The sequence below is a fragment of the Candoia aspera genome, chromosome 2 (genome assembly GCF_035149785.1).
Source record: "Candoia aspera isolate rCanAsp1 chromosome 2, rCanAsp1.hap2, whole genome shotgun sequence".
NCBI classification, from domain to species: Eukaryota; Metazoa; Chordata; class Lepidosauria; order Squamata; family Boidae; genus Candoia; species Candoia aspera.
In genome coordinates this window covers 134,713,449-134,785,537 of record NC_086154.1, presented here as the reverse complement: position 1 = coordinate 134,785,537, position 72,089 = coordinate 134,713,449, and the positions used below count along the sequence as shown (strand labels likewise).

Below are 72,089 nucleotides of genomic sequence, written 5' to 3'. Positions count from 1 at the left end.
CTTGATGCCACATAATAACTATGTTTTGACATTATGTTAAATGTATTACCCCAGGAAAGCCTTGTCACGTATGTCTTGTTAAATGTCTTGTCCTTTCCCTTCTGTTCCTGTGGCAAGGATGCAAGATCTTTAGAAGATTTCACTTCCATCTTTTATGAAATACTGCTTTTCATATTATCTGAACCTAGCAAACTGAAAGAAGCTGGGCTCTGCTCAGGTTTGAACATGCCATTTTCAAACCATGGTTTAAGAAGTTGACACATCAGACTGATTTTTTTTATCAAATTAATTCCAAGTCTGGAATAATGCAGCACTGCAAGCTGTGGTTAATCAAAAGCAGAAGAGAAATTTCTAAACTCTTCTTCCGAGCTGTGCAAGAGAAGACAAAGTGAAAAAAGAGGGCTTGTGAGTGTGGGGAAAGTTCATTTTCATGTCAATAACTGAATCATCATTTACCAAGCCAGCAAAGAGTGACGTGACCTTGAATGCCTGTATCCCAGAGCTTGATTCCTTTAGCTAACTCTACCCATGCCTCTAAGAATCTAGATAAGTTTTTCCTTTCTGCTGTTTGTGAAACATCAGATAGTATTCTGGCCACTTTCCTTTCTGCAGTTTTACTTTCTCTTACTGGACTTTTTGCAGACAGTAGAGCACTTTTCACTTTGACACTTGGTTTTACTATCAGTGGAAGTGGATATTTTAATCCCTGTGGGTTTGCATCCACAGGAGTCCCCAGCCTTCTCCCTGCATTCCTTTCCTTGTTTCACAGCACTCTGAGAACTGCATGAGGAGTTGGTCACAGCTGAAAAGGAAACACAGTGAATGGTTATTCCTGAAACACCTTTTGGGAAAAAAACAGAGAGGCAACCTGGTACTTACAGATACTGACGGAACTTGAAGAATCTCTAGATATCCTGTGGAGGGAAGAAAAGGAGAATCATTTGTTTCTTCATGTTAATCTTCAGACCCTGCCTTACCACTGTTTTAAGTTTATCATCTTCATTCTTTCCTCAAGGATGAGTCCACAGCATTTATACATATTTAAGCAGAATACAAAAAGCATTACTCAATGTTTCATTATCTTTTGTGAAAATATCTTTTTTTTTAAAGTGCTATTTGAGGATTTTAAAGTGCTGTTTGAGGATTTTAAAGTGCTATTTGGGGATTTTCAAATGTATTCATATTATACTGTTACATGCATTTGGAAGTAACTGGAGTTTGGGGAGGTAAAGGTATAGGTCACACAGTGCTTGGTGAAAAGTTTGACCTAGGATAAATTAACAATGGAAACTCACCTCTCTTCTTCCTCCAGCAAAATTCTGTAGGCTACAATCTCAATATGAAGAGCTAACTTTACATTCAGGACCTTCTGGTAGTCACGTACTAGGCCAGCCAGTTCATCCTTGCCATTTCGAAGGGCATCCACCAACACAGAGTATTTCTGCTGGGCTTCTTGGACAGCTTGTTCACCTCCTTTGGTTGCCTCACCAACTGTCTTCTTGAGTTCGTTGTTCTGCGAAGGTGGTAGGACTGGATATGTTATCACCCACTTCTTAGCACCACATAATCAGATTGCTCATACCCTTCAAGAACATGGGCTAGAATCTTTGCTTCATTCATTCAATGGAAGAATAAGGAAATCCATTCTTTTACTAGTTGCAATTGCACCTAGTAATTCAGGCTTCGTCCTTCCATATGTTATCCTCTCCCCCCCACCCCCACCCCCAGGAAACCCAATGCACAAAATATAACTTTTGGGGCAGCCTGGCCAGTCTTGTCTAGGCCTGGAAGTTAAGCAGCACTGAGCATTCTGGAAGGGAGACCATCAGGGAAACCCGTGACTGTAGACTGTAGACTAGACTGGGAAATTGAAAACCATCCAGCAAAAAAAGTCATGGCAAACCAGTTATGTGATCTTGCCAAGAAAACCATATGGTTGTGCCCATGTAGCCATTAAGAATTGAGCTCAAGATTGAGAGCTTCTTTATCAGAACAACAAATGTTTGGTAATATGGGCTAATCCAGGTCCTGCGTATGCTACTGTTCAATTTACCTCGAACACACAGATACAACATACAAACAAACCCCACCGTACTTTTAGCATACAGATACCAATATCTTTATACCAACTGCATACTGGAAACAGGAATGTGGAAATACTGTAATCAGCATATTAGGAGTTACTATAACTGTGGAACATAAATATCCTGTGGCATGTAAAAATATTTTTGTACAGAATTGGAAAGAACATTAAATGCATATTCAGACAAAAAACAAACAAAAAAACAGTTCTATTTCTCACCTTAAAAAGTCAATTTTAAAAAATGATTTAATTTTTTTTAAAATTTGTATCATGAGAAAAGCTGTAAATTTTATGGCTGCTTGGAAAAAGAAGAGATTTAAGTTCTTCTAAGAAGGTCTTATGATTACTACTCAGCTTCAATCCAATATGCACCATGCTTCTTAATGCTTCACAACTAGTGTTTGTAATGCCCTTGTCTCTTTACTAATTACACAAAACTAGTGGAACAAATTCAGATTCTGGAACAGAAAATAGTAAGCACAAATAAGCTTCTTTACATAAAGAGGCATCTTTACATAAAGAGGCATCTTACACATACATGAATTATTCTATTGCTAATTTGAAGTTTGGATAATTCTTAAAAAAAACTAGTTGTCGAATTAGCAGTGTACCAAACTTACCTCCTTCTGCAAACGCTGAATTTCACACTGGACTTTCTCAATTTGTTTGATAAGTTCTGAAATCTGCTTCTCTTGATTCTTCAGATCCCCTTGGAAACTAGATCTCTTACTTTGAGCCTCTTCATACTAAGGGTGTCGATATAATAGGCTTTTATAAAATTACCATAATCATGTATTTACATTGATGCCATTTTTCCATGCTAACCATGTTCAAAGTGGCTCATGACATATGGTATAACATAACATTACAAGGCAGTTTGCTACAAAGCAATTTTCTTTTGGAAAAAAAAACTATAAATGCAAAATAAGATTATGCAACCTGCCGAAATGTATATTAGCATTTAAGAGAATTTTTTTTAAAAACTTAATCTAAATTATTACAAAAATACCTCATCATATCTAAAACTAATAATTGTCCTGGGAACTACCCCTAAGAACTCTGATGGTCTCAGGTTGCCCACATCAGCACTGTTCAAAGTTGGGGGCCTCGTGTGCCTTTTCAGGCCAGTTGAAGATGAGACAGATGGAAGAACCAGTATCAGCTCTTGCAGGATTCGGTGTCTGATAGTTCCCCCTATGACTACAAGCAACAGAATCCTACCATTTAGCAGTAGTTTGTTGGCCATGCTTCTGCTGAGTGGGCAGTCCCAAAACAGTATCTCCTTATTGCTTGCCTGGGATGTCTATCAGTCTTACCTAGTCCTTTTCTTCCAGTAAGTTAGTGAGAAAAGTCTTTGGGCAAGGAGGCAGCATGGAAGCCATTCAATCCCACGACTCAAGTATACATTGTACATACACATTTTTTGTGGTGGTTACAAGATATTTGCTGACATTATGACTGTTCCACTGCAACTTTTGTTTGAGTGAGGAGCATGGAAGTGCCAGACAGAGCAGTAAATCAGCAAGAAGATGTTAAAGACTGAGGAGGATATACCACTGCCTGTCCTGTACCCTCACTTACAACAGAGGATGCTCTCCTGTCACTTATATCTGAGTAAGATTCTTCTGCCAGTTCAGTAGGCACCTGTATGTGAAATGGGAAGCAGCCCCATTTCTTATGAGCAATGCCTATAGTGTCACACTTCAGTGAAGTAGTTTGGTAATCAATCGCCAAGGAAGCCACAAACATATACAGTGCTATGTTAAAAAGTTAGCAAGTGACACAAAAAATAAGCAGGCAAAGTTTGTGAACTTGTAGCATTTCACCTAGCAAGTAACTCTTGTCAGTATTGTATTATACTTTTATCAGTAGGTCTTTTTAAAAAACAAATAAAAATTACCAGCTTTTGCACTGATGTGAAATACCTTGTTTTGGTAATATTTATCTGCCTCAGCTTTACTTCTTTCCACAATTGCCTCATACTCTTTTCGGATTGTAGCTATGGTACTGTCCAAGTCAGGGTTTCTACTGTTGTCAATTTTCACAATCACATCCAAGTCTTCATCTTGCTTCTCAAGCTGATCTTTCTCCTAGATGTTGATTCAAATGCACCATCAGTTCTTTAGCCCAGGCCAGGGGGAGGTCATGTGAAGGAAAGAGGATCTCTTCAGTGGATCCCTCCCTACTTACCTTCTTATACACACATTTCAGGAACTGGATCTCTTGGCTCAGGAGACAGACTTTCTTCTCCAGCTCTGCATTGTTTGAACAGATACAGTCTACGTCCTAAACAGATAACATTCTCATATTATATTCTTTTTAGTGGTATGACTTCCAAGGAAAGCGGGGTGGATTCCGAGTTCACTTAAACTATCAGAGGTATTGAAAGTTATTTTATAAATTAAAATAAATAACAATTTTTTTTTCATATTTTTTTAAACCCATTATTCCCAGGTTTCATGTCAGTTGACCCTTAAACTCCACCCACAGCTGGATATCTCCCTTTGTGCCAAATGATTTATTCTATTATTTGCAAAAACATTAAGTAGAGAATGTGGGTTTTCTTGTTTTTGAGTAAGAATATTCCACTGTTGAGGATCTCTTTTCTTCTTTTCAGCTATTTGTTTTAATAAAACATGTCATAGAAATAATTTGAAAAGTGGAGCAGATGAAACATACATGCATAAAGAAAGTTCATGAATGGGTGACTACATTTTAAAAAATTATTGCCATTTTCTTCCATGTCTAATTTATTTCTGCATTCAAGAGTTGTTTTTTTTAAATGCATGGAATTAAACCAGTTACTTGATGGATCAAGACTCTGATCCATCAGCTAACTACACTGGAGGGTGTAGGTGGTCGGTGGAAGGTGGGTAGTTCATGCAGCATGCTGTGAATCATAAAAAGTATAACCAGGGTAAATTAACCAAGCTTAATGGGTTGCATAAATGCAGCCATTTGGTAGCAAGAAATCATTTCTGATTTTTGTAGTGATTGTTTTGCTTTCTTGGAACCCAGTAAAAGGAGAGAAAAAGCGTTGTATGGAACAGTGGGAAGAATGTGAAATAGACGCACTCACTGATTTGGATGGAAATAGTATTGGATGAGTAATAAAAAATCCATGCACTTTATATTTGTAAAATGATCCTACCTTAGTATTTGAATGCCATTCCAGACTATAACTTAGAAGGTTTTATTAATCAGCATAGCTATTGATCAATCATCTGTTGTAAACATACTACTCCAAATACACCATTGCAAAAATATTATTGCAAGACTATATTGCAGTGCTATTATACTGTAGGATACTATAGATTATAGGATATATTACCCAAAATATCAGGCTGATTTGTTGACACTGAAAATATTCTTAAATATTATTTAAGTTGCTATAATATAAATATTATCATTTAACCTGTTAAAAATAGACAGGTTTGGATTGCCAGAATCATATTGAAAAATAATCTGAGAACTATCAGCATTCAAATGTAACATTTATCCCTTTACTCATTATTTTGGTTTTAATTTTTTTAACTAACTGCACTTATGAGTTGTCCTGCTTACCTTCTTAAGTTCTATAATCTCTTTCTCTGCTGCAACACGCTGCTTTGCTTTCTCTTCGTATCTAGAAGGAACAAAAATTAGACTCCTCAAGAAGTATAACAGAGAAGGAGATGAATCAAACAGTAATGTGGGACATCTGGTCATAGTCTTCCCAATAAGATGATATGTATGGTGGTTCCAAATGCTCCTATATGTATCACTCCCAAAATATCTCAGAGAAATGGGACTGGGGAAATAAGCCTTGACTGACATATTGGCAAATTATGTGCAGAAAACTCAGTCCCAATTATTTCTAGTTAAAAGGAATATGAGGGACGCGGTGGCGCTGTGGGTTAAACCGCTGAGCTGCTAAGCTTGCTGATCGGAAGGTCAGTGGCTTGAATCTGCATGATGGGGTGAGCTCCCGTTGCTAGTCCCAGCTCCTGCCAACCTAGCAGTTCGAAAACATGCAAATGTGAGTAGATTAATAGGTACCACTTCGGTGGGCAGGTAACGGCGTTCCGTTTAGTCATGCCAGCCACATGACCACGGAAGTGTCTACGGACAAATGCCGGCTCTTCAGCTTTGAAACAGAGATGAGCACCGCCCCCTAGAGTCAGACACGACTGGACTTAATGTCAAGGGAAACCTTTACCTTTACCTAAAAGGAATATGCAACAGGTGATAGTAGATTGTTCCTCCTGAACACATGGCTGTTTGTTAACAGAACAGACAATAGTGGAGTAAACAATTTAATGCAATGACTCCATGTTCCAAAATTCCCATACAATTTTCCCAGCAATACATATGACCCCATCCTCATATTCATCCCATGGCATGGTTGACTCTTGAAATACAAACAGGTATCATTATTGTTCCTCCACTGTTCAGTGTCAGGACTTTTGACTGAAAATTCCTTGAGCAACCTTGGGACAAAAGGGAAAGGGGGCACTAGAATATGAGAAAGCTCTTTGACAAATCCAGGTAGAAAGACCAACGATCTCCTTTTCAGAAAGTCACTTCATGCATTTACCTGCATATCCTACATATCTTGAACTCACATAAAACAGGAATTAGACAGGGCAATCTTATACATGCCTACTCAGTGGTAAGCTTCATTGTCTTTGGTGGAGCTTACTCCCAAGTAAACAGGGATCACCTCCACCATCATAAGAGACTGACTGCAGAGTCCTTATGAAGCACACAGTCTGTGTCATTTCTCATCTGCTCTGCATCATTCAGGAAGAACTCACTTGGACTTGGAATCTGCAGCCTGTGCCTTTGTACTTTCACTATCACTTTGAAGCTTCTTGGTCTCATACTTCACATTATCCTGCTGCCTCCTCAGGATTGCAATGAAGTCTTCAAAAAGAGAGTCAAAGTTTTCCATGGGTGGTTTAGTTTGTTGTTGCAGGAGGGTCCATTTAGTTTCTAGCAGCTGGTTCTTCTGTTCCAAGGACTGCACCTGAAATCCAAAGTGAAATCCATCCATGAATCCATCAGTACATAAAATCAATCCATCAGTCAAAGCTGAACATTAATTCTGTTTCAAAGAATACTTTGCAACCCAAACAACATTTTAGCAGTCCAATCTAACAAAGATGCAAAATGTATTATTGGGTTGATAAATGGGTAATCCATTTTTTTACACAACCCCAGATGAAAGTCAAAGCCAAAGCAAGGAGTAATCTAGAAGGCAAAACATGTATTAGAAAAGGCTGAAAGAACAGAGCTTGCTCCATGTAAATTAAATTATGGCAGGGACTCAAGACTTCAATCTTGAATATTAACCCAGTAAAGTTACTGGCTCGTGAACAAAATATTTAGTGGATCACAATGATTGTTACAAGTTGCTTCAACTTGTTAAAATGTCTAGGTTTGCTTCCATAGAAACAATTTACTCAACACATGCAACCAGGCTATAGACTTTTTCAAATACTCTTTAAAAGATGTCAGGAAAAGAGGAGGAATAATTATTCATTCCAATTTCAAAGTAGTTAGAAGAAACCATGTAAACCCTGGATTCTAGCAGTTCAGCTCAAGTGATCACTATATTGGTGGCAGAAGATTACCAAAAATAGCAATGGGCATTACAGAACAATATTTGGACAGAGGTTGATACCTTCTGACCAGAATAAGAAGTCTTAGTGCAACAATAACTTTAAATGGTGAAAAATATAGAAGAAGCCTAACATTGCACCAAAGTTTACTAGGAATCCTGGTTTTATCAGTGGCATAGTAGAGTAAGGAACTTTAAACCTTCAGATTTGGAAGTCTCACCTTATCAATGAAACCAGCAAATTTGCTGTTAAGGGACTTCATTTGCTCCATCTCTTTGCATTTCACTTTCTGGATCTCAGGGGAGATACTGATATGGAAAGGCTCCAACAGCTTTGGATCAACATGGACTCCCTGGATGCTGCATCTCCTTTGAACTCCCTGGACTCCACTTCCACAGGTGCCACTCTTGCAGCCTCCACTCAGGGATAAGGTTGTCCTTCCTCCAGAGTTAGACATTTTCTTGCTGCTGTCGGAGCTAGAATGGAACAAGGTGCTCAAGCTGCTTGCACTATCCTCGGTAAAGGGGCTTTGAGCATTTTGTTGGCTGCCTGCTAAAAGCTGATAACTCATTTTGCCTAGTTCTGATGGAAGGGGCTGCAGAGGAGAAGGGCGAAGATGTGGGTATTAGACGCCTCCAATGGAGACCTTTGAATTGGCCTCTCTTTTATATGTTTGAGGATCTGGGCTTGGTTGCATGAGAAGATGAGGATTCATGTGGTTGGTATGCCTGCCAGCAAAACATGATCTTCAAGAAGCTAGACTGCAACTAAACCAGAAAATAAAGGTTGAAATTAAAAATTGCATGACTTGCAAATGTGTTCAGAGGATATTGCTTAATTAATTTGCTTTCTAACTCTAATTATAGTCTAGTCCAAAACATTATCCCACAAAAGATCTTCATAGACTGACCATAACATTTGTGACTCTTTTTATATTATGATGGGAGAGGACACTTTTGTGTATATTACTGATATATCAAAGGTATGGATCAAATTGTTGAGGAACTAAAAAGAATACATGAAAAAACCTGGGTCAAAATGGAGGTCCACAGCAAAATAATAATTATCCAGTAGCACTCAGTAATTTGAAGATGTGTCTGGCCCTTGGAGCAAATCCCTCCTCCTCTCATGCATTGCATTCACTCCCTACAGTGCACTGTGCAGCTGTACTAAGTCCACCAATACAGCTCCTTCAGGCAGCTCTGGGAAGAATAATTGTTATGTTGTTCGCATTATTATAATGGAGGATTGCAACCTGTTACATGATATGTAATGCTCCAGGTTTAATTCCAGATGATGATGATGCTGCCCAATTGTATCCAATTCTTGGTGATTCTAGGGACCAGCTGTCTCCACTTTGTCCGACCTTGTATAGCTTTTTTTAGTTGTTTAATGCTCTGGCTGGTGTCGATTTTGATGGTGTCTAGTCATTGTGTTTTTTGGCAGCCTCATTTCCTTTTACCACTCACCATTCTGAGCATAACTGTCTTTTCCAGCAAGTTTGATTGCATGACATGGCCAAAATAAGTAAGGTGGAGTTTTGTGATTTTGCCCACCAGCGATATGTCTGGTTTTATATGCTCCAATACTTGCTTATTTGTCACCTTTGCTGACCAAGGAATGCACAGGAGCCTTCTCCAACACCACAGCTCAAATGAGTTGATTTTCCTCCTGTCTTGTTTTTTCATGGTCCAACTTTCAAAACCCCATAGGTAGCTATGGGGAATACAATAGTGAGGACTAATCTGCATTTAGTTGGCAGGCTGATGTCCTTGCTTTTCCATACTCAATTCATGCTCATCATTGCTGTGAGACCCAGTGCAATTTGACACTCTGTTTCCGGACTGCATTCACTGCTGTGATCAATCAGCGAACCTAGGAAAGTGAATTCTTGCACACATTCTAGATAACTTTTATTAAAAACATTTCAGATCTTCAGTAAGCTGGACATGACAGCTAACTGGAATTTTAATGGCCTCTAACCTAGTCAAGAAGATTTGAGGAAGCATGAGGAAATTCCTTATATTCTCTCTCTGTTAAAGAATTAGGAAGTTTAACCATTTAATAAAATGGATTGGCAGGAGGATCAGGCTAAATCTAAGAGACATCTCTTAATGCAAAAACATAATTAATTAGTAGGATTTAATGTCTCAAAATGGTTACCATCATGCAACATACCGCCCAGAGTCCGTCTTTTGGGGGAGATGGGCGGTGGCTATTTGATTAATAAATAAATAAATAAATAAATAAATAACACTTGATTTTCATGGTGTGATAGTGGAGAGGAGGGAACAAAACGCTGAAATTTCCAGAATTAACAGCCTTCCTCTGTCAGTTTGTTTAATATCTTTTTAGTTCAAATCCACATTAGCTGACAGGCTCTTGAGTTTATTTTCCAAGGTTGAGCAAACCTGGGTCTGGCCCAAACTTTTAGAAAAGTGGCCCCCTCAGTGATTATTGATAAGGCTCTAAGCCAGAGTGGTGTTTTTTGGGGGGAGGGGGGAACTGAAATCTTGCAGAAAATGTTGGTTAAAAAGATATTCAGTTTGTTTTTTGTTTGATATGTTTCTTGATTGCTGATTATTCTATCATGCTTGTTGCTGTTAATAAATCCACCGTAATGCTTTATCAAAGCTTCACTGGGTGAAGAGTGGGTTGAACTTCTGAGGTACCAGGCTCAGGATTCATTGCATATCTTTTGAAATCACTAATATTTTACTAGAGATTAAAATTGAAAAAGATGTGCTGTACAATTGGATACATTTTGTCTCATATATATGTCAGTAATTATTGTATTAATCTTGCTGGTAACAATGATTCAAGAGTTAATTGGAGGGTTTTTTTTAATTGATATCAACAATACTATGTTAATAGGATGGCTAATAATTCATGTTATGATCGATCTGCTGTCTGATCTTGGTTTGGTTCTATGCCCAACTGGTAGAACTACAGTAGTCTGAAAAAGAGCTAAGCATGTGCAAACCATCACATATCCTGGTAATGAATTCTATCAATTAATTTGACTCTTGTGAAAGATGTCATAATATTCTGTGTATTAATTATGCTTTACTGAAGACATGCAGTAGCAAATCTGCTAAGCAGCCTCACAGGAAGACCCTACAATTAGATAGTGAGGATGAGAGAGAAATTCCTATCTATTCAGTTCATGCTATTTGCATTTTTAGGCCTGCCAATAACAAATAGCTAGAGGAAATACTTCAGTCCATCCTCCAGGAAATAAAGCCAGACTGCTCACTTGAGGGAATGATATTAAAGACAAAACTGAAATACTTTGGCCACATAATGAGAAGACAGGACACCCTGGAGAAGGTGCTGATGCTAGGGAGAGTGGAAGGCAAAAGGAAGAGGGGCCGACCAAGGGCAAGATGGATGGATGATATTCTAGAGGTGACGGACTCGTCCCTGGGGGAGCTGGGGGTGTTGATGACCGACAGGAAGCTCTGGCGTGGGCTGGTCCATGAAGTCACAAAGAGTCGGAAGCGACTAAACGAATAAACAACAACAGAGGAAATACTTAATTCCAATTTGAGTTAGTAAAGGACAGCTTGTCTGAACAGCTTCCCATTCCCTATTCAAGATCAGCTGAGAGGTAGGCAGCTGGTTGCAGTGGGGATGTAATGGTTGCCCTAGCCCCAAATACTCAGACTCACAAGAGGCTGCTAAATGAAATCTGATTTATTTAGAGTACTAAAGGCAGATACAGAGAAAGCTGAGAATGAGCAAAAGCGCGCCAAATACAAACTTAAACCCTTGGTGCAAACGTATCCCGCCTCCCTCGCAACAGTCCCGCCCGACACAGGTGCTAGCAATCGTCAGAGTTGCTAGCCTGGGAAAGTAACCTTGAGCGCAGTAGATAATACAAATACATTCCAAAGCAAAGCCAAAAGATAACCGTTCCCATCCTCCCGAGAAAGATGAAACACGCATCCAATTAATGACATGCGAAACGTTACGATGCATCAAAGACATTGAAACGGCGAACATGACATACCGCCCTCCTAAAAATACACTTAGGGACCCGGTTTTGTGGGATAAGCAGAGTGGAAGCGGGCTACCAAAACAGGGGAAGCCACATCTGGTGCAGCGACCCACTCAGGATGAGGGAAATGTTTCCAACGGACTAAGTATTGCAAAGAATTGCGAAGGAGTCTAGAGTCTAGAATTTCTTTAACTTCGAAGTGTTGCTGACCATCAATCATGATGGGGGTGGGAGGTGGAGGTTGACGATGCCATCGGTCAGAAGGAATAGTCGGTTTGAGTAAGCTGCAATGAAAAACAGGGTGTAAGCGTTTAAGGTTATGAGGCAAGTCAAGTTTAAAAGTCACAGGGTTAATCTGAGCGATAATCGGGAAAGGACCCACAAACTTAGGCGCAAGTTTCTTTGAAGGTTGGGATGACTTGATAAACTTTGTTGAAAGGTACACAGAGTCCCCCACTTGGAATGCCGGTTGGGGAGCCCGCTTCCGATCAGCATATAGTTTATAATCTGCTTGTGCATCTGCCAATGCCTTTTGAATCATTGGCCAGGAGTCAGCCAGTTGTGTTGTCCAATCATCTGGAGTGACTGCACCAGCCGGAGGTTGTGGTAGATCAGAGATAGGTACAAAGTCTTTACCCAGGGCTACCCGAAAGGGGGTTTGGCCAGTGCTTTGATGCACTGCATTGTTGTAAGCCACTTCAGCAAATGGTAGGAGGTCTACCCAATTGTCCTGCTGGTAATTCACAAAAGCTCGAAGGTACTGTTCTAGAGTCGAGTTAAGCGCCTCAGTGGCCCCGTCCGTCTGAGGATGCCAAGCCGTGGATAGGGCTTGTTTCGTGCCCAACAGCTTGAGAAATGCCCGCCAAAATTGCGAGGTAAATTGTGTACCTCTGTCCGAAATTAAGCGGGAGGGACATCCGTGTAACCTGTACACGTGTACAAGGAATAGGCGCGCCAATTGACGGGCCGACGGAATGGACACGCAAGGGATGAAGTGAGCCTGTTTGGAGAAATAGTCTTTGACCACCCAAATGACCGTTTTGCGTTGGCTGGGCGGGAGCTCGACAATAAAGTCCATGGAGATTTCCTCCCAAGGGGAAGAAGGGGCTGCCACCGGTTGCAGCAGTCCTTGGGGCTTGCCCACCTTGCGCTTGGACATTGCACAAACAGTGCAGGAGGAAATGTAGTCTTTGACATCTTTACGTAATGTGGGCCACCAGAATTGCCTCCGAACGAGGTGCAAGGTTTTTACAAACCCGAAGTGACCTGCAAGTTTGTCATCGTGTGAACGGAGTAAGACATCTTTTCTGAGGCTTTCAGGGACGTAGAGGCGGTCGGATTTCCAAGCAAAGCCTCTGTCAAAAGTAACATTGTCTTTATTTGCAAGCAACCAAGTATCCGTTTTCAGTTCTTTTAGAAACTTTTGTTGCAACTGGGAGGGAATTGACAAAGGACTTGGCTGAACAGCGCTTGTAGTGGGCGGCTGCTGCGCGCGCGTCTGGCTTCCGTCACAGCCTGCATGCCCAATTGGGGCGCCGTCCATAGGGTGCTTACCACATCTGGCGCTGCCCCAGAGTCCTGAGGCTGCCTTGACAAGGCATCAGCCAAGAAGTTCTTTTTCCCTGGAATAAATTTAAACTGAAAATTGAATCGGTTGAAAAATTGAGCCCAACGAACTTGTTTGGGGCTCAGTTTTCGAGGGGTACTAAGAGCCTCCAAGTTTTTATGGTCAGTCCATACTTCAAAGGGATGATTTGCCCCTTCTAACAGATGCCTCCAAGCTTCTAATGCAGCTTTTACTGCAAATGCCTCCTTCTCCCAAACATGCCAACGCCTTTCAGTCTCAGAGAATTTGCGGGATAAGTAGGCACAGGGCTTGAGGCATCCTGCCTCATCCTTCTGCATCAACAATGCCCCAATAGAATAATCTGAAGCATCTGCCTGTACAACAAACGGCTTGGAGGGATCAGGATGCTGTAAAATTGGCTCTTTGACAAAAGCTGCTTTCAAGCGCTCAAACGCCGTTTGACAAGCAGGCGTCCACCTCAACAGCGCTCCGGGATTCTTGACTCTCCTAGTGTCTCCCACCCCTTTGGTTCGCAGCAGCTCCGTTAGGGGCAAGGCAATCTCAGCGAATCCCCTTATGAACAATCTGTAATAGTTGCTGAACCCCAAGAAACTTTGAAGTTGCCTGCGGGTGCGGGGACTCTCCCAGTCCATGATAGCCTGCACCTTGGCAGGATCCATTTCTATGCCTTTATCAGAAATTCTATACCCCAAGTAGTCAATTTGGGTCTGATGAAAGGCACATTTCGACAGCTTAGCATACAATTCAGCCGATCTGAGTTTACACAATACTTGCTTTACCAGAGCCACATGCTCTTTCATGGTTTCAGTATAAATCAATACATCATCCAAATACACAAGTACACCTTTGAACAGATGTTCATGCAAAACCTCATTGATTAATTGCATAAATACCCCAGGGGCCCCAGCCAACCCAAACGGCAACACCTTATACTGGAAAGCTCCCAACGGGCAATTGAATGCGGTTTTCCACTCATCCCCCTCCTTGATCCGTACACGATAGTAGGCTTCTCTTAAATCCAGTTTAGAGAAGATCTTGCCCTTGGCCAGATGTGACAACATGTCCTTTATCAATGGCAAGGGATATTTGTTGGAAATTGAGACGGCATTTAATCCGCGGAAATCCGTACAAAGTCTCAATGTTCCGTCCTTTTTTGGGCGAAAAAGAACCGGCGCCCCCACGGGTGAATTTGCCGGCTCAATAAATCCGCGCGCCAGGTTTTTGTCCACAAATTCCCTCAACAGAGTTAGTTCCTTCTGAGTCATGGAATAAATTTTTGGTTTAGGCAATTGGGTGTTGGGCAACAGTTCTATGGCACAGTCCGTCTTTCGATGGGGGGGCAACTGATCGGCTTCCTTTTCACCGAATACATCAGCAAACATCCAGTACTCGGCCGGCAAGCCTTCCAGAGGAGAGGCCGGGTAAGGCGGAGTCGCAGCTGCCGCAACCCCCACCATCTCCTCTGGGGCACCCTTCCCCTCGGCCGCTTGATAAAACCCATCCCTAAACGTGATAGTTCGGTAGACCCAGTTTATGTGGGGGTTTTGCTGCACCAACCAGGGTACCCCCAACACCACCAATGGCCCCCCAACCGGAGCCACCACAAAAGACAGCTTTTCCTGGTGACTGCCCAGTTGCAAGGCTACATGCCCTGTAAAATGGGTGACCGGTTGGCCCCCTGCCACGGACCCATCCAGCTGAGTAAAAGCGATGGGTCGCTGTAAAGGGAACGTGGGGAGCTCCAAAGCCGCCACCACGTCGGGGTGCATAAGACAGCGGGAACACCCCGAATCAATCATGGCCCATACTTCCACAGTCTTGGATTGGGAGCCCAATTTCAATTTCACCATGAGTATGCGGTAAGTGCCACTCACCGATGGAGGCTCGCGCCCATCCTCTACCACCTGCCCAGCGGCGCCCTTTAGAGCAGGTGGCTGGCGTTTCCCGCCGGCTGCGGGATTTCGGTCTCCCCCTCAATTTCGAAGAACATCACATCGTCTCCCTCGGTTTCAGCCACCGCAGCTTTTTGCTTCCTCGGCAATGCAGGGGACTTTGCTGGCGGTTTTCCGGGCCGTTCCTCCACCTTTGCCTTCGGGCATGCTGCCACTCTATGCCCCTCCTTACCACATCTCAGGCACAAGCCTTTTGCGTACCGCTTCTCCCGCTCCTCGTCCCAGGGTCGTTGTCCCGGTTTTCCCCCGGTGGTCGATGGGCGGCTGGGCTTCACCTCCCGCCCCGACTTGGCGGTCCTCCGCTGGGCAAAGATCTCCTGGGCATGTTCAGCCCTCCCCGCCAGCAGGATCCACTCATACAGCGTGTATGGGTCGTCCCTCCCCAGGGACCAGCGCAGCACCTCTGTATTCAAGCCATCCTTGAAGAGCTCGATAATGGTGGCCTGGGACCAGTCATCCACCTTCCCAGCTAGCGCTTTAAACTCCAAAGCATAATCGGCCACTGATCTGAACCCCTGCTTGAGTTCCTTCAGGGCTCGCTTTGCTCTCTCCTTTGCTAAGGGGTCCTCGAAGTGTTGCTTCAACGCCCAGAGGAACTCCTCGAGACTGTCCAGTTCGGGCGCCTCCGACTGGCACATCTGGACATACCAGTCTGCCGCCCTCCCCTTCAGTTTGGTGGCAATGGTGATGATCCTTGCCTTTTCCGATTGGAAAGACGCCCCCCATTCTTCCATATAGGCTTTCGCGTTCGTCAGGAAGAACGAGAGTTTGGTCGGGTCCCCATCAAACTTGACAGGGAAGTCTCGCATGCCGCCTCCCGCCGCGCTGCGCCCCACCACCGGTGCTGCCGCGGCTTGTGTTCCCCTAGCTTGGGGCGGCACGGGGCCCCGGGGCGATCGCCCTGGCGATGCTGCGATTTCCATCCGGACCGACTGGTCCCCTTCGCGCCTCCGCACCACCCGTCGCCGTTCCGGGGACAGCCCCTGGGAAGAGGGGGTTGAATGCCTTTGGCTTGATTCTTCCCGGACCTCTCGCAACGAGGTCACATCCAAGCTCAGCTGTTTCAATATAGCCTCCAACGAATCCATTTTGGACTCCAACACTCGGATCCGATCCGGAGTGGGTGAGCCCTCCGTTGGCTGCACCTGCACCACGTTGGGGGACAATGGGTATCTCTGCCTCCAGGAGGGACCCCCCGCTGCCGTGGCATCTCCTTGGGTCGTATCCCAGGTGAGCAGCTCGCCCGGAGAATTTACGGTGGTCTCTGGGGCCGTTTTCAGCCCCCCGGCTTCACTCTCCGACTCGGAGCTCGCCTCCTCTCGGATGGCTGACAGCTCCCCACCTTGGGACGGTCGGCCGGACTGCCTCACGGTCGAGTCCGGTTCCCCTTCCTCCATCATCATGATGTCGGGTTCAGTCATCGCGGGCTCTCTCCCTCACAGGGTTAGACGCTTGTCTTTCCTGGACAGGGGCCAGCGGAGTTAGGAACTTAGGAATTCTCAGCTTTATGTAATGGTTGCCCTAGCCCCAAATACTCAGACTCACAAGAGGCTGCTAAATGAAATCTGATTTATTTAGAGTACTAAAGGCAGATACAGAGAAAGCTGAGAATGAGCAAAAGCGCGCCAAATACAAACTTAAACCCTTGGTGCAAACGTATCCCGCCTCCCTCGCAACAGTCCCGCCCGACACAGGTGCTAGCAATCGTCAGAGTTGCTAGCCTGGGAAAGTAACCTTGAGCGCAGTAGATAATACAAATACATTCCAAAGCAAAGCCAAAAGATAACCGTTCCCATCCTCCCGAGAAAGATGAAACACGCATCCAATTAATGACATGCGAAACGTTACGATGCATCAAAGACATTGAAACGGCGAACATGACAGGGGACCACTGCACCAGTGGACTCTTTCAGTGATGCCCTTCAAACTCCCTGACTCTCTTGCCTTGATTTTTAAGATACTAAAAAACCAATAAACAAACAGGAAACAATTACAGTAATATGAACTGCTGCAAAACAAAACATTAGCTTCTTGCATGATCTTGGGCTCCAGGTAGAAGTTTTAGCTATTCTTATAAAATGCAAATGGTGGCTGGGTATCACCAGTGCTTTGTCCGGAAATGTGACAACCTGTACAGACCAAAACAAAAGGACAAATGGGTGTTTTTGTAACTATGTTGATTATGGCAGCCATTTTGTGAATGGGCAAGTCCTCACCATGGCAACCAGTCCAAGAGACTGCCCATGACATTTTCCACAGGCTCCCAACATTGCCAGCACCTGGTACCTGGTCTTCGCTGCACATTTTGGATTGGGAAGATAAACCTATTTTTTATTAATATTTTCCAAGAAAGGCCTTCACCCTCTAATTTCTTCTGCGTAATTCATAACAAATCTAACTTCTTGACCTTTTTCTTATACTCCAAGCCCCACCCCAATAATTTAGATGCAGTTTGCTATACCAGCTTCAGCTCTGTAAAATTACTTTTGAGTCTTACAAAGTTTCCTAGTTTAGCATACCCAGTCTTATGTTGAGGTTTTCCTACTAACAGATTAAGACTGCTATATCCTAGTCATTTTGGCCGGGTGAAAAAGGTTGCAAGTGATTGTCTCCTCGCACGTGCTTCATGCAAAATAGCCTGGGGGGAGGACCTGCCCGGACTTGTTTTCTCACTTCCTTTTTTCTCTCTGCTGGAAATGTAGCTCAGCAAGGCTTGCTCCAAAGGGAGCTACGTACTTTAAATGTTTTGCTTTTGTTTTTGCTTTCTGTAAATAAATTATTTTTATAGAAATGCTTGGTGTGTGACTTTTTTGACCTCTCCTGGGCTAAAGGCTTTCCCAGCATCTGCCAACAGGTTATGTGCCCAGTAAACAGCCCAGTAAAACCCAGAGAGAAAAGAGAGATCAACTCCACACCTCATGCAAAATTTAAAGGCAGGTAGCAAAGACCTGTGAAGATTTTCTTTGGAGCCACCTGGAGATTTTCCAGCAACTGCCGGTCTGCAGGACTTAGAAGCTAGCTGAGGTGACTTGCAAAAGAAGGAAGAAGCCATGGCTACCTCCCAGCCCTCAGCGATGCCTCTGGAGCGCCTATCAGAGACCAACTATTTGAATTGGGCCCTGAAGATGGAGATGTATCTTCGCAGAGAGAATCTTTGGCTGCCAATTGGTGAGCAAACCCCCCAAAATCCCAATGCTGAATGGCTGAGACAGGATGAGCGGGCTAGAGCCACCATTATCCTGGGAGTTGAGGACAATCAGCTAGTCCACGTGCGAGGCATGCAGTCTGCAAAGCAACTTTGGGACGCTTTGAGAGACTTATATGTAAAGGCAACAGCAGGGAGTAAAGTTACTCTGACGAAAAAGCTGTACAGAGCCTACCTTGCAGAAGGAGATAGCCTTCCTGAGCACCTGCATTATATTCAGCAGCTGTTTGTTGAGTTGCAGGAGAGAGGAATGGAATTTACACCTCTCACAAAATCCTATATCCTCCTGTCCTCACTAAATGAAACGTGGGACACGCTGATTTGTACCCTGGAGGCTATGCCTGAAGCAGACCTCACCCCATTGTATGTTACACAGCGCTTACTCGCTGAATGGGAGAAGAGAGAGGAAAGATCCCCCCCCCATCTCTTCTGGAAAGCTGCAAGACCAGAAAATGAGGGAAAAGAAGGGAAAGGAACCTGAAGCCACAGCACTAGCCAGCCAGCGATGCTTCACTTGTGGTTCAGCTGGACATTTGCAAAGAGACTGTGCCATGAGATCCAAGAGTAGAAAAACAGAGCAGAAGAACACAAGGGCAACACAGAAGAAGGCTCTTCAGACAACCCAAATTGCACAGGTTGCTGAGAAGGGTAATTCTGATGTATGGGTGTTAGATTCTGGGGCCAGTTGTCATTTATGTAATTGTAAAAGCTCTTTTGTGTCACTGTCTAAAACTGAAAGACAAAGTGTATCTTTGGCTGATGGGTCTGTCACCAAAATTATGGGACAAGGTGACTTGTATTTATCCAGCTTAGGAGAAACTGTAAAAGGTGTGTTGTATGTGCCAAATTTACAATCAAACCTTTTATCTGTGGCACAATTGGCTGCAACAGGGTATATCATAACATTTAAGAAAAATGGTTGTGAGATACGTAAACATGGGAAATTGTGTGCTACTGGTATGTTAAAAGACTCCTTGTACATTGTGCAAAATGCAAGGAAGCCAAGCTGCAAGGCTGCAGTTGGCAACACACCATATCATGACCAATGTGTACACCTGATGCACAGGAGATTTGGTCATGCTAATTTCAAGTATATAGCACAAATGCCACAGCTGTGTGCTGACCTAAAGATAAAACCCTGTAATAAGTACTTAGACTGTGTAGTTTGCAAAGAATGCAAAACACTAAAAGCTCCTGTGAGTAAGCACAGTGACAGAGTTACAACTAGACCTTTGGAAATTGTACACTCTGACATTATTGGTCCTTTTGCTCCAAGTCTTGGACAAGCAAGGTATGCAATGACCATCATTGATGATTTCTCAAGATACACATTTATCTACATCTTAAAACATAAAGATGAGGCATTTGAGAAATTTAAAAGTTTTGTGACATGGGCATATGGAAAATTCCCTAGGCCTGTATCTGCACTCCAATGTGATAGAGGAGGAGAATACCTTTCTCACAAATTCAGAAGGTTCCTAGTGGAAAAAGGGATAGAACAAATTCTTTCTAACCCGTACACCCCACAGCAAAATGGTGTTGCTGAAAGAAAGGGCAGAACCTTGCAAAACGCGATGGAATGCATGTTAAAAGATTCACGATTATGTTTTAAGTACTGGGGAGAAGCTTTATCGACTGCCACTTATGTTCAGAACAGGTTGTATAACTCTATGATTCAGGACACTACATTCCATTTGTTTTATGGTGTGAAACCAAAGGTAAGCCATCTTAGAGTGTTTGGTAGCACTGCATGGGTTCACATTCCAAAACAGCAGAGAAGGAAAGGAGGCCCCACAACAAAGAAAGCCATCTTTGTTGGCTATGAACAAAGCCAGAGGAGCTACAGGTTCATAATGGGAGAGAAATTAATAATTAGCAAAAGCGCTTCTTTTGCTGAACAAAACTGGGGGAGATTAAATTCTAGCTCTCCAGTTGAACTGACCACCACAAGAGAACAGCAAGGACTTGCTGATGGTGATCTTTTGCCTGATGAGGACATTAAACCAGAAAAGCAAACTGAAGATCTGTCTGATGAGACAGATGCTTCTCAGGAAAGTGATAGGAGTCAAAATTTAAGCCCTGTATTACCTCGCAGATCTCAGAGGAGTAATAAAGGCGTTCCTCCATCACGTTTTCAGGCTGAAACAGTAAAGGCTTTTCACATATTCACAGAACCTGAGTCTTTAGAACAAGTGAATGCTTTACCACCTGAGATTGCACAAAATTGGCATTCTGCCATGCAACAGGAATTAGCATCCTTGAAAGAAAATAAAACATGGAAACTGGTAAATCTACCTCCCAATGAACGCTGTCTGGGTTGTAGGTGGGTTTTCAAACTGAAAAGGGATGCTGATGGCAAAATCCAAAAATATAAAGCAAGGTTGGTTGCAAAAGGGTTCACTCAAAGGAAAGATTTAGACTATGACAAGACTTTTGCACCAGTTACTAAAGGTGAATCAATTAGATTACTGTTAAAAGTTGCTGCACTCAAGGGAATGTCAGTTAACCACTATGACATTCAAACTGCATTTCTCTATGGTGATTTAGACCACAGATTATACATGCAGCAACCCCCTGGCTATGAAAAAGGGGAGAATCTAGTCTGTGAACTGCAGAAGTCAATCTATGGGTTAAAACAAGCTGCTAGATCCTGGAACCAAAAAGTAGATGAAAAACTGCAGAATTTTGGTTTTGAAAAAGCAAAAGCAGATCCCTGTGTATATATGAAGAAGGACAAACAAGGCTGTATGTATCTGTGCATTTATGTTGATGATTTGCTGCTATTCACATCAACAGAAAAACAAAGGCTTGATTCTGAAGCCTGCATAAAAAGCCATTTCACATTAAAAAGCCTTGGAATTATAACAACCTAGGTTTGAAGAAAAAAAAAAAAAAAACAGGAAGAATGGTAACTTTCTGTTAAACCAAAGGGGAGATAATGGTAAAGTAATGTGAATGGAAAGACATATAAAGTTGTCAGAGAAGATTGGTTATGCATCTTAATCTGTAGTGTAAAAAGGGGAGTGTTGAGGTTTTCCTACTAACAGATTAAGACTGCTATATCCTAGTCATTTTGGCCGGGTGAAAAAGGTTGCAAGTGATTGTCTCCTCGCACGTGCTTCATGCAAAATAGCCTGGGGGGAGGACCTGCCCGGACTTGTTTTCTCACTTCCTTTTTTCTCTCTGCTGGAAATGTAGCTCAGCAAGGCTTGCTCCAAAGGGGGCTAAGTCCTTTAAATGTTTTGCTTTTGTTTTTGCTTTCTGTAAATAAATTATTTTTATAGAAATGCTTGGTGTGTGACTTTTTTGACCTCTCCTGGGCTAAAGGCTTTCCCAGCATCTGCCAACATCTTATGCATTTCACATCAAAGCCTACAAAGGAAATTGACTTACTTGTTAGCATATCAACGCCGGATAATTGACTCATTAGTTACTGTATGAGTTAATCCTGCAAATTACCTTTTTTAAAAGCTCAGGTTATTATATGTAATAATTAGTGGTGACTTTGGAAGACACCAGAATGCCAACTTTTGATTTCCTTGATTTAAAACCAAAGAGATTCTCATGGAGGGATTTCTTAAACAGCGTCCTGAATCATCAGTAATTTTCACCACCATTAGTAATTTCCATTGTCTGAGTGAACCATCTCTATTAGAATTTACATCAATAGCATAGCACTTATCTACAGGTAGTCCTCGCTTATCAACTGCTTCATTTAGTGACCATTCAAAGTTGTGATGGTGAAAAAAATAGCTTTGCAACCAATTCTTACATTTTCAACTGTCACAGCATCCCACAGTCACATGATTGCCATTTTGTGTACTTTGCAACTGGCTTGCAACAAGCAGAGTTAAATAGAGAAGGCAGAGGTAAAATCGTAAGTTGCAGCCATGTGATTTTCCACTTAGTGACAGAGTTGCTAGTCCCCATTGTGGCTGCAAAGCGAGGACTACCTGTATTTTGTTAGCATAGTGAGGGGAAGCTGGCCCTTTAAATCACAAGCCAGCCCTAAATGTCCAGAGAGTGTCACCTGACTCCTGTGAGCCATTAAAGAAAAGAAGGGCTCTGTCAGGTGTTGGGCAGGAGTAGTTTTGGGGGTCCTTTGTGAGAGAGTTGGATGGAGTCCTGGAGGAAGGGGTCACCTCAGGCAAGGTTGAAAATTGAGATACTTAGCTATAGTTGGAATTGCATTAGAGTTTTTTTGTATTTAAACTGTGTGTTGTATGCATGGAACCTTATTTTCTTTTGGCACCTTTAATAACTTGTATTTTTTGTTTAAATCCTGGCATTAACCAGTGGCCTCCTAGCACCTGCCTCAGCTTGGCTGGGCTGTTGACTCCTCAGAGTTTTTGTTTGGTTGTCCTTCCCGTAATTTAGCCTTACCTGGGTGGGGTGAGGATTTCAATCTTCTGGTTCCCCAGAGGGCTGGTGGGAAAGAGAGAAAGTGGTTTATAACCAAGGGGTGGCGGCAGCAAGGGGATCTAATTTTCCAGTCACTCCTAGGTTCTCCTTACCTCAGAAGCGAAGTACCTCTGAAAGATGCCTTTTCCCTCATTACAGTTAGATTTCTATCCCTTCTGAAAGCCTTTCTTTCAGAAGTTCAACACTCGGTACACCGTATGCCCTCTCCTCATTCCCCCTGCCCCAGCAATGCCCCAATGAAGTATCTGAAGCTGAAAGTGTGTGACTGGCCCACAGTGACCCAGTGAGCTCCCCTGGCTGAGTGTGGACTAAAACCTGAGTCTCCCCGCTCATGGTCTAACACCTTAACCACTACACCACACTGCCTCTTAAAGGACTCACCCCTGTATTGCGATGAGATTTCTGAAGACCACAGTTGAAACCACCCCCAGCCCCTCCCTCAACCCCCCCCCCTATTTCAAGACACCAAGAGAGCCTTGAAATAGCCCTTCCATGAGATTTTCAGTCCTTTCCCATTTGGAATTGGGGGTGGGGGGAGCAACCAGAGTCAGTGTGGACCCTCTGTTTCAAGACAGCCTCAGTTCTTTAAGGAGCCACTTCCCAGGAACCATCTTCAGTGTGTGCATGTGCGTCATTGTATATCTCCGAGGCCCATTTGGCTTCTACTGCACCCAGGACTTAGGAAAATGGGAAGGTTTTAATTGTATAGTATCTGTAAGCTAGCTGGAATTATCTCAGTGACTGAGGCAACATACACATAGATAAATCAAGCAAGCAAGCAAGCAAACAATATGTTTTATATATGTATTTTCATTTATGAGCTGTGAGTGCTCATGTAATTAGAAAGTCAGTGAGTGTGAAAGAGCATGGCTTGGAGAAAGTGGAATGGTCTGCCCATCAGAGGCATCTTGCAGGGACCGTCAAAGAAGTCAAGATTGCAGCCACAACCGTGTGATTCAAGGCCTGCCTCCTTTTTGCATGCAGGGTTTTTATTGCTTGGTTGCAGCAATGACTTTTTGATGATTTCCCTGCTGCACATTCTGCTGTTAGTTGATCTTGAGTCAAACTGGCATGTTGGATGTAGCTGATTTCCTTGTAGGCATGGGTGTCTTCAGGGGGGGTCAAAAAAGTCAAGATGGCAACCACAATGTGATTCAAGCCCTGCCCCCATTTTGCATGCAGGGTTTTCATCACATGGTTGCAGCCACCATCTTGACTTTTTTGACCCATTCCCTGCAGACACCCCTGCCTGTAGGATTTAGCAAAGTTCCACTTTGCTTTTAGAGGATAATAAATCACCATGAAAAACATGGTGACAAAACACCTCAAAATGTCTCTCACTGTGGACCTCTGTCAGCATCAGTCACTTGGATAAAACTAAGGCTGGGCAAAGTGTTAATACTGTACTGCCAAAGATCTTATAGTTGATAACTTTCCATCTGTTTGCTGTAGAGTGAAAATGACACAATTCCTTTAAAGAGTTGATGGAGAGGGAAGAGATTTGTTTGTGTGAATTTCAGAGAGGTTTGTTGTTCGACTTCCTTGTAAAAAAATTGAAAGGGGGGGTGGGGGGGTTACACAGGAAAAAAAAAGTCTGATTAAGCTGCAGTCAAAATTTTTCAGTCTCTTTGCTGTCTCTTGTGTAATATGTGACTCCAGCTCCAGGCACCAAACATCCACATTCAGGAAGTGTGCTAAACTAGTACGTGGATGAAAGAGGAAAATATTTACTTTCATTGCTTTAATGGCTCATTTACTAAACCAGAAACTCCTTGCTTTAATGCTCTCAAAGATGTTACTTAAACTATTATTTTTAGAAATCGCTTGTTTAGAACTTGACATGCAGAGGTAGGTTTATGAAGTTATCTTTGGGTAACTTTTGATTACATCTTGGGAGTGACTGGATAGTCACAAAGATTCAAAATCCATCAGCATTTCTTGCTTCAGCCTTCAAACTTTGAGTCAGAAAAACCTGCATTTGGAATCAAGGGATGATAGTTGAGGCATGGCAGATAGAATCAGATGCAATATTAATAATAATAATAATAATAATAATATAAAGTTATTTATTATTATTTGCCTTTTGTCCCATAAGGACCCCCCCCCCCAGCTTCTAACAATCCAGAAATAAAGTATGAGCAATCAAAAACTGATTAAAAAACAACTATAATTATTAGTGGTAAAAGGAATGGTATTTTTGGCATATAAAATGCTAAATACGTGCATTTTTATATGCACCTCCCTCCCTCCTGTTTTTGTTAATATACCAATTTTTGTAACCTATTGTTAAACCAAGAAATACTTCAAGATGTACGCTATGAATTATGTGCCCATTTGTTTTTAATGTTTCTCTTCCTCCAGTAGGTGGAGTATTCTTGTAAAATGGATTCGTTGAGGGTCTAATTATTCCAGCATTACTACTCAGATTGAATCAGTCTAAAACATACTCTAAACAACAGGCTGAGAGAGCAGAGAGGTGTTTAATAGCTATCATAGTCCACTTGTTCAAATTAGACACCTAGCTGGTTAGACAATAATAAAACCCTTTCCATACTCTCAAAATATGCACTTATTTAACCAAGGTATAAGGTGTATTATAGGGACGCGGTGGCGCTGCGGGTTAAACCGCTGAGCTGTCGATCGGAAGGTCGGTGGTTCGAAACCGCGCGGCAGGGTGAGCTCCCGTTGCTAGTCCCAGCTCCTGCTCACCTAGCAGTTCGAAAACATGCAAATGTGAGTAGATCAATAGGTACCGTTTCGGCGGGAAGGTAACGGCGTTCCGTGTCGTCATGCTGGCCACATGACCCGGAAGTGCCTATGACAATGCCGGCTCCAAGGCTTAGAAACGGAGATGAGCACCGCCCCCTAGAGTCGGATTTGACTGGACTTTACGTCAAGGGAAACCTTTACCTTTACTATAAGGTGTATTGTTTAGCATACATAATGAACACATTATTGCAGTTAGATACATTTAAGAAGATGAAGCAAAACTTTGTTTTTCAACTTAATGTGTGCTATAGATAACAGTAGTGGACATTTAAGTGTACCTGGTTACAAATTGCAAAAAGTAAAGTGTTCTAAGAAAAAAATCAGTCTCTTGCTGTCTCCTGGCGTTGCACAGAATTTACTGACTGAAGGTTTTTATTTCATGTTAGGCTTGGTTGTTTATGAAAAACAATTTGGAATAAGTCAATAAGTCAACAGGAAAACACAGAGGTAAAACAAGTGATGTGAAGGATAGCCATGATTCTCCCTAATGGAACAAGAAGAGGTCAGGTTTCTCCTGGTAGGCCAACATATATAGGAAAATTTGCCAGCATTTTGGGTACAATAAGCTACCAGTTAGGACAGAGATGGGAAATCTATAGCCCTCCACATTTTGCTTTATCATAATCCCCTGTAACCCCCGTCAGCATGGTCAATTGTGAAAGATAGTGGGAATTGGGGATTAGCAACATCTGGAAGACCAAAGGTATTGATATTCCTGACTTAGTGCAACACTTGCAAATTGATGCCTTAGTTAACTTCATTAACCGGCTTTTATAACAACACACTATTTGTTTTATTTTTTCCAAAACAATGGAATGTTGAAAATCAGTTATGTAAAGGGGCTCAGAACTTGCTGTTCTGTCCATCAACAAACCGTTCTGTTTTCCCAAAGCAGTTGGAGTGGGGCAAGAAACCAGAAAAAGAAATGTCACGTTTGAAAATGTTCAGATCTGGCCAGAGGCTCCAGAGAAAAAAATCCAGAAAAAATTCACCCAGTGCATCCCTATGGGAAAGGACAGAGCTACTATTAAGGCATTGATGCACTCTGCATTTATAGAAATACATCCTCTTTTCCCCTACATGCTGGCTTTTCCATGATAGTGGGCTCATGCTGCAGCTGTCTATCTATGTCTCTTCCTTTCTATGTCTCTTGCACTGCCACTTCCAGCTGAAAATAGACTTTGAGTTACTTAGGCCCATACAAGTTGTGCAAGTGGAGCCTTTTTCTTTTGCTTGTATTAAAAAAGAACTTGGACAATCTGGAGCAGAACCTCAGGCTCCCACTGGTGGTGCAGGTGTGTAAACTTGGAAATAGAATGGACTATAACACAAGTTATAACATATGGACTTTTTAACATAAGTCTCTACTACATCACTGGATCTCTTTCCAAAACAGGAAGTGATCATCTCCCATGCTGTATTCTGAGCATGCTGTCCACTCATGCAAAGCAAAACCCAGGTGGTGATCCATGAACCTGTCAGGAAAAGCAGGAAGCTGTGGCCCTTCCCTGCCATAGATCTAATAATCAGAATATGTGCTACCAGCTGCCAAATGAATTGGCATCCTACAATAGCAGCACTCCACTAAGTGGGTGAACAATAGCTGAAAGGCATTGCAATTCCCTACCAAGCAGACATGGTTTTGCCTGCTAATCTAAAGAATCTCTGACACTTTCTCTTTTTCGCTTACTTTCCCTGTCTTCCTCTATGTCAGGACTAATAATAATAATAATAATAATAATTCCAGGTACGTGGATATAAAACACTAGGCTTTATAGAAGATGGGATCTTCACATGATCCTATATAATATTACTGACCCACAGGAAGTCAATCATTATGACAGTTGGGCATGAGACAAATGGAGGGATGAATTAGCTAGATATTTTCAGATTTGTTCTTTGCCATCCATCAATCCCATACAATGACTGCATCAATCATTTTAACCCATACAAATGATGAGCCCCATGCAGGAACAGCAATGGGGAATGGCTTTGTTTCAAGAAAACAGATTGGTCTGGATAATTGAGTCTCCAGAAGTCAAGCTTTTATATACATCCTGGCACTGCATAGGCCAACAGGTGATGCAGTTGGCTTCCTCATGTTGGCCCATCCCTGATATATTCTGTCCATTCTTGAAGCAGGTCAGAACATTGCCCCAGAAGACTGCTCTGTATTGGGGAATATTAAGATAGAGCCCCATTATCTTACAAACAACCGATGGACCTGTATATATTTTTTTGAGGACATGTCTATGTCATGAGTGCCGTTGAGCTGAAGACATCAGCGCAATGGCACACATGACAATAACAAGGAAACAGGGGAAGGGACTCAAGATAAGTAGCCATCAACTTACAAAGACTAAAGAACAAGATACAATGGCTAAGCGGATCGCGAGGCACACCCAAGCTGTTAGCGCTAGCGCAACGGAGATCGCCCAGCTGGCAGCAATCACCGGAGGAATAGGGAAACTGATGATGGGCGATCCCGGAGCGCCAGCGGGGCCTCGAAACCCCTCACCTACCGGCAAGACAGCATGTTGGACAAAGGGGGGGTGACGTAACCGCGAGTGAGGGGGCGCTGACCGGTGCGGGGTATTTAAACCCCGCACCGGCGCGCTCCTGTCACTCTCAGCTTTTTTCTACTACTGTATCTACACTACGAATAAACCAGAGCCTGCTTCAACGGAATCAGTGTCTATGTGTTACTCGGAGGTAGGCAGCGCATGACAGTCTACTACTCAGATAAAATCTACAGAGGAACATGATGTGCATATTTTAAATTTATTTATTTATTTTTATCCCACCTTTATTATTTTTATAAATAACTCAATTATTCTTAGGGATTCAATTATTCTTAGGGATATTAGTGAAAACTAACCAGCTTTATAAATAATGGTTCAAATTTGACAGCTTTGAGACAACCACAGTTAACTATAGCTTATTACTATTGCCACTCATAAAAAATGGAGGTCAAGCCTTCTAATCAGTGGAGGAGACAAGAAGGGGTTACTTGTGCCTGAAGGGAGACTAAGCTCATTCTTGTTACACTAAATAGTGGCTTATCATGACATTCAGACAAAACCATTGTTTCGTGTGATCAATTTATGGTGAAGCCCCAATTCCTCTTTGTACTAATCTGCATAGCTACCCAGACTCTACAAATTCTCTAGCAGTCATACTGATTAGATGCAACTTCTCCTCTGGAGTTTCATATGGACAGCAATCAAATTCCATATATGCATTCAATGATTGGTTTTGCTTCCATCTAATGCACTCCATAACATGAAACACTTGTGACTAATGTAAAAGAATTAAATGATTCTGTGAGTGATTCTTATGACATATCCTGGATCTTAAATTGAATGGAATGAAACAAAATGCTCAGAGAAAAGATTAGAAGAATGTTCAGATTCCTTGCCCAGACTCATGGGTCCTCCTGTACGTATTCTGTTAAAATAAAGGAGAGAAAAAAAAGAAGGAAAAGCCAAATATTTTTTACACTGTATAGTCATAGTTGCTCTGAGATTTTAAAGATCTGTGTAATACAGATACGAATTTTTCAAATTAGTTTTGGAATTGCTACCAACATGGAAATTCTTTAATAACGAATTGGTGAATTTTTAAAAATGTGCTTTTAAAAAACTAAAAAAAAACATTCACACACACGCACACACGCAGTCCCAAGTATGCATTGGAACAAAGAGCAAAAGTGATATATCTGAACAATAAAACTGTTGTCTTCCAGATGAGCTGAAACTACAACAGTTTTCCATCTTGGCTGAGAATTCAGAGAATTGTACTAAGTTCATCCAGAGGGCACCAGTTTGAGGGATAGCAGCTTTATGTGCTTGAGAGCATGCTGCCTTTAGCTAAAACTGAACTAGCACATACTTGTCCTTACATCATCCCATTGGCCTTATATGACAGATCTGTGTAATTATCATCCCTATACTGCAAAAGAAGTACAAGGCTGAAGGCAATGACTAGCCAAAGACCACATAACTGGCTGAAAGTTAAGGCCGGGGTTAAGAATATAAGGAAAGGCCTAGAATTAGAAACAAACATGCTGGATTGGACCAAGGACCCATCTAAACCAGGGTTCTGTTTGTACCAGAACAAACCAGGTCCCTCTTGAATGCTTATGGGCAGTACAACAGCTCAGAAACAGATTCTAACACACACAGTCTCTGATCCTGAAGAGAATGCAGGTTTCTTGAATAGTATTCAAGAAACTTCTAGTCTGGTGCCTTTTTAAAGCTCCCTGAGTATAACTTGAGATTTTTCTCAATAAAATTTGAGAATTTAATTTGAGATTCAGTATAATCTCACAATGAAACCAGAATGTGAGATTAATCTGCAAAGCTCTTGCGGGAGAGGCTGCTGTGTGTACACTTGATTAGCATTTTACCATTATTTTTCATTTCCTTTGCAGTTGAAAGAGAATTGAAGGCTTTTCCCCACTGCTTAGTTGAAGTGCTCTTCATCCATGAGTTGACAGTAAGCTATACTGCTTCTGTTGCCTGTTCCCAGTCACTGCCAGCTGCCCAACTTTGCCTCCCATGTAACGGCTGGCAAAGTACAACAGATTTTACACACCTTGCAGCTGTCCTGGATATTGTCAGTTTAAGAGCAAAAGAATAGCTTTAACACAAGAACAACTAAGGATGACTTAAGGCCTTCTCCCTTACAGAATGAGATGAAGACAACCGAACAGGAACCGAACCCCTCTCCCCCAATATATTGTCTGGGCGTATTTGTGCAATGGCTGCTGCAAGTGCAATGGCTGCTGGACACGTTGATACTTCCTCCTATCTTAGCTATCTGAATAAACAGACACACTATCAGAACTGTAGTGGCTGAACGCCTTTTATGATGAAGAATAGCATGCTTCAGACAGGATCCCCACTAATGACCTATAGAGTCTTCTAATGTCTCTCAGCTATACTGTTGAGGGAATTAAAAGCCTGTCTTCATTTAGTTATTGTGGCACAACAACAGTTGGGTGCGATCGTGTTCCCTTGCACTACAAGCTCCACCCCATCTGCACATATGTGTGATGTCAAGACAAACATACAAAAGAGGCAGGCGTTGTATCGTAATGGCACACTGCTGCTTTTGCTGGACTGAGCCGTTTAACTCCCCACCCCACCCCCAGCACAGTGGCTGCTGCCGAGGACAGTAAAGTGGTAAATAAAACCATCCGTCCTACGTTGAGACTCTGTCTGTGAGATTCACCTGTTCTCTTCTCCCTCCAGCATTGTCTTGTATGTTGCAATCTCAATATCCAGGGCCAGTTTGGTATTCATGAGGTCCTGGTAATCCCGTAAGATGGAAGCCAGTTGGTCCTTGGAACTCTGCATGCGATTCTGTAGCTCTACATGCTTTGCTCGAGCTTCTTTTAGAGCACGGTCTCCATTACGTTCAGCATCCCCAATGGCTACTTGCAAAGCAGCAGTCTGCAGAAGTAAGATAAAATAATTCCGTCTTCCATTCACAAAACTACAAAAAATATTTTTATGCTTTCTGCCCCTTATTTTCAGTTGATTCTGAAGCCTCCTTTCATCCCTCCCGCTATACCCACTATTGTACCTGGCAGCAGTAAAAAGAGCTAGCCCCTCTCCTCACACCCCACGGTTGGGTTCTGGGTGGGAGCTTGGGGATCCATGCAGGGAAGAGCAAAAAGTGGATTGCTTGGTGGATGGTTGGTGGGAGGAACTGAATTTTTCTTCAGCCCAGAATGAAATCTGATCCTCTGAAGAACAACAGAGTTGTAAAGTTTACCCTGAGCATTGTAAGTATTTCTTCTTCCACCAGATAGGAACACCTTTATGTAGAAGATAGATATCTGCTGGTGCTACAAAAGAGTGAGCTCACCCCCTGTGTTTTTCACTGTCACATATCAAGGATGTAGAACTCTCATTTTTATGACTAAATCCTGGGTGGTCTTTGTAAATCACCTATGAACTTTCAAATATAGCTTCCACTGTAACTCTCATCGTGCCTCATTATTGGCCATGCTAATCAGGATGTGCGAATTGTAGTTTTCCGGCATCTACTCCCCACCTCAGTCTGACATAGTTCTTTAGCCCCATATCACTGTTGCCTGACCCCACGGCAGCAAAAGAGGGAATCCATCTATATGGTATTTTAGACTGCAAGCCAGTATCTTTAAATTTTAAATTTTGATCTTGTACCAAGGGAAGCCTCTCTCAAATCTGGGAACAAAAGGATCTCCTGACCATTTTCTTCTCAGCATCTGCTTTGCACTGCATTATCTGGATTAACCGGTTCAACTCAGCAATTTCATCACTGTTTTTTTGCAGGCTTTCATGGCACTGGCATTTTTTGTTCTGAAGATCCACAATCTAATAGCCAGAGAGAAGACAGAAGAGCAATGGAACTATGACATAGAAATGTTAAAGGTTCTACCTCGTTGGCTCTTGAACTTCAGCCTTTTCGTATAGATGACCAGGGTTCCCCTGAGCAAAGTTTCTGTTGGGAACTGGCAACTCCATCTTTTCCTATAAGCAGTACTGAATCATTTGTCACTGTACAAATATTAATTGATTTCATCTGAGGGGATTAGCTGAGTCACAAGACTGTGAAGTTCCTCAGGACATATTTCTGAGGTCTTCACTAAAAGAGTATGACAGAATGCTTACAGCAAAAAGAGGGTTTATTCAAAATAAGCTGCAAAAGCTAAATAATTATGTGATCCCTTCCTTTCACTAATGTATCAAAATACATATGGTTCAGAATTGCCTTCTGTATAGGTTTTTCCACCAAGAGCCAGTATGATGTAGTGGTTAAGGCTCCAGGCTAGAAACCAGGAGACTATGAGTTCTAGTTGTGCCCTAGGCATGAAAGCCGGCTGGGTGACTCTGGGCAAGTCACCCTCTGTCAGACCCCAACGTCAGGCTTGGGTGACAAGCCAGTTGATCAATTCCTGTCACAACCAACAGATCCACATTTGGTTGTTCAGAAAAAAACAGACTGCACATGTGGGAAAAATGCTAGGAAAGTTACTCCCACCCCACCCCACCTCCCCCAGCACTTGCAGTAAGAACTTCTTGAGAAAATACAAGATTCAGAAGAATCTACTAACAGGTAGAGTTTTAGTAGATTTTCAAGAAGTCAGTAAGGGTGTCTGGGTACCCATTGTTTATCAATTGCAGCAACAAAATGACCTTCTCACAGCTATCCTAAATGATACACCTGAAATCAACAAAACTTGGAGGTGGGGGTGATGATGAGGTGTGGATTTGTTTGCTTGCTTTTTTGTGGATATAACTGAGGTTCATTTTGTCATACTACTTAGAATAATTTGCTGAGCTTAGATCCTTAATTCCAGGCTGCAAACACTAAGCTCCAAATGTTGAGCCTTGGAGTTTTATTTTAAGAAAAAGTACATCTTGCAAATATAATAGCTGCCTACCCCTCTCTGACATATTTGCATACAGGGTGAGAAATATGAGTGGGTGGGGTGGGGAAACTAAAACCACCATCTATTTTGATTCATTGGTGAAGTCTTAGTTTATTACTAGGATTTTTAGAAGAAATACTCTAAAACATCCTAGCAAATGATGTAACAAGCAATAAACATTACAATATTTACTATAGTAAGCTGAACTGACACCACTTATGAAAATGAAGTAACTTATATCTCCCTATTGCAACTGCTGCTGCTGATATTTACAGGAATAGCAATGGCTCAGCAATTGAGGAAAAGATTAGTGAAAGGATATGAGAATTGCTTCTTCATAAGGCGAACTGATTTGGATATTTTAATTAGCTACTTTAATTATGTTATTACATTACTATCCTTATAGTTACCTACTAGGCCGAACAATACGTTTGATTGATTTAGAATTATCCTTTGGCTTTACGTGAAAGATCCATGGGTCTTTTGGTGTGGACAGCTGCCACCACTGCCATGAATGTGAAAGGTGAAAGGTCCCCTGTGCAAGCACCGACTCATGCCTGACCCTTTGGGGGGACGCCGCTTTCACGACGTTTTCTTGTGAGACTATAGCAGGGTGGTGTGCCATTGCCTTCCCCAGTCATCGCCTTCCCCAGCAAGCTGGGTGCTCATTTTACCCATGAATAGTATAGTTCAAATTAACAGATAGAAAGTGCTGTGCTGATCTGGATCAAAGGCTGACAGAGTATCCTTGGGTAATATGAAACCTGTAAGCTAAGAGTTGGCTAACAAGAAGATGTAAATCAGAAATCAGAACCTGAGAGATTCTGGTTTTATTTTCTGGTTACCTAGATGAACACTAAAAACGGGAAGAGTCAACCATCCACTCCATGCCTCAGGTTCATACCTGGTTTTGGTAAAAAATATTAGCTTCTTCCTTGCTTCTTTGGGCAATGCTCTGATACCAACTATCAATGTTCTGGATGAGGTTATCCATGTCCAAACATCTGGTGTTGTTCATATTGAGCACCACTGATATGTCAGAGAGATGGCAATTCAATACAGCAAGTTCCTGGAAGTATACAGAATCTGCCTGAGATCATCACTCACAGCAATGGAAGTGACATCAGCAGTCTATTTAGTAGGAAAGGATCAAAGCTAATCTGCACATCTCATTTCTGAGCAATTGATGGCATCTTTACATCATTTTAATCAAGATCACTGCTGGCATACACCTGATGTCAAACCTGTCTCTTTTTTTATGTCACAATCTCATCAACCTTTCCAAGCTCATCTAGCAAAACACTTCGTAAATTAATTTTTTTATCTATCTATCTTTCTTGACTATATCTATATCATCTATATCTAATTATATCTGTAGGCAACTCAAGGCAGTGAGCATATCTAAAACTCCTGCCTCCTATTTTCCCCACAACAGCCTTGTGAGGTGGGTTGGGCTGAAAGAAAGGGACTGGCTGAAAGTCACCCAGCCATCTTTCATGCCTAAGGGAGGCCTAGAGTTCACCATCTCCTGGTTTCTAGGTCAGCACTTTAACCACTACACCAAACTGGATCTCATAGAAATTATACAAAATCTCATACAAATCATACAAAAAAATGATTTGTAGGGTTATGATTGGCTAACATAGAATCCTATAATCAAATTCCAAATGTACTTTTAAAAAGATGGGGGATTCTCAGAGGACTATGAAAAGTCCATCAATTTGCACTGGAAATTTTCAATAAGGGCACCAACAGGTCTATTTTCCCTTTTAATTTGTTTTTTTTAAAGAACCAAAAAGTACACAATGGAATTACAGCAGTTTGCTACTGAATGTAGGTGTTTTGATGCAAATTTCAGAAGTAGAGACTGTTGTTTGCTCAGCCGTAACTGCACGTTCATTAATTCAGCCATAACTTCCTTTCTAGATTCATTCTCTCTAGCTGTATTAAGGCAGCAGAAAGGAGACCCAAGGAGCTTGTTGCTAGCTGGAGCTTTCTGTCCTTCCTGTGTCCCCAGAATGGAGAAAGTAGAGGAGGGTGAAGGGGTAGCAATCCTTGAAAAAAGACAATGTCTGTTGAAAGACAGTGATCCCTATGTAAAATTCCCTAGTAAAATAATGGCAGAGGGACCAGTAAGATCTCTGGATAGATGGATGGATGGATGGGAGGAAGGGAGGGAGGGATATAATTTAGTGTACAGAACATATTTGGCATTTCAAAAGACCTTAGCTTGTATACCTAATCACTGTTGTTTGCAATAATTACTGTCCAGTAAATATACCTGAGCTATCAATGATATGCAATGAAAATTTTGGTTCTGATGCCTAAGAGTTGCTTCTCACATTGCAATTTGAAGATACAGACCTCTGCAAAAAAAATTTTCAGGAACTCTTTATTTTCTATCAACAATTCCTTCTTCAGTTCCAGCTTCTTCTGTTCTTTAAATGCATTATCTACTTCCTGGAGGGGGAAAAAAGACACTGATAAAATCATATGTAATTTCAAAATTAAGGAGAATAGTAATGAGGGATCTGATTCCAATCTTTGGGAAGAACATTTAAAACAAATTGGATTCTGAATCTTTGTACTACAGAACTTCTTTCAAAGTTTCCAGAAGTGAGTTTGGTGAGACAGATTTGGCAAAATGGATTTTGCTGCAGTAGTGGATTCCTGCACTTGGCAGAGGATAGATAATCTTCAAAGACTCTTCCAATCCTTATATTCTGTGATTCAGTTAACACTTGCATTTTGAATGGAGTGCTGTTTTGTTTTTTATTTGCTTCCATCATTTTTCTGTCATGCAGTACGCATTTGTCCTGTTCTCTTGTTATGCCTGCTCTCTGTATACAGAGACCTCTTCTTTAAGCACAGAATGAATATGATGGAAGCATGTTCTCCTGTTAGACATGTGCAGAAACACACATCCATGATAATGCATCCATGCACATCAGAATCCCATATGTACAGCAGTATGCAACCAAGTTATGAGAACGACATTCACAGCAGTAGCCTCCTCTCTCTGGAAGAGCTTGCCCCCAAGGTTATATGTGCCCCTACCTCAATGACATTTCATAAAATGGTAAAAACAGTCTTCTTTAGGAGAGCACTTGGATCTGCCTGGCAACAGCAGCAGTGTTTATTAATGTTTTATTAGCATTATTTATTGGTTTTAATGATTTGGTTTTATGAATATTTTAAAGCAGTTTTGCCTGATTGTAAGGTATCTAGAATCATGAGAGGAGGCAGCATACAGATGCTCATAAATTAATAAGGACTTTTTTTCTTTTTGAAACCATAGGTCCCTGCAGCCATGTGTCTATGGATGCACGTATAGGCTGATCTGTGTTTTAATGCATGGACAGGGCCCAGAGTCAGTCATTCTCTGCATGTTTAGTATGAACATGCATACAAAACCCCTTAGGAATGAACAGAGCAATAGGTTGGTGTTTCTTAAATCGAGACTATAGCTGGCAGATGTCAGTGCGACAGCAATGGGCATTGCACGCTCTCTACCAAAAGGAGTTTGGATGTAACTGGATTCATCTCTGCTACTAGAATTAAAGTTAAATAACTATAGGCAACTCCCCTCTTTATTCCTTCATTTTTGCTAACATACCTGTTTTAAAAAAATTGGGTAGACTACCTGACTTACTCACCTGCTTGAGCAGGACAAACTCATTTTCTACGTGTGCTTTCCTATGAGCTTCTTCTTTATATCTTGCATGATTTCAAAAAGCAAACACAAGGCAGAGAAGAAAAGGAATCAGTGTAGTAATAGTTCCTTCTTTTATTTGTTTGATTTATAGCCTGCCTTCTACTAGAGGTTCAAGACATTGTACGTAGCACTCCTCCTCCAATTTTCATGTAACAACAATCCTGTAAAGTAGCTTGGACTGAGAATAACCTGGCCCAAAGTCACCTGGGAAGTTTCCATGGCTGAGGGCAGCTTTCAGCCTGAGTTGTCTCAGTCCTAGCCTAGCACTTCAACCAATGCACCACCCAGGCCCCACATTCTACATTACCTAATAGCATTCATTTTGAATGTTGCCTGGGGAGAAAACTAACTACAGGTGTAACAAAGTACTCATGCTCAAAACAAAATAACACCCCCAAATCCTATTCTTTAATGTCCCAAAGGGCAGGACCAGAACTAATGGGTGAAAATTATAAGGAAGGATGTTTAGGCTAGACATTGAGGAACTTCCTGACTGTATTCCTGAAGATGAAATGGTGAGTTCTCCTTCAGTGGAGGTCTTCAAACAGAGACTAGATGCTTATCTGTCAGAGATGCTGGAGTGTGTCCTAGGTAAAGGTAAAGGTTTCTCTTGACATTAAGTCCAGTCATGTCCAACTCTAGGGGGCGGTGCTCATCTCCGTTTCAAAGCCGAAGAGCTGGCGGTTGTCCGTAGACACTTCCCTGGTCATGTGGCCGGCATGACTACACGGAACGCCGTTACCTGCCCGCCGAAGCGGTACCTATTAATCTACTCACATTTGCATGTTTTCAAACTGCTAGGTTGGCAGATATCACCCAGGTTGCTGTACATGGTGTGGAAGTGGAATGTGTGGGTATCAGGGCCCAAGGATCAATACAACTTCAAATGTGGGGCCAGTGATCATTCCATTGATCCTGCAACTAGTGGACATAATCTGAAGGAAGCGCTGAAGTTGTCAAAAGCCTTATGTGATGATGCCAGGCTAAGGATTCCCCTCCAGATAAGGAAATGGTCACTAAACGTGTTCAGTATGAGGTGGGGAAACACTAAGTCTGTATAATACTTCAGTTTTATTCCAACAACAACAACAAAAATTGTTTCAGAGCATGCAGAGACATAAACATAGCACCTGATTGCAATTCTTTAATTCCTTAAATCCACATTATTTCACAGTCAAAGATGCGGCTGCTTTAAAGAATTGTGGACAGGAACAACATTTGTATCCATGCATCCCTCTCTTGGGGGAGATGGGCGGTAAATAATTTGAACAATAAATAAATAAATAAATATTTAATAACTAAATAAGAATACTCAAAAGCATTTGAGGATGGAATCTGAAGTGCTGCCCACCCCTAGCTGAAGGTAACTTTGCAATATCTCAAAATTGTCACCCATTTTCTATCACTAGCTATTGCTGAGAGGAGAGAAGGAAGAGAAGCAATATTTGCAGCCATATTCTCTAGGTCTCTCTTCTGTGCAAAGAGTTTTGAGGGGGGTTAGAATCCTTTGGCATCCACTCATTGCAAGGAATAACCACAATGCATTATCAACCTTGTTATGGGATGGCTTACCTGCATCGGTACTCCTCAGTCAGGTCCTGCATTGTTCTCTGCTGGTTTCCCAATTTATTCTTTTCATTCAACATACAGTCAAGTTTTTTTTCTCAGGCTGCTGATGTAGTTTTCCAACAGAGGGTTCAAGTCTTTCTTAACTATTGGAATCTTCTGGTTTTGCAGCAGCTCCCACTTGGTTACCAGCATCTCATTCCTTTGTTCCAGATCTCTGACCTAAAATGCAGTGAGGATAAAACTTGGTCCATTGCTGACGCTTTGGGAAGCAAACAACGTTTTAGACTTTATCCAGGAAAGGGACACCTTTGACCTACAAGCTTCACGTGCCCTGTAAGAGTCCCTAACTCAACATGCTAAATTCTCCCAACCTAATGTAACCCTCACTTACACCATTACTTTCCTCTACACCAAAGAAAGCCCTCAGGGATCCCTCCCAACCTCTTCTCAGCCAATAAAAGATGGTGGAAAGGAGTGGGGATTTCAGGAACAGGAGGAGCTTCCTTGATACCATCTAGCCCACTAGAAATTGGATGGGTGGAGATTGAGCCCAGCTTCAATCTCATTCCACCACTTTAGAGACATAACGCAGTAGTGAGTTCCAAAGGAAGACCCTCTCAGATGTGGGGTGCCTTCTTTCCCCTAAGAGGTGATTTATTATTTGACTGAATTAGCCAAATGTAGCTAATGGTCCTGGTGCAGCAGCTGCTGCCCGAACTGAAGTAAAGCCCAAGGCAGTGACTCGGGCACAGCAACAATAAATTGCCTTCTCTTTGGATGACTCTGTGGGCATGTAGGAGGAGCTTTTGATTTGTTAATGAACTTGCTGTTCTTCTGTGGCACATTTGGGTGGCTCAGACTAATACCCAGTGGATGTCAGTAATTCCTTGAAGTGACTCAGTGTTGATTTTGTATCTTGAACATGAACCCAAGAAGCTGAGGAAACTGAGGCATCCTTGTTCAATCTTCTCCACAGCTGCTATCAGACAAATCAGCAATTTTATATTTATTTTTATTTATTTATATTTCAAATTTCCATCACTGCCCATCTCCCCCAAAAAGGGGACTCTGGGCGGTTTACAATCAAAGTTAAAACACATAAATTACAGTATAAATAGTCCATAAAATCAAATAAATATACAATAGAAAATATAAAATCCAGCAGTGAAGATCTTGTTTGTTGGGGAGAGATCTATAATAGCCACCCCCAAGATGAACTGGTACCCCTCCCACCCCAAGCGAGGTGGCCGAACCAGGTTTTTAGGTTCTTTCGGAAGCGAATGGGCCTGTCTCACCTCCTGGGGCAGAATGTTCCAAAGGGCGGGTGCCACTGCAGAGAAGGCCCGCCTCCTGGACCCTGCCAGGTGGAATTCCTTTATCAGTGGGGTACGTAGCATGCCCTCTCTGCATGACTGGGCAGGTCGATGTTATGGGGCCCTTGAACATTAGAAGCCTATGGTGGTTTCCTACTATTCCAACCGGCAGGGCTCCCCATCCGGCAGATTCCCCTGATATAGTCTTTTTGCTGGAAGAGCAAAGGCTATATCAGGGGAATCTGCAGGACGGAGAACCCTGCCGGTTGGAATGGTAGGAAACCACCATAGGCTTCTAATGTTCAAGGGCCTATTTTGCTTAGCAAGGATGGGTCATGCATCCAAACCTGAAGTGGGAATCTGGATTTTCACTCCTAAAACAACAAGAAGCTTGGGCTGAAGTACTCCTTGAAGGAAGCAACACTCTTTGCCCTGAGTATGCTTCTCACTAATCTTGTAAGGATGGAGAACATCAGTATGATAAGCTAAGTTCAAACCTCTTCTCAAGTGTGAAAGTGACTGAAAGACTTTGGGCCAACTACTGCCCCTTGAATCTACCTCCTAGGGTTGTGTGAGACCTATCTATGTCCTCTAAGGTCTTTGGAGGAAGAGAATGCTAATATTATTGGCAGCAAAAGCAGCAGTGATGTTGAAGGCTTGTGTGTATATGTGCATATGGTTGTGTCATATATGACAGCTGCCTGCATGGATGTCATAGATATGAACAAACACGTGTGGAAATAGCATGCCTGTATTTTACTATGCTGAAAAAAACATCCAATTTTACTTCAAAAATAGTGGAAGTGGATTGCAGTATATTAAGAGGTGGGAAATGTATGGTCCTCCAGATATTTCTTCAACTACACTTCCATCATCCTCTGTTCTGAACATGCCAGCTGAGCCTCCTGGGAGTCTTTGTTCAGTAACATCTAGATCACTAGCTCTCCACGCCTGCATCATATATACAGATCTGCCAGTTTAAATTCCTTGTGAGCAGGGTTTTATTTAAGGATGAGCAGTCTTAAGATGTAACCTTTCCTTCAAATCACTCTCATTACCTTGGAAACCCTGAGCCTTACTAAACATTTTCCAGATGTGTGAAAAAACTCACTGCCTTTTATTGCTTCAGCTTTGATCTGAATTTTGGAATTCAGCCATTCTGCAAATGAATGCTTGAGGTGGGTCCTTTGAAGTTCAGGAACAAAGATTTTTATCTCCCCATATAGTTAAAGTAAAGGTGTACGTTACCTTTCCTCCAGCTATTCCTTCTTTTTAACTTTTATGAATTGTAGGTGTAGGCAGCTAGCATCAAACAGGGCTTCCAGGTCTGGGCTACAAAAGTACAGAATTGAACCTGGAGCTCCCAGAGAGGCACTAAAATGTAGCTGAGATTTCAATCAAGACCTCTCAGTGGAAAATGTGACACAATGAATACTCTTCCACCCCACCATGCTACCAAAAAGCTCAGGGCTTCTACCTTAAAGGCCTCATCCTTTATCTTCACAGCACCTCTATGAGGTAGATTAGGCTAAAGACAGTGAAACTCAAACTCAGTTTAAACTCATGAAGCTTGGCTTAAGAAACAATTCAAACTTGACTCGTCTTCTTCTTTGTTAGGTCAAACTTAATTTTGTGTGGGTCTGTGTCTCTGTGCAGTTTTCCTCTAACACCATGGTCTTGCCTAGATCACTCTGCTTCCAGGTCTACTAATAAGCTGTGGGGGAGGGACAGGAGACCTGATGCTTTTAAAAATGTGCTATCTCCCTTGTCTGTTTTTACATAAAAAATAAATTACAGTGAGAATCCCAGACCCAGAATTCCAACCATAGAACTCCCAAATAAGGTGTGGTTTGGTCCTCAGTGTTATTAATGGGATGTCATTGATGGAACTCACTTCAAATTCCTACAGTCAAAACCTCTGTTCCACTAACCTCTCCAAACACTTTGCTTTTTCCACCTGAATCAGTTTACACTTTGGGTGGGTTCCCAGAGCATGCTAAATTCTAAACCTAGGTTAACAAAACATAATTGCTGTGTGCATGTAACATGCTAGGTCTAAACAAATAAACAATATTGCAGTTTTAGGTGATGGCCTAGTTCCCACAATATGCTGAATCACAAAATACTCAATTCTGTGTTAGAAACTGTGAACCATTCACTCATGATGCTCACAGCTACCTTATTGTTTTGCAAAGACACGTGTAAACCAAGCCTTAGTATCCTAAATCCTTATACATAACATAATACTCAATACCTCCTGGGATGAGATGACAAAACTAAGGAAATATTATGATTCTTGTTTTGAATCCCTGAATATTCAGCCATGTGTACAGTTCCTTCTGCCTCAAATCAAAATTGGGGGTGGGTGGGGAGAGAAGGATTAACTCACCTTGTCAATGAAGCAAGCAAACTGGGTGTTCAGGTCTTTCATTTGATCCTTCTCATGGGCTTTGATCTGATGATCATGTAGGTCAACTCCCAGATAGAGAGGTTCTAAGAGGTGTTTATCAACACTAACCTCAAACAACCCCTCATTTCTATAGCTTGTCTTGGGAACAGCTGGGTATTCAAAGTTGTAGCCACCTGAAGGAAAGCTGAGGTTTGTGATACTTCCTGTATCCAAGCTACCACCTGTATAATTTCTCATCTGGTGGCCCAGGTAACAGGAGATCCTGTCATTTCTCCCAAAGTTATGGAAACTTTTGCTGCTGTTGCCCCCTTCTAAGGTGCAGTTGGCTGAGGTACATTGTGCCCCACTGATCTGGATACCATCACTGCAGCCAATGGTGGAGATTGATGTGAAAGATCTTTGGCGGTTGGCGTGACGGAGGAGCTGCTGGCCCATTGTGTCAGAAGAGTGCTTGGAAAAGAATGGGAGGCACAGGAGGAGAATAGCGGATGAAGGAACTCCATTCATGCAAGACCTGAAGCAACTCCTTATATGCAGCAAGAGAGACAGGTTGGCAGTGTTAATTTAGGGTATTGCCAGGTCTGCCTAGCCTGGCAGCAAAATCTTGACCCCAGAGGCTGTTGTAGGAAGGAAACAAAAAGTGCTAGGCAAGAATAAAAAGGAACAGGAAAGCTCTTCGAAATGAAGTGTTGCCATTCAACATTTGCCTTATTATTGTTTCCCTTTTCTTAATATTTTCAAGGTAACTGAAAGTTCTTATGGCCAAAGCGTGATTGGAATGTGAAATATTTTCTCTTTCCTTAAACTTTGTATTCCACGCCAAAGGTTAGGCTTCCTTCTCTGATAGTGCCCTTAGTCTGGATGCACAAATATCATTCCATCCTCCTGCTGTACATTAAGTAAATTGATAGAAATATAAGCAAAGAGAGAAAGGTCTTCCCCTCCCCTCCCCACTCTGCAGTAAGGAAGAAGAAAGCTGATCAGTGTGCTGTAGAGGTGAAACTGAGAAATCTCCCATCAATTTCATCTCCACCAAGAATATTTGGTTTGTATTCTGCCTTTGTTTTATACAAGTCAAGGCCGGCATTCATAATGTTCTCTCCCTATTTTCACCACAACAACGCTGTGAGGTAGGTTGGGCCAAGAGAAAGAATGACACTCAAAATCACCAGCCGGCTTTCATATCTAAGGCAGGACTAGAACTCATGGTCTCCTGGTTTCTAGTCCAGCACCTTAACCGCTATGCCAAACTGGCTCTATAAACTAATTGCAGAGGTTCTGGGGCAGGGGGGTGGGAATCAGTTTCATTATCACTGATTTATTTTTCACTGACCAAATTTACTAAGATTTTCCACAATGAGCTATATCTGTTTTGAAGCTGACTGAAAGATGCTTGAGTTTTGCATCCAGCTGCTAATGCTTCTCTCCCAAGACAATTAATTCTAATGGAACTGAGTATATAGTCCAAAATCCTTGTCTTTGCCCTGGAATTCCATCCACATCAAATATGAAACTTGACAGATGGTATTGCAGTATCTTTTTTATTTCTCCTTTAATTACATATTCTTACTTCCTGACATCTGGTCTTTAAAAATTGCATTATTCAGCATGTAAGAACATGACAAAGAAGTCAGAACAACATTCTTTCTACTGAGAAAGTTAAGAATTGAGGACATGACAGACTTACCCCAGGTTCCTCAGAAGAGAAGTGAACATTTACCAGTTCCATCTTCTGTCCCTAACTTCACCTTCAGGGCAAGCCTGGAGAATCCAGTCAAATTGCACAAGAGAGATCACTCCATTCCGGGTAAATCTGAATCTAACTCAATTCTTAAAATGTTTTCCAATGTTGTTGATAATATTTGCTTTGGAAGACCGAAATCAGAGAATGTGTAACCATGGAAAAATTTGACTGTATATATTCGTAACAAAAGTCTAACCAAATTCAAGCAGGAATGGCACCCTTATATACAAGACACCACACTGCCAGGCAATATTCTAAGACTTAGAATATGGTTTTTGACGTAAAAGAGAAACTGTTAAAAAATAATTAAAATGATCTAAACAGAAATGAGTAATAACTGTTGAACTTTAAAGCATAGTATAAAAATACTTAAGTAGCAGTTGGGAAAAAGGAAAAGAAAGGAGGAAAAACAAAAACAAAAGCGGGGGCCTACTTGAATGCTTTTTCTTATAGATACATTTTTTCTGTTTTTTTATTTTTTAAATTGTTTTCATTTTTCTTAATCACTATGTCTTTTGAATTCTTACTACAACCCTCACCTCAGTGTAAAGCTTATGCAACAGCAATAATAATATTTTTTTTAAAAAAAGATTGATACCAACATAGATGAGTTAGGGATTATACTACTATGTATATAATTATATGTATGTATACTATTCCTTACCCCCTTTTTCTTTATTTATTTTGATTTTTCTGTTGCTTTTTACTTATTATAATTTTTTTTTTTAAATCCCTTTCACCCCTATGGGTGGTATGTGTCTTCCTTAACCTCGGGTCCTCTACCAGAGGCCTGGGAGTTTGAGGGTTCTGCACAGTATCTTAGCTATTCCTAGCACTGCACTCTTCTGGACAGAGAGCTCTGATGTTACTCCTGGGATATGTTGGAGCCACTCTCCCAACTTGGGGGTCACAGCCCCGAGTGCCCCTACCACCACTGGGACCACTTTGGCCTTCACTTTCCACATCCTTTCTAGTTCCTCCTTCAGGCCCTGATACTTCTCCAGCTTCTCATACTCCTTCTTCCTGATGTTGCTGTCACTTGGCACTGCTACATCTATCACCACCGCTGTCTTCTGGTCCTTGTCTATTACCACGATGTCCAGTTGATTGGCCAGTACCTGCCTGTCTGTCTGGATCTGGAAGTTCCACAGGATCTTAGCCCTGTCATTCTCCACAACCTTCTGTGGAATCTCACATCTGGACTTGGGAGGGTCTAGCCTGTAAACTGTGCAGATATTCCTGAACACAATGCCAGCTACTTGGTTGTGCCATTCAGTGTATGCTGTTCCTGCCTGCATCTTACACCCTGCCACTATGTGTTGGACTGTCTCTGAGGCCTCTCTGCACAGTCTGCACCTCGGGTCCTTTCTGGCGTGGTAGACTCCTGCTTCTATAGATCTGGTGCTTAGTGCCTGTTCTTGTACTGCTATGATCAGTGCCTCAGTGCTGTCTTTTAGTCCAGCCCTTTCCAGCCACTGGTAGGATCTCCCAGTGTCAGCCACCTCAGCTATCTGTTGATGGTACATCCCATGCAGGGTCTTGTCTTGCCATGGCACTTCCTCTGCTTGATCTTCCTTCCATGTCAGGCATTCTCTTAGCAGCTCATCTTTAGGTGCCATCTTACTGATGTACTCCTGGATGCTGTGGGTCTCATCCAGGACAGTGGGTGGGTGAATGGCTTTGACACTCACTAGACCCCGCTTGCCCTCTTTCTGGCTGGTGTACAGTCTCTGGGTGTTGGACTTGGGGTGGAAGCCTCCATACATTGTGAGGAGCCTCCAGGTCTTCACATCAGCAGCCTCCATGTCCTCCTTTGGCCAGCTCATTATACCAGCAGGGTATCTGATGACTGGCAGGGCATACATGTTGATGGCATGGATCTTGTTCTTCCCATTGAGCTGGCTCTTCAGGACCTGTCACATCCTTTGGTGGTATCTGGATGTTGCTGTCCTCCTTGCCTCCTCATCCTGGTTCCTATGTGACTGTGGGATACCAAGGTACTTGTAGCTGGTCTGTATGTCTGCTACAGTCCACCCCATCAGTCTTAACTACCTTACCTCTCTTTACTACCATCCGGCCACACTTCTCTAGTCCAAATGACATCCCAATGTCCTCACTGTAGATTTGAGTCAGGTGGATCAGTGAGTTGATGTCTCATTCACTCTTAGCATACAGCTTGATGTCATCCATGTAGAGGAGGTGGCTGATGGTAGTTCCACTCTTGAATTTGTATCCATATCCAGTCCTTGTGATAATCTGGCTGAGTAGGTTCAAGCCCATGCAGAACAGCAGCGGGGACAGTGCATCACCTTGGTATATATCACACTTGATGGCCACTTGTGCAAGCTGTCTTGAGTTGACTTCCAGTGTTGTCTTCCACAGTCCCATTGAGTTCTTGAGGAAGGTCCTGAGTGTCCTGTTGACTTTGTATAGTGCCAGGCATTCACAGAACCATGTATGTGGCATTGAGTCATAGGCTTTCCTATAGTCAATCCAGGCTGTGCTCAGATTGGTCTGTCTAGGCCTTGAGTCTCGGGTGACTGCTCTATCTATGAGCAACTGGTATTTGGAGCCTCTGGTGTTGTTCCCAATGCCCTTCTTAGCTGTGCTCATGTACTGGCCCATATGGTCCTGCAGCTTGGCAGCTATGATGCCTGATAGGACTTTCCATGTTGTGGGGAGGCAGGTTATTGTCTGGTAGTTGGATGGTGCTGTTCCCTTGGGGTATTTCATGATCAGCACCGTGTCCTATCTTGTGTTAGCTAGTCTGGGTGGGAGCCTGCTGCTAGCAGCTGGTTCATCTGTAATGCTAGGCATTCATGCACTGCTGTTAGTTTCTTTGGCCAGTAGGTGTGGATCATGTCCAGGCCAGGTGCTGTCCAGCTCATGTTCTTGACCCACTGTTGGATATCTGCTACTGTGATGGTGACTGGTTCCTGCTCTGGGAGATTTCTGTCATCTGCTGTCAGGTCCTGCAGCCACTTTGCACTGGTGTTATGTGTCTTCTCTTTCTCCCATATGTTCTTCCAGTACTGTTCAGTTTCTGCTGTTGCTGGCTCTGCTGTTACTGTGTTGTTGCACTGCAGTCGGGAGTACACCTTGGATGGTTCTTTGGCAAACAGGGCATTTATCTTCTTGGCCTCTGCTTCTCTAGTGTATCTCCTTAGCCTGGTAGCCAGTGCTGTGAGCCTTTGTTTAGCAGTCTCTAGGGCTTCAGATGGAGTCAGGCCCTTGTATTTTTTCAGTAGCCGAGTCTTATCCTTAATCTCCACACCCTTCTCTAGTTCCACCAGCTGACTAACCTCCCTCTGAGTTGCCTTGATCTTAGCCTCCAACCTCATTTTCCAGTGGGTGGGTATGTACTGCTGTTCTTCTTGATCATGTAGCCAAGCATCTCCAGGATTACAGTGGCTATAGCACATACCAGTTCATTGGTTTGAGTTATGGTAGTAGTAGAGATTGTCATGAGGGCTCTGTTGGCATCTGCTAGCACACTGTCTGATAGTACTTCTCCACTGAGCCTTGGTAATCGGTCTCGAGAGTTGACTGTAGCTAGTTTATCCATGATCTTTTGCCTCATATCAGCTGCTGTGCTCTGTAATGGAGGAGGTGGCAGTGATGTTCCAGCTTCAGGTGTTGGCTGCACCTCCAGTTGTTCTTCTGGGTCTTCTTGAATCTAGGATATAATGTGTAGTTGGTCTATCTCAAGTTGTGAGAGCAGCTTCCTCTTCACTATGTTGAAGCGTTGGGTAACTGGCTGTTTCTCAGTTAGTGTGGATGCAGGTCTTCTGTCCACCCATAGTTCCCTCATGCGTTTCATACATCCCCTCTCATTAGGTCTGCTGTTGTAGTAGCATTCCATCACTTCCAGGTTCTCTTGTCTCGTCCATGCGTGGTTTGTTCCATTTATCATCAGATTGTCCTGGTTCCCCAACATCTGACACAGACCTTGTTAATCCAGGCGATGTCCGAACCGGCATGGCTCTCTTAGTTCGTGTCATTCTCATATTTGAGATAGGCAGGTGAAGTGTTAGGGGGTCTTTGCCCAAGGACCCCTACTGGTAAGGTAGGCACCCACCAGGATTTGAATCCTGGTCTCCTGCTCCAAAGGCAGCACTCTAACCACTATGTAATCTTTGGTGAATGCCAACAGTTATCAACAGTGACCCATTTTAGAAATTTACACCAGTGGTATGGGAATAAAAGAAAAAGAATCTTATCAATAAACAACAATGACATTGCAATTACATCAAATTTAACAAATACACTTTTCCAAATATACCCCCTGTGCCAGTTATGATTTTTCTGGCACAAAATGAATAGGAAGAATGTAAATAAAATAGATGAATGGAGCAGCTATGCAGAGGTGGCTGTGCTTGATTTTGAATGAATGCATGCTTAGTGATTTACATTCTGTAAAATTCTAGCCTTATAAAGAGCACTTTAGTATTCATGCAGATTATTTTAATAATACATAGCATAATTACAGATTGCACCTGTCAATTTATTCTTTCAAAATGTTAAACAAATGCAAATTAATGTTTGCTCTACTGCTTTAAAATGTTCCAGACAGGTACAGGTCACTTGGCGCTTGAGGGAAGAACTTACATTTAATTAAAATGCTTTGGAGAAAAACACTTCTCCCTATGAGATGCAAGAAGTGCAGGCAAAACACTCACCTCTGTTATACCCCCTCTCAACCTTCCCCCTGCCTTCCACTGAGAATTAAGGCCCATCACAACCCATATCAGCCTTTCACAGTGAAATGAGAGAGACCTCAACCATGATCTCTGCTGTTTAGCATCAGGGCAAATGGGCATAATAATACCCAATAGGGAACCCTAACAAAAGAAACAAACCCAGCCTGATTATAAGTTTTGTATAATTAAAATATAGAAAAGTCTGCACCTTCTCGCTCAGACACCATACCACCCAAGATTCGTCTGGCCCCGACTCTACCCACCTTTCGGAAAGTCTTGAAAACCTGGCTGTTTTCTCAGGCATGGGGGCCAGGAGATATATTACAATATAATTATTGTATTTGCTCTATTTATCTTTATTATCTATCTATCCATCCATCCATCCAGTACTCATATTGTATTTTAATTCTTGTTAACTGCCTGGAGTCGCACTAGTGAGATGGGCAGCCATATAAATCAATATAAATATAAATAATTTTGCAAACAGGCATTTCCAGTTTTAGATGTAAACATAAAAGAGTTTAGACACACATCTAAAAACCAGTTTGAAAATTAGCTTGGTTTACTGATCACTCTGTACCATGGTTCATTGAATAAACCAGAACTGGCTGGATTCACATAATAGACTGAGTCATGAGTTGTGCTTTATAAGTTGTGCTTTATAAGGTTCACAGAACACAGGTCTCCCATATCCAAACAAAATCACATGATGGCTTGACAGACTTTCTCAGTTGGGGTGTCCTTCATATGCGTGGACTTCAGCTCTCAGAATCCCCCAGCCAGCATGGCCATCCTGGAAAGTTATCCAACTGGAGGAAGGCTGGTTCAAGGGGAAGTGGGGACCCAGTCAGAGCCAACATGCAAGCCAGGCATTCTTTTACTTATTTGTAAGACTTATATGGCTGCCTATCTTATACAATAACCCTAGATGACTCACAACAAAATCAATAAAACAACAACATAAAAACACTTCATTCCTTTCCTACCCCACCCATCACCTGTACTCCATACTCACTGGCTCATCCCAATCCTAGCCCAGGGTTGGGGGAAGAGCTAGGTCTTCAAAGCCCTCTGGAAGGCTAAAAAGATTGGGGGGGGGGGGTATGGAGAAGGCACGCCTTCAAGGTCCCAGCAGATGGCAGGATTTGAGGGAAGGGACCTGGAGCACACCCTATCTGACCTGACAGGATAAGCAGAAACCCTCAGGAAGAGACAGTCCTGCAAATAACCTGGTCCTGGTTGCTTAGTTTAGGCATCAGTAAAGGAAGGTTACATATTAATGAGGATTAAGTATCTAGTAGATATTAGGCAAAAGAGGGAAATAACTGGGGTTAGAGCAGAAAGTTTGTTATCCCACAACTTGCAAGAGTAAATAGGAAGAGCTAGCTTGTCTAAGCAGCCTCTCCTCTAGGTGTTAATTGAAAATGGGGGTCAATCACAGGACAAGGAGCGAGGGCAGAACCAGTTGTTGCCATCGGAACTGGTGGCTGCCTAATTTGGGTAACGCCACCAGCTATACAATTTCTCCAATGTTAGAGGTTTGTGAAATACCATTTGCTCAGGAACTCTAGCTGCCAGGTACCATTGTGTTCATGTTCTGCTATGGGCTTTACCTAGACATACAGTTGCCTGTAGTGATATCAGAGTGCTGGATTAGAGAGGACTTTTATTTATTTATTTGTTTATTTATTCAAATTTAATTACCACCCATCTCCCCCAAGAGAGGGACTCTGGGCGGTTTACAATAAAGCCCATTATTTCTACATCCAAAATATTCTGCCTTAAACTGGATCTCATCTGAAGCACGTAGGAAGTACAGGCTTAGAACTCAACATACAATAATCTTTTCCTCACAGATAAATACTGCTAGTGGAAATGGACAAGCGTTTATAAAGCAGCAAAAAGCTGCCTGAGAATTAAGAGTACTAGGGCAAGGAATGGAAGGCTCTGAAGTTTTGTGCCCACAGGTATCTGCAGACATCTAATTAGAGCTCATTTTATTGCTGACTTGGGTAATGATGATGAAAGTGCCTCAGGAGATCAGCAAACCTGAGCTACTCTCACTCAAGGAGCTGTTGTGGCAAACAAATGCAACTATTGTTCATTACACTTGTATCCTAAGATCTTGCTTCTCTGTTAATGCAGTGATAGTACAAAGATCATCCTGAAGAGAGCCAGAATAGAGCCATCAGAAATATGCTGCAAGAATCCAACTGACCAGTAGATGGCAACTCACATTCTATGAATTCTGTAAATATTTGAAACCTGGAAGACTGGTCTCATTCAGCTGCTTGTAAGCTTAAAGGAGTCCCCCAATGCTGAATACTTGTGCAGATTTCTACATAAGTTAGGAGGTAGAATCTATGCACGTAAAACAGGTTCTTCTCCATAACTTACCAATGTCCTCCAAATGTTTTAGACTATAACCTCCTAAATTCTTGGTTAGCAAGTCTAATACCTTTATTTTGTGAGAATTTGGGGAGTTGTAGATCAAACCTTCTGGAAAGCATGAAGCTGCGGAAGACTGAGCAAAAAATGTTCTCTCAACACGTGGCTGGCTGGCTTAACCCTAACCCTGTGGAAGAGCAGGCTGCTTTAAAAAATTGCAGGCAGCTATGCTGCCTTCTTTCCCTCCTATCTGAGCCTTCTCCTCAGCATCAGGATGGCAGATGGCTTATAGAAGCTTCAGCCTTGAAATAGGTGGGGAGGGGAATGGATGAGATGTGTGTGTTTTGAAACTCTACAGCAGCAACACAGAAAGCAGCCCAAGAAAATAATAAGATTTTGTTTTTCCTCACAAAGACTTTGGAGTCCAGAGGAAAAATGAGGCAAAGCAAAACCCAGCACAATGCTGAGAAGGTGTAAGTGCCTTACAAGCTGCCCAGTACCAAAGAAGAAAACAATAGAAGAAGTCCCAGAGAGAGAAACAGGATTTAAAGGCAAACCAGGGTCTGTAAGGGTACAGCTCTTACATTGGTCTATACTAGTAATAGTATACTAGTAATAGTAGTGGTAGAAAACATAATTTACCTGTAATAGAAGTAACAGTATAGGGTAGTAAAGTAAGAATGGGATAACATTGTATAGTTTCATTAGTAATAGAGATAGAGTATAGGATAAGAGATTAGTTATAGAAAACACCTATATATTTTTGTAAGTTTCACTTTTGTATTGTAGATATTTTTTTCAGAATATAACATCTCCCCAACCCTTAGAGGGAGATATAAAAAATCCAATTGCCTAGTGCTTTTGGTGGATCTTTTCAGTCTGAGGCAACCAAACTGGATTTAGTTTAAAAAGAACCAACTTCCTGTGGGGACAATTACGGCTTGAGCTGGTTTTTTCTGCTGTTTGCAGACTGACCTGTCAGAGTGGTTTTTTTGCTTGAGCAGGCTTCCTTCCAGCTGGCCACAGCCAGAAGACTGCAAAATGACATTTTGTGATCAGCTGGGAGGCAGGGCCCTCATTTTCTTCCCAAGCTGCTCTGAAGCCAAAATGGAACTTAAAGCTGCCCACCCCATTTCTATAGCACTAAGGTTTTTTTTGTTTGTTTGAATTTTACCAAAGAGAGGCTTTCTACAACAAAGAAATGTGGAATCTCTTGGCAACTCTCATTATTTTTGAAAATTATTAAGTTGGTAATTTGGCTTTTTATATATAATTCGTTAAATTGAGATTTAAAGAATTTTTTTATTGCTTTTTTTATTAAAGTGATTTTTGAGGAATATAAAACTTTCTCTTCTTCATTGAATCTGTGGATTGGAGTTCTGATCTATTTTCTTTCATTTTCCCATGGGAATGCTGTTTGTTATTTTTATTTTCCTGATTGGCCACATTGGAGATAAAAAGGCTGGAGAGTGTTCAGTTACAGCATTAATGACTTTACCTTCCTGGGGCACTAGAGGGTGCCATAATCTATTTTACTGTTAAGAAATATGGAGGAAATTAATTTGATATTTAAAGATCTCTACAATGCTGTTATTCAAGCCTTGGAGCATTTCTCAAAATTGTGGAGTCCAAATTGTCACAGGAATCGAGAGAAACTGATAAGGCTGAAAACTACCTTAAGAGTAAAGTGGTTTCTCCAAAGAAAAATATGAGAATTGATGTTTAAGTTTAAATAGTCAAAGGAAAATTGAGTCCTTGAAAGTTGAAGATAAGACAGTGTTGCCACCACACCATGATCAAGAAAGAGAATTAAACTCTAGAGGGTGGAAGATTTTGGACAAATATTTGGGCTTTTTAAAGCAGGTTATAGAATTTGAAATTGACAAGAAGAAAGCTCTGTACATAATACTGAGACATGTAAATGTCTCGGTTTACTTTGAAGTGGGATAATTGTCTAAATGTGTTTATCAGGATGGTTTCTTAAAGGTTTGGATAAATGGTTATGTTTTGAAAATTCTTAAATTTTTGGTAAATGCCTAGGTTATTGTTTAAATGTGGTTATCAGGGTGGGTTTTTTTTAAGGGTTTAGATAAATGTTTATGCTGTTTGGATAATTTTTATATTTTTGGTTAATGTTAGTTTAGTTGGCAGATAGGAGCAAATGATAGTGAAGAAAGGTAGTGCTTGTTACTATATTAGGTTCCAAATTATGTTTGAAGGATTTTACATGTTTTTCTTTAATTGGTAGGGTAATTTTGTTTTAGAAGGGAATGTAATAATGAGAATTTAAATGCTTTATAGAAATAATGTTTACTATAATATGAATTGGAGTAAGATTGATATTGATTTATGTATATCTTTGTTACAGAAAGTCAGAAGTCACTTTGTAGTAGTTTGTTTTGTGTTTTTTTGTCGCGTCGCGCGACCAGTCCTTCGCCCTTCGGTCTATGGGATTCCCTGGGGGGGAATGAGCCAACGATTCCCTCGCAAGGGTGAGGTCGAAAAAACAACGGTAGGTACAGGATTCTTTTGTGGTGAGAGACGCTACATCTCAGGAGGATGCTGGTGCTGCCTCCTGCGTGCCACGCCCCCACCTCCTTTTATTCAGCAGTTCTATCAGGGCGGGGGAGTGAGTACAAAGAGAATAGGGAAATACAAGTCATGCCCTTATAAGGGAATATACAGCATTCTGAGGCTACGTGAGAGACGTGCAATCTAGCTGTGCAGTAATGGAGTCAGGTTCGTCACATTTCTACCTTTTTTATTTAATTTAGTCCTCCCCCCAGAGGGTCTGAGTCGGGGAGCCAGGGACTCTTCAGTCCAAGGAGACCCATCCCAGCTTCCTCTTCCGGGGGGTAGTGTGACTGGGGGTCCTTGTCCATTTCCGATTCACTATCAGAGGACCATCCCAAGAGTGGTGTTTTCTCCATACCTACAGCAGTGACCAGGTGTTGAACAGCAATCTTTGTCTCGGATACCTCTGAGTCCAATGTATGAAGTCTCTGCTTTAAGAAGCGGAGAACGCGACCCAGCACACAGGGGCCTATGGTGCATACGAGAATCAGTAAAAGGAGGGGCCCCAACAGAGTGGACAGCAGTGTGGTTAGCCACGGAGAAATGCTAAACATATTTTGATACCATGACATGGATTGTTGGCGCTCCGATTCCCTTGTTTTTAAACGGGAATCTAGCTCTTTCATAGAGTCCAATACTACTCCTGAGTTGTCGGCATAAAAACAGCAGTCTTCCTTTAGAGCAACACACAGTCCCCCTTGTTTGAGGAACAGAAGGTCGAGACCCCTACGATTTTGCAAAACCACTTCGGATAGAGAGGTAAGGGAATCTTGTAGCGCCACAATAGATTGTTCGATAGCGCGAAGGTCAGCGTCAATGGTAGCACTAAGGTGACGCAGGTTCTGATCATTGACAACAAGGGCTGACACACCGGTGGCGGCTCCGGCCGCACCTAAGCCCAGTAGGACTGATAAAGTTACAGCAGTCACTACTTCGCGCTTAGCCTTGAGGGGGTAATGAGGGGGCTCTAGGATGGAGATAAGTTCGTCAGGGGAATAGATGGAGATTTTGGGGAGTAGGAGCACCTGAATACAAAAGGCGTTAGTTCGTAACAAGGTATCGCCATATACACATGCGGTGAGGCCAGAAGAACATGCCCAAACAGAGTTGTTCCCAGGGATGAAGTATCGCCCTGTCAATCGGGCAGAGATATTACCAGAGGCAGTGTAGAGTACACCGTAGCTACCATGGCCGGTGTAACCGTTGATGTTCAAGCGATTTTTTGGAAGATAGAGGGCACAGTGATCATGAGAAGAATTAAGGCAATATTGAGTATAGTTAGCAGGAACACGGCCAAGGCAGCAGCCCTGCCCTATTATAGAGGTGATAGTCAACGTGGTGTTTTGCCAGCGGCAGGAGGAGGCTGAGGTAGAGTTTCGGATAGGGTCAGGAGAACCGACTGCTTCATAGAATGGTGGAGAGGAAGACAAGCAAAGCCAACATCGAGATGTGTTAGAAGCGGTGTGAACGAGGGAAAAGGAGGAGTTAAGAAGAGAGACAAGGGGGTTTATTTGTTTGTTGAGGGGTTTAAGAAAGGTGGAGTGAATGTCGTCGGCATTGGGCCCAACAGGTGGGGACTGAGGGAGAGTGACCTGTCGTTGAATGTAGAATATGTTGCCGTAATGAAACCCGGGCCATGTGCCATACATACGACCTCCCCATTTTACACCTGAGTCCCAGGCATTCCCCTGAGCTTTCCCTGCAGCAGTGAATTGTACAATAACCGGATTACATCTATTCCAACCCCCCTGTCCCGCCGCACCCTTTCTGGTTGCGGTGCACCTAATGTCCTCTCTCAACCGAGTGAGAGTGATGTAATCAGTCTTATATGGAGGGGTCCAGTCGATGTGGCCGGTGGAAACGCAGGACCAAGACTTGCAAAAATAATCTGCTAAGCCTCCGCAGTCGTGCACGTGATCAGGGCGGGTGTCATGTCCTGGGCACACGTACAGGGGATACCTTTTAACGATGGAGTGGCTGGGCTCTGGGGTGCCGTCCAGCCTCCTGTAGGCTGTCACTCCTAGAAGCATTTCTGCAAAGTCAAAATACAGGTTAGGGAAACAAGATGCAATTGGGCTATAACAGGAGGAGGTATTCAGGACCTGACCCAAGGCATCGCGGATTGTCCAGGTGATACTGTAAGGGCGATGCGATTCCTGGGCGTCGGATGCCAGCAGGCGTCGTCCCTGCCAACGGGCGGGCTCAGGAAGGGAAAGTTGAAACAAGGTGAGCGTAAGGCAAGATGAGGTGGCGAACCCCTTAATTAACTTTGTTATTTCACAGTGGTATTGTCCTAGATCGGTCAACTGTACGTTGGTGACAGCAAGGGTAGTTTGGCGGAAGTGATAAGTGATGGAGTAGGAATCGCCATCTTGGAGAAGGGTGTTGTTGCGGAACCAGCGCCAGAAGGTGCCTTTTCTTTTGATGGGAGAGCGTTGAAGACATTCCATGGCGTTGGATGCTGAGCTGCGGCCGATGGTGGCAGGGTAGCGTAAACGATGGGTTCGAATGAGAGAGGTTGTTTTAGGGTTCGTTGTGAGGGGAGCAGAGATGGAAGAGAGATAACAGAGAAGGAGGATCAAGGAGGTGCTTGTCAGGAGGCTGCCCATGATATGGCCGGATACAGCGAGCAGGAACCCAGAGCACTCGATCAGGAAGTTGCACAGCAGCGTAGCCTTTTCCCCAGGTGACGAGTTGCGCAGGGCCTTTCCACTCAGGGCTGGGCAGTTGCCTAAAATAAACAAGGGGACGGGAAGAGGGAACTACTGGCTTAGAGAAGTGTCGAGATGCGGCCGTAGCAGAGGGGGTACCGGTAAGATTAAGGAAATTTAAGGTAAACAAGGTGAGATTAAGGAGATTTTGTAACATCGGGAGGTTCGGGGGGCCTAAGGCCTTTTTCCCCGTTTGCCGATCAAGGGCATTCTTTAGAGTCTGGTTAGCCCTTTCCACAATAGCCTGACCTTGGCTGTTGAATGGTATACCGAATCTGTGGGTAATGGACCACTTACGGCAAAACTCAGCAAAGGGAGTGCTGACGTAAGCAGGGCCATTGTCAGTTTTCAAAGTTTTGGGACATCCCGATGTGACGAAAGTGCGAATACAATGATTGATTACGTTTTTCGTGGCTTCTCCTCTTTGCAAAGTTGCCAGGATGAATCCCGAATAAGTATCCACAGATACATGGATGTACTTCCAAGGTGCAAAGGAGGGATAATGAGTGACATCCATCTGCCATGTGTCACAAGCTTGGACACCCCTGGGATTAACACCCTCAGGGATGCACTTTGCCTGCAAACTGCAGGTTGGACATTGTTGAAGAATGGCGGTAGCTTCTTGATATGTAATGCCAAATTGGCGCACCAAGGCCTTTCTATTTTGGTGGAAATAAGCATGGCTGTCCCCTGCTAAAAGCTGCGGAGGAAGAGGGGAAGAGGCCATAATTTTGCAAGCCTCATCTGCCATGTGGTTGCCTTCGGACAGGAAACCCGGTAGCTGTTGGTGGCTTCTAATATGCGCTACAAACAAAGGGGATGTTCTGTCCTTCAGGAAAGTTTGAAGCTGCAAAAAAAGCGTCATGAGAGAGGGGGGGGGGGTAACAGGGGAAATATATGCATCAAACATGGCCACAGCCATTTGAGTGACATACATACTATCTAATATAACATTCAAAGGCTGTTCTGGGAAAAGAGACAAGGCTAACAGAAAGCGGCTAACTCAGCCTGTTGGGCGGATGCTTGTGGGGCTGTTAGGCGTTTTTGCCATTTGCGATTATTTTGCCATATGCAAGCCCCTATGGTTTTGGAGCCGTCTGTAAAAACAGTGAGGGCTTCCTTGAGTGGCTGCTGAACGAACGGCGAGGTTAGTGTGAAGGGTACTGTTCGCAACAGTTGCAATCGAGGATCAGGGGGAAGATGGCATGACACCTGGCCACACCAGTCCTCCAAGGCATCCTGCAATGCAGTGGAGTTTTGTAGGAGGGGTTCCCATTGAGTAACCTTAAGGGGAATGTACAGGGTGGAAACATCCAGTCCCATTAGGGCTCTAATCCTCTTCCGGCCTTTCTCAACAAGAGAGGCCATTTGTGCTGCTCTGGTGATGATGGATGTCTTAGGTGTGTGTGGCAAGTGTAGCCATTCTAAAATATGTAGATGTTTTTTATCAGACGTTTGGACAATGATGGCAGTCAATAATTGATGTGTTGAAAGAATGGCAAGAGAGGGTGGTTTGTCCGTGAGCGCACGGTCCACCCATTGGGTCGTAAGGGCGGCATTAACCTGTTGTAGGGCATGCAATTGTTGTTCTGTAAGGTACACCTTGTCAGCTGGATTTGTCAAACCCACTAACGCTTGGAATAAAGGTGATAACATGGGTGTAGTTAAAGCGAGGTATGCGCGGGCCCAGTTAATGACCCCCAGACATTGTTGTAATTGGACCAAAGTGGTCGGCTGGGGAAGCGTGAGCATAGGTAGAAGTGGGGCAGCCGTGGAGGCTAAAACTTTGTGGCCTAGATATTGCATTGGGTAACGAGACTGGACCTTTTCTGGTGCAACGTGTAACCCTGCCGTTGCTAGGGTGGCTAAAAGAGTAGGAAAAGTTTTTTGAACTGTCCCTTTCGGGCCCTCAGCAGCGACTAAAATGTCATCCATATAATGATACACAAGAAAATGCGGAAATTGGGATCTATAGGGTTGTAATGCTTTATCAACAAAAAATTGGCACATTGTGGGTGAGTTCAACATGCCTTGTGGGAGGACCTTCCACTGGTACCGAGCAGTAGGCTTTGAATTGTTGAGCTCCGGTACCGTAAATGCAAAAATAATTCTGTCCTTTTGTGCCAAAGGTATGGAAAAAAAACAATCCTTGAGGTCTATTACAATGAGGTCGTGCCCTTCCGGAATCAAGTTGGGGTTGGGAAGTCCACACTGCAGAGGTCCCATGGGCTGAAGGATGGTGTTGATAGCCCTAAGATCCTGTAGGAGGCGCCATTTGCCAGACTTCTTTTTGATGACAAATACCGGAGTATTGTATGGGCTGGTGGAGGTTTCGATATGGCCTTCAATTAACTGCTGCTGGACCAGGATATGTAAGGCGTCCAGTTTCTCTTTGGTGAGTGGCCATTGATCAACCCATACCGGCACAGAGGTTTTGAGAGAGAGAGAGAGAGACCCTAAAGGGTCCTGCAAAGCCATTAGGGAAGTTGAATAAAAGCGTGGAACTGTGAAAGCAAGTCACGGCCCCATAGGTTGCAGTGCAAAGGCAGGATATAAGGCTTTAGATAAGCTGTAATATTAGAATGAGCAGTCGCAGCAGAAAGCCAATGAGAGCTGACCTTAGCGGCCTGTGCTCCGCCTACTCCTTGCACCGAGGAGGCTTCGGCGAGAGGCCAGGAGGAGGGCCATTCAGCGGAACGAATGACAGAGACGTCGGCGCCGGTGTCAATCAAGCCTTCGAAAGAGCGACCATTTAGTGTGACAAGGAGGGTGGGTTTAGAGGTTTGGACTGGTTGCTGCAAGGCAAACAATGATGGCGTATCAGGAGAAGGGAGAAGTATGAGCGTGGCGACAACTGTTCCTTTATCTAAGGAGAAGCACCTATCTCCCACTCCTGCCAGAGCAATTCGTGTCAGATCTGACGAGTCATACAAGTAGGGAGCAGCCACCATTCCCTCAAGCGTGAGCGAGGAGTTGGGAATGAGCAAAGCAGGGGTAAGAGGAGGAAGGGGTTTATTCAGCGTGACAACGAGAGGAAGGGAAAGGACAGCCCCCGGATCGTCATACAAAAGATCCTCTGCCAACTCCACAGGGAAGCTGGTGATGGGTAATTCAGCCTTTGGGGCGGGGTTAGCTGACAACCCCCGATCTAGTTTCCCGAAGGCTGGTGAAGGGAGGAGTTGTTGCGACATTGCGAGGCCCAATGGTAGCCTTTGCGGCACTGGGGACAAGGAGTTTTAGGTTTGGAAGGGGGGGGCGGCCCCCTTTGAGTGGAAGGGGGCGCACCACCTCCCCCGGGTGCACGGCATTGATTCTTAAAGTGGCCCGGCTTCCCACAATTGAAGCAATTTCCATGACGAGTGACTGCGAGGGCTTCCGGGGAATGGAGCTGAGGGGAGGGGTTAGTAGAAGGCAGCGAGGTGGTAATGGCGGCAGCGAGAGCGCTCACTTTGTGAGAGGTGGTACCAACGATTCTGCAAAGTTGCAGGAAGTCTGCAAGTTTTACACCCGGTTGATTGACTGCGGGTTGCAGAATGGTCTGGCAGTCATGATTAGCGTTAGAGAAAGCAAGTTTCATTAGCAGCTCTTGTTTAGCCGTGGCATTATCAATTTGTCGGTCTAAAGCAATCTGAAGGCGACTTATGAAGGAAGCGTATGGTTCATTTGGTTCTTGCATAATTTTCAGAAACGTTTGGGTGGATTGAGAGTCGGAATCATCCACTCTTTTAAGAGCATTCATGGCGCACATGTGAATGATAGCAAAACTACGACGGGGGGAGTTCTGTTGCTGGACTAAGGTTGCGAATTGTCCCTTTCCTAATAATTGATCTGCGGTCACCCCTGCGGGAAGACCTCTTCTAATTTCTACTTCCACCCCTTTGTCGTATTCAGATTGCCACACAACGTATTGCGCCGGGGTCATAAGCATAGAAAAAAGCATTTTCCAATCATACAATAACATAACAGTGTTAGCAGTAACTAAAGAGTCTAAAACTCCCCTAGTAAAAGGAGAGTGCAAGCCGTAGGTGGTTACAGCATCTTTGATTTGTTTCAAAACCTTAAGTTCAATATTGTTATACAAATTTCCTCCCGCCGCCCCTAGGCCGATGGTCATGGGAAAGGCAGAGGGACTCTCCATTTCCAATGAGAGGGGGGAGGAGAGGAGTTCAGTGATGGCGCCTCCGAGGGGGTGGTGTTGAGGGGAGTCGGGCGTTGGAGCTGAAGGGGGAGAAGGAACGGCTGGGTATGGAGGGGGTGGTGGTGAGACAGCATCGAGATGGGTGGCAAGAGGGGGTGGGATTTTTGGGTCGGGAGGAGAAGGGCAAGTCTCCGGGGAAGACGGGGGAGGGTAAAGAGTGTTGATGGCCGCCATGACAGCCTTCCAGGCAGTCAGAATAGGCACGGGTGCTCGTGGGGTATCATGAAAATATTTTCCTATCCTTTCCCAAGTGGATGCTTTGAGCGACCCCTCTGAAGGATAGACAGGGCAGTGTCTCTCCATGTACAGTAGGAGTTGAGTCACCGATTTTTTTGAAATGGGAAAGATGGTCGTACCGTTAGCCTTTTGACAAGAGTTAGCCTTCTTCACTAAATCATAAAGTTCGTCCCTATGAACTGACGAAACTTTGGAGAGTGGGGAGCCCATTACTTACGATTGCAGAGCCTTTTCCAGGTGCGTAGTAACGAGAGTGAAGGCAGTGCACCTCTAGACAGAGATCACACCGTGAGACCGAAGGGATCCCGGACGAGCCCCCAGTTGTCGCGTCGCGCGACCAGTCCTTCGCCCTTCGGTCTATGGGATTCCCTGGGGGGGAATGAGCCAACGATTCCCTCGCAAGGGTGAGGTCGAAAAAACAACGGTAGGTACAGGATTCTTTTGTGGTGAGAGATGCTACATCTCAGGAGGATGCTGGTGCTGCCTCCTGCGTGCCACGCCCCCACCTCCTTTTATTCAGCAGTTCTATCAGGGCGGGGGAGTGAGTACAAAGAGAATAGGGAAATACAAGTCATGCCCTTATAAGGGAATATACAGCATTCTGAGGCTACGTGAGAGACGTGCAATCTAGCTGTGCAGTAATGGAGTCAGGTTCGTCACATTTTTTCACATCTTTTAGTTCTGTTTCTTTTTCTTTGTAGGCTTCTTTGTTTCAATCTTTTTAGTTTTTATGTATATTTTGAAAATGCTTTAATAAAGTTTTTCAAAAAAAAAAAGACCTGTGACACGCCCCCAACACATGGCTGGTATACAGGGGTTTCTCCAACACATGGATAGTTTGTTAAATAGGATATTAGGCCATTGGCCACAGCCCCATTTTCCCACTTCATATAATTCTAAATTGCATTAATTAAATCCTCAGGTTTTGCACTTGGGATTTTTTCCCTCAACATCTTTTATAATACTGTGCTACCATATCTGCTAGTGAAAATCCAGATTTTCACTGGATTGGTTGCTACCATCTTGCAGTTGTTTGCACTCCAGACCTACAAGCCTATTGATAATGTATCCTTCCATAGATCAGCATCTCAGCTATTTCCTCCTTAGATATATTTTGACTAAACATCTTCTCAGGACTGATATTTTGTATGAAGGCATCCTGAACTGTTTGGCTCAACGTATTGGTAACAGTGTTGACTTTGTAGCTTTGATAAGCTGTAAATTGTTTCATATATCTTAACTCTTTCTCTCCTTTCCTCCCTCTCTGTGTTTAAAGAAATCATTGATGGAAATTGGCCATCATGGATTGTCTTCTCTGATGAACTTGGATTGCCAAGCCTGAGAGTTTTATTATACCTTGCCTTTCTTGCTTTTCAGAATAATGAAAGCAGGTGGCTCAACAGGTGAAAACAACCTGGAAACAGTTCCTCCTGGTACAATTAATTCAGCTGTCATTATCTCTCCAAATAACAGATCAGTCAAGCGAGTCCAAGAGTCAGGTCACAAGGTTTCCGATCAGGAGTCGAGGCACATGGAGTCCAGTAAGCAGACGGTTGTCTCCCACGATTGGTCTGGGCTTGCAGCTCCCTTTTTATAGAGGCCGACCGGGGCGGAGCTTCTTTAGGAGGGTGGGGCTACTTTCTTGTGCGTGGCCTCGCCAACCTCCATGGTTCCTCCCTCCTTTCCGCTCCCCTTTCTCGAGCACTGGGAGAGGGCGGCAGCTCTGAGTCTTCATCCTCACTCATTAGTGGTGCCTGTGCCTGCTGCTCACTGACCAGCCCCACCTCCTCTGACTGCTCAGGCAGCCGTTTATCCAGAGCTGTCTGCTCACCCTCCAACTCTACATCAGAGGCTGGCCACCTGTCCTCGTTGTCTGAGCCCGAACCCCCCATGGACTTTGAGCCCGAGCCCCCCATGACATCCACAGAGAGCCACAATGACACCAAAATGATGAAATGGGGTGATGGTGTCATGATGTTTTTACCCCCTATGTTCCCAAGGGAACCCCCACCCAGCATGGCTTGACCAGTAACCCTGTTTTATTTATTTAATCAGTTTATATGGCTGCCTACTCACCAGAGAGAACCTGGGCAGCATAACAAGATATTAAAAACAACAACAAAACAACTAAAACAAATGTGCAATCCTGCTGTTAAATCACTTCATGCCATCTACCAAGACAGGCACATCTAACATCCCAGCTTGAGTACTTGGTTTTTAACATCTTACAAAAGTCTAGCAGGGTCAGAGCCATTTGACTCTCAGGGACAGGGGGGATCATCCCAGTGGGTAGAGACTGCCACCAAAAATGCATGCTTCAAAAGTCCAGCCAGATGACATTGGTGCAGAGAAGGAACCTGGAACATGCCCAAGCTGGAAGAGAGTATGGGACACTATAACCAGTGATAGGCAGTCCCACAAATAACTCAGTCCTGTGTCATGTAGGATTTTATAAGTGATTACCAGTACTTTGAATTGAACTCTGGAGTCTGTTGGGAGCCAGCCCAGTTCATGAAGAAGTAGTGCTACGTGAATGTACTCAGGTTGCCTGTAATGACCCACCCCGCTGCATTCTGGACCAACCATACCTTTTGCATGGTCTTCAACAGCAGCCCATGTAGAGTGCATTGCACTAATCCAATTGGGTGGTGACGAAAGCACACACGGCCATAAGCAGAGTCTCCCAGTCTAGGAAAGGATATAATTGATGTCCCAGTTGAAATTGTGCAAAGGCCTTCCTGGCCACATCTGCCACCTGCTTCTTGAGCAGGGGTTGTGAGTCCAGCAGGACACTCCCCCAATTTGCTCATCAGCCAAATATAGCTGTCACTTGTTCAGTAATGAAGTTACATTCTTTTACCCTTTATAGAATTGATCAATACATGAAACTTTTGTTTCACATCCAATCCCATAATATCTTGTATTCTTTGCAGAGTATGCAAATACTATTCCTTACCTAAGGAGGCTGGGAAATCAAAGAAACTAAAGAGAGTAAAGGGAAACTAGATTATTTTGAAAGGACTATAATAGATCTACTGTTAACAGCGTTTTAGACCCTAAAGTGGTATGCAGGAATTTTATCAGCTTCCTTCTCCTTTCTACATGTTACACCTGCAGCCATCAACCCTGATATCAGTGCAGCTGAGGTCTTGTATGCAGTAGGAGCATTTTGGCTTGCTAAATGTACTTCCTGGGCAAAAGCATTCATTCATATCATTCCCACAATCTGAAATTGCTGAAAATCAACAGTAACAAAGTGGTAGAACTTCTTATGATAGAAAACCATGCTTTGTCCTCAAGTTTTAGTGAAATCTGCATTGAATGCCTGCTTTCTTTTACCATATCTATGAAAATGGCAGAAACACATTCTCTGAATCTAACTTGGAAAAAACTACCTGCAAAGGAACACATCAGAAGAGTGCCTAAATCAGTGTTGCTGATTTAGCATGGCTGGCTGGGGAATTCTGGAAGTTGAAGTCCACACATCTTCAAGTTGCCAAGGTTGAGCAACACTGCCCTAAATGATCTGTCGGTTCTCTTAGTTGAGAATGTGTGTGCCAGAAAATGGGATATTCCAAAATAATGAATATATCTGCAGATAAAAAGGCAGCTGCATAAAGGGTATATGAGGGAAGAAGGGGTAGGATGCACTGGCATACCAGGGAGCTCAGCACGTTTGCTTATCCTCAACCTATTTACAAATGCTCGCATATTCAAGTTAACATCTGAACCAGTTCACTTCCCTGCTAATTATTTTGCCTCTCTAATGCACTTCTGCTGGAAATCTTAACTAGCAAAATGAAAGTCCTGTATTCACTTGGTTTCCTTACTGAGAATTCCTAATCTCCGTAGCTGGCAGAGGTGTCCATGGTGGGGTGGGGGAGTGACAAAATGTACATCATAATGTCATACCACAAACTCCATCCTATGTACCTGCATGCAACATCTCAGTACAAGTGTGTAAGGACAGAGCTTGAGTTGTAACATCATGAAACGCATGTCAACATTTTGGCATCCTCTGGTTTAGGAACAGATGGCTGTGACAAGTTTTATGTGCTTGATTTTTTGACTTGGTGAGGTTCTATGTGTGTAGAAATGTGAAACTCCATCTAAAATCCATCTCTATCATTACACCTATATTCAAGTATTTATGTTTCATCACTTTTGCTGCAGAAATCCTGAAATTATCACATTTTCTCCTAGCTTATGCATGTTCCCTAATGACTATATATACCCCAAATATACTCACTTTTATACATATTGTTCTGTAACGTATGGTTTTTTTATGTACAACATTACCACTTGATATACTTTTGCATAGCGTTTCTGACTTAGAAATATTTCTGGACAGGCGCTAGCAGGTTCTATCAATTGCACGTCTAGCTGTGTCTTGATTGATTCCATTTTGGTGGATCACACAATTTTTCTTGGGGAAGTGGAAGGAGCAGGGAACTTCTGTCCCATCAACAGGGAGCTGATTCACAGAGATATTGCCACAGCTTTTAATTTCTACCAGAAATGTACAGAGCTACAAAAGTGTGGTCTACATGAGACCCTTCAGATCAAATGTTAGATGAAGTCCAAGTGACACTCAGTTTTGTTCCTCAGTGCTTCATGGCATTGTTCTTTGGATATGAAAGTAACGGGAAAGTCAATGTGGATCAATCTATGGGGAGAAGGAATTCAGATTAACTCCTGCACATTCTCACAATGTGCGTTGTGGAGTTATGTAACTTCAAGTATACAGTTCCTTCTCACAAGTGGTATTTGGAAGTATTTCTGATCTTCAGTGGAGAGGCTCAACATGAATATGTTCAAATGTCCTTTTCTTGTGTGCAGGATTGATGCTTAATACAACCCAAGATATGTTGATCACCCTATTCGCATTCAAACTGGAGAACTTTTCTTAAGCAAAATCTGCAATAAAATGTATATGCTTGTATGAATTTCTCTAAATATATTGCCTTCATGCATTCTGTTTGCAAACAATATTCTTTAATGCATTAGTATGCATTTTTCTGGAGGCTTTAATATACTTTTGTACTGTTGGAAGTACATTGCAAACTCGAGAGAAATGCAGATCTGAAAAGTTCATTTTTGATTTTTGATTTAGCTTTGAAAATGAGATACCAGGTAAGTTTTTGTTCTAATGCAAAGTAAATGAAATTTGCCTCTGTGTCTACTTGACAGAGAAAGCTCTGCCAGTGTATGTGTGTGTATGTATGTGTGTATTTACTTACAACTCACAGAGAAAAATTTAGAGACAGAAGGAAGCCAAAAAAAAACACTGCAGTGAGGCAGAAGCCAAGTGCATGCATGCAGTTTATTGAAAATATAGAAGGAAGCTTAGACTGCTAATGAGCAAAATATAGGCAATGAAGTAGATAATGAAAATACAAGTCCTTTGCAACTAATCCTTAAACAGAGTAGTAATTCATGCATTGAACTATGGCAAAATACACTTAATTAAAAAGATGCAACAGAACTTCACACTACAATGAAGAAACTTCCTAACATGTTATTTGAATTTGAATTTCTACTTATCTTTTTTGACAGAAACTTGGCTCTTACCAATAACATCTGAGTGCAAAAGCAGACAGCCTACACACATCACTCTCCTCATCCCAAGATTTCATAAGTTCCATTCTGAACTCAGAATATTAATTTTTGAAAAGAGCTTTTAACAAATTGATCAAATGTTAGATGAAGTCCAAGTGACACTCAATTTTGTTCCCCTTCCCCAGTCTAATTGTAAGTCTAGCTGTAACAGAAAAAAAATCTCAAAGGAGTTGTTCCAGTGTGCATATGAGGTGCAAAGAAGTCAACAGAAAAGATCAGTGTTAAAATGAGTATACGATAAATCTCATCCTCAATGGGGGATGGGGGTGGGCGGGGGGGAGAGAAATGTTGTTTGCAATCCCATCTTGGACAGTTAATGTGTTGCTTCCCTTTCTGAAATGCTTTGCTAGGCCCCGAGGACAAAAAGGAAAAAAAAAAAGAGAGAACAAAATCCTGAAGTCAAAAGCATGGGGGCCAGATGCAAAAAAATAAAAATAAAATATTCCCAGTGCAGAAAGGGGAAAAAGGAGCATACATGGTTGGAGACTGCTTGAAGAGTCTTAAAGACAGAAACCCCCAGCCACTGAACACTAGCTGAAGCAATCTGCAGTAAGCTGTCTCAAATAAATATAAGATCCTGCTGTTTCTTTCCCATAGGGTAGGCAATCCATAGGCTGTGTGAAGCCCCCAGATGCCTCTCCAGGGCCCCTAGAGCCTGTTCATCATTTTTCACCCCTTTTCAGCCATTCAGCTGGTCTCTAAAATTGAGCAACTAGGCAGGGCTGGTTCTTGGGGAGGAAAGGAATGGCAGGAATGGAGGGGTTCTCAATTTTCGCTTTGAGTTGATGGAGTCTGAGTATGGTATGAGCCACCCCCACACACTCATTTGTCGTGGCCATGCCCACTTTCTGAGCATGGCTCCTGGCACACCCCAAACTCTTAATATGGTCTTAGTCTAGAGCAGCCTTTCTCAACCTTTTGACCCTGGAGGAACCCCCGTGAAATATTTTTCAGGTCTGGGGGAACCCCTGCACATTCAGGCTCAAATATAGGCCAAAAGTTACAAAATCATTATATTCATTTCATGTGTAGGCCTGTATAGATGCATTAACAGTGTTCTTAAACTGAAAATAAAGAATGAAACTTACTTCTTTAATGTGAAGTTGCCCGAATTTGAAATAATTTTTTAAATAAATTGTGATCTCCCAGGGAACCCTTAGTGACCTCTTGAGGAACCCTAGGGTTCCATGGAACCATTGGTGAGAAACCCTGGTCTAGAGTATTGCTGTTCCCAGCCATGAATTTAATGATTTGTGCAGCTGTTTCTAGGTGAGGTTCCTTTTTCCTAGCCACTGGAATTTAGTAGACATATTTTCTGACTGAAGAACTGACTGATGTAACTTGGACATTTCTAAGCCCAGGACTGCTCTCACCATGGGAAACCCCAAACACAGCTCCGTTGATGCTTCCACCCCCAGAACTATGCCCTCCCATGCCAGACCCTCCAGAAGCATGGTGTGATCCTCCATGGTGACCATTTGTGCAGTTTCCATCTGCAGAAACACCTGAGTTATGTCTACCACCTCCAGAGGTCATTACATGCTTGGTGGTAACACTGGATGAGTAGCCACCACTTTTGGAACTAATCACTCCTCCAGTTCCCAACCCAGCCCCATATGTCATCCCATGGCTGATTCCAGCTGCCCTGCCTCCTGAGCCTCCTGTAGTCCTGGGACCCATAGTGTGGACACATGCTGCATTCCCAGTAGTGAAGCCTTCTCCCATGCCACCGAAGGTCCCATGACCATGTTCCACGCCTCTTCCTGCGGCAGCACCATATGCCACTCCGACTCCCATTCCAGGTGCACAGTCACCCACTGGGTAGCCTCCACTAACCATTGCTGTAAAGGTGGCAAACAAGACAGGTTCTGTTACTTTGAAAATATCAAGCACACAATATTTGGTTACTCATTTTCAAGTGGGGGGGCACCCAATGTACTCACCAACACTGACGGGGTTCCCTGTGTAAATCCTGTTGGATGAGAAAAGTGAAAAGTAGAACCAGATGTACAGGATGGCTATACAGACCATAGTCTTGAAAGACCCAATATTTCAAAAAGAATCATTCTGCATTCTTTGTCTATAGACAGCACTACATTCTCTGCCATAATGGGCAGTACCACTATTTAAATATGATGTTCTGGCTTAGTGCTGGCATATCCGGGCTGCAGAAATCCAGGGGGCCACTAAATGGAAGCAAAGCCATATTGAAAATTCTCTTTGCTGCCATATCATGGTTGTCTAGATATTGGTAACTCAGACCTGATGGGGTGCAATTTTAAAAGATTCTCAGAAAGGTGGGAGGGGACCCCAAGTGCAATATGTAAGGATTTCATCCACACAGTTAAGAAACGAATGAAATGGGAGAGGTGGGCTATTTCCAGTAGCCTCACATCCTACTTGTCTCCCAATAGATGAGTTGGGAGAACATCTATTGATCAGCCTTCCCCAGCTTGATTACTTCTAGAACAGATAGTCTACAGCCTCCCAAACTCTCAACAAATAAAGGTTTGGTCTCTCTCTACTGTACTTTCTCTGTGTGGAAAGCAGATATGCACTACAAGAATCCTTGACTACTAGGTGGCAGTAGAGAGTTCTGCAGATGTTTGAAAGCTGGGGAGGCTGATTCACCTCATTCAGCTTCTCATAAGCATGATTATTATTATTATATACAGATAATTTAGGGAGCTGTAGTCTAAAACATTTGGAGGACACTGAGAAATTATGGAGAAGAGTCTATTCTATGTGCATAGATTCCACCTCCCACCTAATGAAGAAACATGCACAAACACTTAGCATTATGTAAAGTTATTATTCTTATTGTTATTCTTATTACTTTATTTTATATTGTAATAATATATTTTATATTGTAATAATATATAATATATAATATATTATATTATATAATTATATAATTTCACATTGCTGTATATAATAAGAATAACAACAATAATCATGCTTATGAGAAGCTGATTGAGGTGAATCAGCCTTCCCAGCTTTCAAACATCTGCAGAACTCTTTACTGCCACCTAGTAGTCAAGGATTCTTGTAGTGCATATCTGCTTTCCACACAGAGAAAGTACAGTACAGTCCCCAGGTGTTGAAAAGAATAGCATCTTTCAGGAAATCGTATCTTCCTGCTGATTCTGGAAAAGTAACCATGGAGGTCTCCCAGTAAAAGCTAATTTATATTCTCAGGATGGATATGTAAGGATATTCCTCATACAGTATTCAATTCTTTATTTTAGAATTGTATAGTACATTATCCCCAGCATCACCCAGACAACCAAACCACCTAATCACAACATCAGTGTTTCACTGGGTATCTTTCCTTCCATAAATATAGCATTTCACCTTTTTCTAGTCCAGCATTCTAAATGCCAGTTTAACATCTTTATATATCGGGCATGTATAACTTGTAACAATCTAGCTGTTTGGGGATTCAACCTTCCAATTATTCTTGACTACTGGCCATATTGATTGGGATGAATAGGAACCCAACAATATTTAGAAAACCACAGTTTGCTACCCCTACTTTATGATAACGGGGCATTACATACATACATACATACATACATACATACATACATATTCTAAATATATATTTAGAAGTGCACCTCACCTGCTCTCCTCTCCTTCCAGCAATGCCTTATAGGTAGCAATTTCAATATCTAGAGCCAGCTTGGTGTTTAGCAGCTCCTGGTAATCACGGAGCAGGCATGCCAGTTTATCTTTAGACTGCTGGTAGGCTGTCTGCAGCTCAACATGCTTATTCCGAGCATCTTTTAGGGCAATGTCACCACGTTGCTCAGAGTCACAAATAGCTGACTGCAGAGTGGTAACCTAGGATCAGGAGAAGAAAAGCTTAAGGATGTACTGGGTCAACTGTTCAAGACAGAGTGTGAAAAGAGAGGCACATTGAATCTACTGTTGCAGACTGAGCTAAAGGAACCATTGTCTTCCCTCTCAGCTACCAAAATTTGTCAGGGAGACTGATAGAAACAAAAGCAGATAGAGAAGACTCTCAGGACAAATAGGGAAGTTACTTGGACTCTGAGAGATAAGAGAAACCACATATTAAGCATGTGAGAATCCACCATGATACCCACTCTAAGATACCTGTGTCCTGATGTCACAACACTGTACATTCTCCCCACCCACCCTGCTTCCATCACTACCACCATCCAATCTGCTGTCCAGCAACTCCTTATACTGTACAATGAACAGGAAGCTTGGCACAGGGAAATGACTGGCAGGAAGATCTGACTGGGCAAGTGATGGCAAGGAAGGAAGGAACTAAGATGTAGAGTCCACTGGCAGTATCAGTCTCTTTCTTAAGTTTTCCTGCCATAAGAGTGCCAGCAAACATATCCATTCACCAAGAGCTAACTGTTTTTCCAGGAAGAGGAATATACTGGAAGGTGTCGTTCCTGACTGAACATTTCACTCAGATGGATTTGATAACCATGTTATGGCACAATCTCCCTGCCATCCAGGTGGCAAAGTAATTGTGCTATTTTTAATCCAGGCCTTGCTTTAATTTGCACTTTGGATTTCTTCCCTGCTTCCAGACTACATTAGCAAACCTTGTTTGATTTGATTTAGATTTTTGATTTTACAGGACATTATACATTATCTATGTAAACCGATGTAATTCCAATACATTTTAGTTTTGCCATGAGCTGAAAGCTGCTCATGTGTCCTTGAGCAGAAGTATAACAGTGAAATTGCAATACTTATGCCTAAACTGCCATTCTTATTTCCTAGCCTGGGCATTGTTCTTCAGAGATTTTTCCTCAATTTACTTCCATTCTGTATCAAATATTCCCAGATCTTTATATATTATGTTATCTGATTGTTTACATTACAGAGACTTTGATAATCTGAAGTTACTTCCATTAATATTTTACTTCTGAATTTTATATTTCTTTTTAATGGTTGTTTCCAACCCTTGAAATAAACTTAAAAGCTAATATGTAGTGGCATTTAACTATTGAACAGCTTTGCAATGGTACTACCGATGCTGCACATTTTAACATTGCCATGCATGGTTTAATATATGTCAACCTTGGACACCTTCTATTTGTTTCTAGCCACAGCAGATGGCAGCATCCCATTGACCTTGGCTGATCTGAAAAAAATACTGTAATCAGATTCAGACCTGGTTAGGATCTGGAAGATTACCAGAAAATCCTAGGACTAGATTGGGAAGTTGAAAAAAAGATCCCAGAAGAATCTGAGGGCTATTAGTCCCAGAAGTCAAGCACAACTCAAGGGAGACTTTCCTTTCTTACTTGTATTTATGGTAAGCCAACCCTGTCTTTCAAATATTCTCCTCTTTAGAAAACAACTGTGCATTTGTGGGAGGAGGGGGGATTTTCCTACTTGCTTCTTGGGGTGGGGAACAAGACCTCAATGGCACACAGCTCCCCTCACAGTTTTCCACTGTGGCATTTCCAAAATGCCCCTGAAAGAACACATTGTAATATAATAGGCATTCCAGATGTACAGCTGGTAGGAATCTTCAGAGAAAACCACAGTGCCTTCTTTTTCTTTACAGTGAGCCTCCTTGAAAGGATCAATAAGATCTTGAGATTCCAGAGAATCTTTTTTCCTGCTATTGTAAGAAAACAAGATCATTCAAGATGAAGCAGCGAAATAAGATTGACTCCCCTACCTGCTTCTTTGTATTAGCAGCATCTGTTTGCAGCCTCTGGACCACTCTGTTGAGCTCTGCAATCTCATGCTGGTTGTTCTTCAGTTCTTCATTGAATTTGCCTCGATTATGCTGAATCTCTGCAATCTAATAAACGAAAAACAGAAAAAATCAGCATCACTCTTACTATCATTTGAGCATTTGATGATG

General features: G+C 42.8%; 3 protein-coding genes across 3 annotated transcripts in view; all 3 read right to left on the bottom strand.

The window, feature by feature from the left end:
* Positions 1 to 326: 326 nt before the first annotated feature.
* Positions 327 to 8,257, bottom strand: LOC134490079 (keratin, type II cytoskeletal 4-like). The gene is made up of 8 exons (XM_063292963.1): positions 7,907 to 8,257; positions 6,880 to 7,091; positions 5,648 to 5,708; positions 4,274 to 4,369; positions 4,009 to 4,173; positions 2,704 to 2,829; positions 1,296 to 1,513; positions 327 to 369 (listed from the first exon to the last, which is right to left on the bottom strand). The coding sequence occupies exons 1-8, from the start codon at positions 8,255 to 8,257 to the stop codon at positions 327 to 329; spliced, it is 1,272 nt and encodes a 423-aa protein (XP_063149033.1).
* A 20,718-nt stretch (positions 8,258 to 28,975) lies between these two features.
* LOC134490078 (keratin, type II cytoskeletal 5-like) lies at positions 28,976 to 42,487 on the bottom strand. The gene is given in 10 exon segments (XM_063292962.1): positions 28,976 to 29,069; positions 30,858 to 31,078; positions 31,862 to 31,987; positions 33,950 to 34,114; positions 35,410 to 35,505; positions 36,702 to 36,762; positions 38,333 to 38,421; positions 38,423 to 38,548; positions 42,032 to 42,201; positions 42,307 to 42,487. Coding segments are annotated over 10 exon segments (1,329 nt in total).
* Positions 42,488 to 69,841: 27,354 nt separating this feature from the next.
* LOC134490601 (keratin, type II cytoskeletal 5-like) overlaps positions 69,842 to 72,089 on the bottom strand; it is a 9,085-nt gene continuing 6,837 nt past the window's right edge. The window contains exons 6-7 of the mRNA XM_063293756.1: positions 71,901 to 72,026; positions 69,842 to 70,066 (exon numbers count right to left, since the gene is read on the bottom strand). Coding sequence (XP_063149826.1) covers positions 69,842 to 70,066; positions 71,901 to 72,026 — 351 coding nt within the window. The remainder of the gene's footprint in view (positions 70,067 to 71,900; positions 72,027 to 72,089) is intronic.

Excerpts from the sequence above, each read along its gene's own strand:
- LOC134490079 (XM_063292963.1), bottom strand. The coding sequence starts at position 8,257 with ATGAGTTATCAGCTTTTAGCAGGCAGCCAACAAAATGCTCAAAGCCCC. Across the intron at positions 5,709-6,879 it reads GCTGCAGATTCCAAGTCCAA|ATACGAAGAGAAAGCAAAGC; the intron begins GTGAGTTCTTCC and ends TGTTCCTTCTAG. Across the intron at positions 4,370-5,647 it reads AGATTATAGAACTTAAGAAG|GACGTAGACTGTATCTGTTC; the intron begins GTAAGCAGGACA and ends TTATCTGTTTAG.